The sequence below is a fragment of the Pipistrellus kuhlii genome, unplaced genomic scaffold (genome assembly GCF_014108245.1).
Source record: "Pipistrellus kuhlii isolate mPipKuh1 unplaced genomic scaffold, mPipKuh1.p scaffold_m20_p_12, whole genome shotgun sequence".
In the NCBI taxonomy this organism is placed as follows: Eukaryota; Metazoa; Chordata; class Mammalia; order Chiroptera; family Vespertilionidae; genus Pipistrellus; species Pipistrellus kuhlii.
Genome location: NW_023425427.1, coordinates 9092083 through 9164171, shown reverse-complemented (window position 1 = coordinate 9164171; position 72089 = coordinate 9092083).

Here is a 72089-nt window from a genome sequence, read left to right as displayed (position 1 = left end):
GAACAGAATAAAAGTGCAAAGAATAGCAATCACTTACTAAGTGCTAATTCTGAGCCAGCCACTGCTCTAAGGATTGGCATGTTTATTAACTCATAATGGGATAGAGAGGAGGATGTAGGAGAGAGTGGTGTCAGTGCTCAGCAATTCCTTCCACTATCACATGACCCAGTGATGCTCCCATTGTCTTCCATCCACCAGGAGTGTGTTTCTAGTGCTTCTCTTCTCATTCTCAATCCTCTTCCCTAACAGAACCTGTAAGTAGTGGAAATCTAGTCCATTCAAGGTTTATTCTGTTAGGAGTGTATCTAATACTCCTCAGTTTCTATATGTGAGCTTTAAATAAGTCCCATCTCCTTCAAATAAATCTTGAAAGCAAGCAAAAGCCATGGAAGGTGTTGGGAGAGGGAATGACATAATACAGGTGGTGTTTTAGGATTTGCAGCAGAGGGTTTTGGGTTGCCCTGAGCTGCTGGCTTCGTATGCTTCCAGAACATTCTGCAGGAGATCTCAGAATGATAAGGAAGGGATTGCAGCTGCGAGGGAGAATAGCCTTGTTTAGAGAGTCCTAGAGTTGGCAGTGAGAGTTTGAAAGACTGCGGACATCTTGAACCAAAGCCAGTCTGTTCCATTCCCTCCTGCCCCACAATCTTTCTCCAGACTGCAAGTCCATCAAAGGGAATCAGCAATTTTCCAGCTCATCGAGTGCTTGACTGGAATTATAGCAACTTCCCTGTGCCCTCTCCAGCACATCCTGAACTCTCTTGTCCGCACCTGCTACATCCATGCTGCAGGCTTCTGTGCCCCCAAGTGTACTGACAGAACCCATGAGCTCCTTCATCCTCAGGACCTACTGACCACCCTTTTTTTTTTTGCTTCCATTCTGACTCCCTTCTCCTTCTTTCAGGCATTCATTCAACAAATAATTATTTAGCCCCCAGTGTGTCCTGAGAGCTTTACTAAAGGATGGGGCACAATCGTGAATGGGGTCTCCACAGCTTTTGCCCTCATAGAGCTCAAGAAGAAAAGAAGAGTAAACAGACAAACAGACTAGTGGAGGGGGCTGTGATGGGAAAAGCTAGGAGGTATGGAAGCAAAGTTGGTCTAACACATCACCAACTCCCTGAAACGAAAGAACCACCGAAATCACAAAGTTGAGATACAAGCTCAGCAAATATCGATACCATGAGTGCAAATGTAGGTTTCACAGTCAGTCGAATCAAAGAGGAGTAAAGCCATAACTTTACCTTCATAAGATCTCATTAAAATGATGGCAAATTTAAGTGTGTTTTTTCAGTGTGATCTTGGGCAATTAAAGGTAAACTTGGTCAGCCCAAGATTTTTCTTCCTCTCATTTTCTCGTCCTCTCCCTGCATCATTTAAGTTGGGGTAAGGATGGAGAAGTGTTGGTAGTTGCCCGGCACTGGTGAGGGGCCATGTTGGAACCACAGTCCTGCCTCTCCAATCACCCACTTCCTGCCATGCTGCTGGGTCCACTCCTATCACACCTGTGGCTTCTCATCACTCTGTTTCCTAGGGCCTCAGACTCCATGTTCTGAGATTCTCTACCTCTACAGAATGAAAAAAGTAGTTAACATTCAAGCTAGTTTCTTCCTAATTAGGAGCCCTTCTACCATATATGCAGAGCAATTTCTCTGCCCTTTGACTAAACATCTCCCCTCCATTGAGATCCAAGGCCTTGTATTTGAATAACAATAGCCACATCAGAATGTTTTTTACATCAAAACAGCAATACACCCCCAAAGATGAACTCAGCTAAAATATATAAATAGGAACATTCTTTAAAAATGATTTTTTTTCTTTTATCCTGCTGCTACATGTAAAATAGCTGAGTGCTAAATCTATTCTCTTCCCCCCGAACCACGCCCCCTTCCAAGCACAAAGCCCCCTTTTCTACAGAAGGATTTTAGTTTTGTTTGTTCAGTTGCCCTGGGTTCCGAGGTGATAAAAAGAATGGCATGAATTATGGGGGTAAATTTGCCTACAGATCCTTAACACCAGTTATGAAAACTCTTCATCCCATGTAGGCTATTTTGCATCTTTCCAGAGATAGATGTTTTACCAGTTGTTCCATTATCATATTTCATTGCTCAGTGCTAGCTCTGAGCCAGGACTTGGGGGCTGCAGACTCTGCTGGGTTGTCAGTGCCTCTGCTCCCCCTTCAGCATATAAAACAGAAGTTAGCTTTCTCCTTCCTATTTTAAAAAAGAATGTTTTCAGGGACCTATTTCCTTAAAAAGCTAAAGATCAGTCAACAATATAAATAGAGGAGAACTTAAGACCAGTCTATGGTCAGTCCTACAGTTAATTTAGCAACAGAAGGCACTGTTCCTTTCCATATATATCCTCTCCCAACCACCCTGAGGCTTCAGAATACATCCATTGATTGCATTTCAAGAGAGGCGCTCTGCCACCAATCCCTGAAGCTCCATAATTATTCAGGATGAATAAGTTATGCCTGGAATGGGTGAATCAAGGCAAGAACTGCTGGTGAAAACAATTCTAGGGCCCTAGCTAGTTTGGTTCACTGGAGTGTCAGCCTGGGGACTGAAGGGTCCCAGGTTCAATTCTAGTCAAGGGCATGTACCTTGGTTGCAGGCACATCCACAGTAGGGGTTGTGCAAGAGGCAGTTGATCGCAGCTGATTGATGCTTCTCTCTCATCAATGTTTTTAACTCCCAATTCCTTTCCCTTCCTCTCTGTAAAAAAATCAATTATATATATATACATATATATATATATATACAATCTCCACAATTCTAGGGTGGTAAGGGTTCTATAGCCAAGGTCAAAGCAGGAGAGGTGCTGCACCAACCCAGTGGTCAGCAAACTCATTAGTCAACAGAGCCAAATATCAACAGTACAATGATTGAAATTTCTTTTGAGAAGAGCTGAAAACCGATATCTGCACATGGGCCATGCAGTTTCAATCGCACTGTACATATGCACCCACACATAGTATTTTGTGGAAGAACCACACTCAAGGAGCCAAAGAGCTACATATGGCTCGCGAGTCGCAGTTTGCCAACCACTGCACTAGGCAGTCTAATGCAGCTTGACCAGGTTGTCAAGGTTTTGAGCAAGAAAGCAAAAGCTTTTGGGGCATCAAAATAAGTGGAGAATTTGGTAAAATGTCAGACTGTGAGGTGCGAATGGCAACAAGGATGGTGCCAAGGTAAAGGTACCTCGCTGGTCTCTAGAGAGCCCTGGTCTCGCGCTGGCACTACTGAATACATTCTGCTCAGATGCTCACCCTTGAGGAGCTTTTCCTATAGGCATGTCAAAGGCTAGTCCAACCCTCCAGTAAAGAAATAGGGAAAATCCATCCTACATGCATTGAACATAGAGTCAGTTACATTTTTAGGGCCATGTGGTCCCCATCACTCCTCGTGCCTCTTTTCCAGGCCTGTGCTGAACTATAAACTTTTTAGAGAAAGATTCCAGATAAACACAGGCTCCCTGTTACTGGTCTAAGTTCAGAGTCCCTTTAAAGAACGACGAACAAATTATTTCCTTGTTCAGCCACACAAAACGCTGAGGAAGCACTCGCATTGCAGGATCACAAACTGTGAGGTTTGCAGGCAGCGACTTGGCTTTGATGTACGCCCTCTGAACAGTAAAAGTTTATTCTCCACCTTCTCCGAGGTAACCCTGGCATTCTGGATGGGAAGCAGAACATCCCTGAAACTCTGTCCCTAGAGCCATGAACCCCAAACATTTGGTTGCGCCTAAAACTCACTTGCCCTTTATCATTGAGGGAGAGGGATAGGGGGTTGTGCGACAGATTCACTCTCATAATCTTAAGTATGTATTTCTTTCACAAACAGGAATTGTAGCATTATAATAATTATGAGCCCATTTGATATACAATTCTTCCGAGATCACACAGCTGGTGTTATGGATTTAACATTCAAACCCAGACCCCCACACCAAACATCTTCCATGCATTATGCCCACAAAGTCCTGCCAAAAGGAAAGGCGGGAGACTGGGGAACAGGACTTATTTGCCAAAGTCCTGGGATATCAGGATTTCACAGATTTTCAAAGATGGTGCTAGAATCTTCAGTGGAGTGTTTGGTTCTTTTGAAGTAAAGCCAGAGTAATGGAAAACACTAACTTTGCTTTGTTAGAACCCCCTCTTTTGGCTCTTCCCACGTCCAGCTTTTTCAAATAAAATGGCACATTAAAAGCATTTTCCCCTTCTTGCTGAGTGTGAATGGCCCCAACGTGGCTGAGGCCCAGAGCATGCTGGGAAGAGGCAGCGTTCCAGGGTATGCCAGTGACCCAGCGTCGCCTCTACCCTGACCAGGACCTGCTGCTGCTGAGGCTAAAGATGAGTATGTCTCCCTCCAAAGCTAACAGCAATTAGGAGAGGATGCAGTTTTAGACTGCAGGGGTCTGGTACTCCGCTGGCAACTTTTGAAAGCTGTCAGAGCTCTGCCAAGGGAAGAGGGAAGGCACTACATTCACTGGTTGAGTGGCTATGACAGACTGGGCACTGTGCTAAGTGATCTGCATATTTGGGGGCATTCCATTTTAACAGCATCCCTGTACGCTAGGACTCTAAAGCCTCTTTTTTTTTTTTTTTTTTTTTTTTTTTTTTATGGTGATAATGAGGTTGAGAGGGAATTGACTTGCTCACCCAGCACATCACTCAGCTGGGTCACATAGCTTCTGAAATTTAACTCCAAATTGGCCTGACTTGCAAAGCCTATTTAAATAATTATACTATGTCAATTCTTGGTGGCCAAGTGTTAATGCCCTTGGAATTTTCCATGTGTTCTAGGTTCTAGTTCCTCAAGAAAAGAGATGAAAACAGTGGAGGGTCAGGCATTCCATATTAACCACGCCCAGCTCATGTTTGTTCTTCAAACTTCAATGTGTCTCCTTCCCTTCAGGATCATGGGGCTCTCTAGACATGGAATTTGTGGACAGTGCTGTCTGTGTTCTCTTCTCGATCCACGTTAAGTAAGTAAATTGAAAGTAACTAAACATTGCCCTGGCCTGTGTGGCTCAGTTGGTTGAAATGTCCCATGTATCAAAAGGTTGCAGGTTCGATTCCTGGTCAGGGCACATACTTAGGTTGTGGGTTTGATCCCCGGTAGGAGGCATGCATGAGGCAACCAATCGGTGTTCCATTCTCACATTTATGTTTCTTTCTCTCCATCTCCTTCCTCTCTCTTTCTCTCTCTCTTAAAAAAAAAAAAATAGAAACATTTTTTTTTTTTAAAGGGAAGTAAGTAAACGTTTATGGCTCTTTGACAAAGTCATTCTTTTTGCAATGAATCAAATAAGATATTTGGGCTTGCATGATGTGTGTCTTATTTTATTTTTCTAGTAACTCATTTTTAATGTATTAGTTTACAATAGTAACAGTATGTAATGGAATGGAAACTAAAGAAATAAAATTGGTTCTTCACCTCAAGTTTGAGAAGCACTATCCCAAAGTTTGAGAGATCTTTGAACATGACGACCACCTTTTAGCATCCAGTAAAGGAAAGCTTTGAGGAAGGTCTGGGTATCTGTGGAATCTCCCACTTATAGATGGCTTCTCGCTGAAATCATTCTGACCTGTACCGGTTGCCACTTCAAGCATTTCTACCTGAAGGAAGGCAAGTGGACCAGTGAGGCAACTGAAAGCGTGGGCACCGGTGTGAGAGGGTATTCCATTTGAGGAATGCATCCTAATAGCTGCTGTGTGATCCTGAGTGAGTTCTGCTGTGACTTAGTCTCCTCTTTATAAACAGTGGATACATCACAACCACAATGAGAGGCCAGTTCACACCCATTAGGATAAAAACAAGTAAAATCATCAGTGGTGGACACTAATGCATGGTTGGAGGGAATGTCAAATGGTACAGCAGCTGTGGGGAACCGGTGTTCCTTTCAAAAGTGAAACATAGACTCACCATAGGATCCAGGATTCCATTTCTAGGCTTACACCTAAAAGAATTGAAAACGGGGGCTGCACACCCAGGTTCATAGCACTGTTATTCACAATGTACAGAAGGTGGTGAAAAAAAACCCAATGTCCATTGATAGATGAGTAGATAAGCAAAATGTGGTACATACATACAATGTTATAATAGTCCCCCTTGCTAAAAAATAAAGCGAGGCCTATTAAAAATGTTAAGAGTTTATTTGAGCAAAAGTTAATTCAAATTGTACATCTCCCACCCAGAAATGGAGTGTTCCAAAACTTGGGCTAGGGGACTTTTATTTGGCATGGCTTTGGTGGAAGACTACTTGGGACTTTTATAGAGAACGTGTGGAAGTGAAGGCAGGAAATTATTTGATTGGCTGTAATTTAAGGGGTTGTCAACACTTGGAAAAGCTTAGTGAACTATTTATGAATGGCTGTCCTTAGGTTTTATTTTTAAAAATATACATTTTATTGATTTTTTTTTTTTTTACAGAGAGGGATAGAGAGCTAGAAACATTGATGAGAGAGAAACATCGACCAGCTGCCTCCTGCAAACCCCCCACCAGGGATGTGCCCACAACTAATGTACATGCCCTCAAGCAGAATCAAACCTGAGACCCTTCAGTTCACAGACTGACGCTCTATCCACTGAGCCAACCAGTCTTGGCTAGGTTTTGATTTTGTAACTCTGAGGCACTAACAGGCTTTGGCTACTCAGACATGAGACTCACCCCAGTCTCATGCCCTCCTTGTTTAATTAATATACACAAGGAGACAGAAGGAAACTCTGATACATGCTATCACATGGATAAACTGTGAAAACATCAGGCTAAGACACAAAAGGACCAATACTGCATGCTTCTCCATATATAAGGTACCCAAAACAGGAAATTCCTAGAGATAGAAAGCAGAATGGAGGCAACCCAGGGCTGGGAGGAAGCAAGAATGAGGAGTGTCTGTTTAATGGGCACAGTGTCAGTCTGGGGGGATGGGAAAGTCCTGGAAAGGGACAGTGGTGATGGTTGGGCAGCATGGTGAATGCACTTAGTGCCAGTAAACTCTATACTTAAAAATAGTTGAGATGGTAAATTTTGTTTTTTGGGTGTTTTGCTATAATAAAAAGAGATTAAAAAGCTGAAACTGGTTTGGCTCAGTGGATACAGCGTTGGCCTGCAGACTGAAAGGTCTCAGGTTTGATTCCAGTCAATGGCATGTACCTTGGTGTGGGCACATCCCCTGTGGGGGATGTGCAGGAAGCAGTTGATCGATGTTTCTCTCTCATCGATGTTTCTAGCTCTCTATCCCTCTCCCTTCCTCTCTGTGAAAAATCAATAAAATTTATTTTAAAAAAAGAAAAGAGAGATAAAATGACAGCATTTTCCTCCTATCCTGCTCATTCTTGGCTGCTGTCAGCAGATGAGAGGCAGTGAGCGGACACTGGAAGGAAATGTGCCAGTGCAGGCCATGAGGGGCTCTGCAATTTTCTATATTTTCCAAGCGAGTATTCCTTTCAAGGGGCAAATAAAGAATATGCCAAAAAAATCATTTTCTGTTTGAAAGGAGGATTCAAACACTTATGTTCTCTCCCATCAGAACTGAGAGGGCCTTGTCTCTGCTATAGGCTCAGGCCACGGAGAGGCTATTTTTAGTGGCCTCACCGCAGCCAGCTCAAGCCAGCCACATTCTGTGTGTGTTCAATGTCGCAGGCTATTTTTCAGACGTTTAGATGATCGGCGAAACCCCAGCGGCGCTTGTCTGGGAGATGCCGGCTCTTAATTTCCAAGGTAAATGTAAGGCACATGTATTACCGTCTCTTTGCAGTCGTTGGCCTTTGAAGTGGGCTTGCCACTGAGCTCCACTTCAAGGTTTCCCTGACGCTGCCTTGGTCTCCCGAAATGACTGCGGTCGGGGGCAGAATTGCAGGCAGCGTTCAGAGGGTGCAAGCCGATGTACTCATTCAGCAAATTCTCATGAAGCCGCTACCGGGTCCCGGCGTGAGGGATGCAGGGAGCACGTCGTGAGGTTTCTGCTGACAAGGAGCTCAGAGTCGACAGGGAGAGACAGACGAGGAAGCAGTGGAATAGATGGAATGTGACAGGCTAGTGAAGGAGCTCACCAGCTGCACTGAAAGCTTGGCCAGGGTTGTACAGCTCAGGAAACCTCCCCATGACCACTCAGTCTAAATGGAAATGCCTGCTGGCCCTGCCCCATCCTCTCTCCAGCCCTCAGCTGTCACTCTATGTCACACCTCCTGTGTCATTACTCACAGCATCCTATTCGTTTACTTGAGACTTTCTACCCAAATGAAAGCTCCAGGCTTGTTACTCTTGGTCATCAATGTTTGTCCTGCATCTACATCGCTCTGCAGCTCTGGATAGTGCCTCCAGGATTTCTCCCCAGGAGCTGTGCAGGGACAGCCACTGGTGTGGAATGGAAGTTGGACTGAGGTACTGTTTCCAAGCCAGCCCTGTGTGGCGTGCTTCAGTGATCTCACATTTATTTGGCACGGCTTTCGAGGGAGACTGATAGAGATTAGGGCAAAGCATCTCAAGACACCTGCCTCCTAGAGTCCTCCCCCCTCCCACCCCTTTCCCGGACAGCACTGTGGTTCAGCCTCTAAGAACTCCTGAGGGCCCCAAATCATTTATTTTAAACGTCTGACATGATTTAAAATGAAGCCATGCCAGAATGTGATTACAAAAATTATGCTGTGTTTTAAATGTTTGCGTGTAACAAATGACTGTTTTAAAAACACAATGCAATGCTATTCTGTTAAATAACTCAAGTTTTTTGTTTGTTTTTAATTGAATTAGAGTGCACCTTGGACAATGAGTTCCAGGAATGGGACAAATAAATGTCTTAAATGATAAATGACTTGTCTTATCCTGAAGGTAACCTGATTTGGAGAAAATGCCTCAAATCTCTCGATCTATTCACCAGAAACCCATGCCAGCTAGTCCTCTGGTCTCAGTGCCATTTCACCATGCTCTGTGCAGGCACTTCCTGGCACACAGTAACTGCTCACCAAGTGCCTTCCTAATAAATGCTAATTGGATGCATGTATGAAGAAATGAATGAATCAAGTCAAAAAAGGAAGGCACCTGGGTTGGAGCCACAAGGATGAGTAGCAGCCCCAGAAGCATGTTGGCAGGAATATTAACAACCTTCAGGGCTGAAAGAACAGGTATGCGAAGGTATGACACCGACAAAACAAGTGACAGGAACTGCAAACGAGACAGAACTGCCAATGCATGAGTCGTAGTGTAATCTCTGGCGAGAAAGCTGCAAGGGCCCCAGTCCAGTGAGCTTTGGGATGATCTTAGAGTTGATGAGGAGGCACAGGAAGTCTTTAAGTAAGAGGGCAAACAGGATTGGGCTTGCCTTTTAGAAAGATGGCTTTGGCCCCAGTGTATAGCAGGGGTCAGCTGACTCTGGCCTGTGGGATACATCTGGCCCCTCACCTGTCTTCATAAAGTTCTGCTGGGACACAGCCATGCCCACTCACCTGTGCATTGTCTGTGCTGCTTTCATACTGCAATGGGTGCTGATAGCTGTGAGGGAGACCACTGGGCCCACAGAGCCAAACCTATTCACCACCTGGCCCCACTTTCTGACTCGTGGTCTAAAAGCAGAGGGAGAAGAAAGTGAGCCCAGAAGCAGGGAGAGCAGTTAGGACCTGCCAGGAGCCAGGAGAGTGAGGATGGAGCAGAGGAGGGGCAGGCACAGAGATGCTCAGGGAATGGAACTGTCAGGGCCACAATCTGGCCCTGCCTACCCTGCCAAATTCCCTTTTCCTCAAACACGATCAGAGCCTTTTCGCCTCTAGACTTTTGCTCATATGCATCTTACCACATCTCCACTTCCAGTCTTAGCTTGAGCCTCTGAGTGACAGGCCTGGAAACAGGTCTGAAGGAGACATAAAATAGAATGAGCAACCTCAAGGCAAGAACCCTCTGGTCCTGTCTGAGTTGCCTAGGGCTACCAGAATGAAGTACAATAAACTACATGTTTATGTATTCTCTCATAGCTGTGGAGACCAGCAGTTTGAAATCAAGGTAGCAGCCAGGCGATGCATTCTCTAAGGCTTAGCGTCTAAGAAGCAGAGTCCTTCCAAGGAGTCTTAGGTCCTGGTGGTGAGTGGCAATCCCTGGTGTTCTTGGGCTTACAGCTGTACCACTCCAATCTCTGCCTCTCTCCTCACCTGGCATTCTTCCCGGTGTGTCTGTGTGTCTCTGTGCCTTCATGGGGCAGCCTGCTCTTCTTATAAGGACACCAGTCACATTAGATTAAGAGCCTTGTCTTAATTGAATTATAACTTCAGAGACCCTACTTCCAAATTAGTTTACAGTCACAGGTGCATGGGGCTTTTTAGAAGACATAATTGAACCCATCACAGTTCCTATTCATTTTTCAAGGCTCAGTCTCATATCCTTGTGGAATGTTCCCTCATGCCCCAACCAGATGGAGCCCTTTTTCCTCCACCTTCCCAGGAATCAATCTTCAATTTCTGTTATTTATCTTATACTGCCTCATAGATGTGTTATTTTGGAGAAAATGACCAAAAAATGGGCTGTGCAGGAAAAACAAAGTTGATTTGGGCCCAAGATACCATTGTGTTGGCACAGCCTCTCATAGACTGTAGTTTCTGCATTCATTCTGTGGCCTGACCGAAACGCTGTGTAAAGATCCGGCAGGAGGAAGCTTCTCCCAGAATCCAGGATTGAATGGAGGTGCTGGCACAATCTCACCCAGCTGGCCCGCAAGGCCCTGGCTGACGGATGCCCCATGGCTCCTTCGGTGGCTGTGCCTCAGCCTGCCTGCCAGCCAGCCAGCGGGTGCCCTCAGTGATTTCTCTGGATGAGCAGCACGTGGCTTGGCTGAGTCGGGGACACCTCCTTTCCCCTGGTATTCTTAGCTCCCTGAAGCAGCCCAACTGGCAGGCCCAGGACGCTTATAAGCCCACATTGCTCAGCCACCCCACTTGGCCAAGTCAAACACCTGCAGGCTTGCCTCTACCACTGGAGGGAGGTTTGCTGCCCCCGAGAGGCCAGCGACTGGATCTGGGCTGAATTCTAGGTACCCACAACCTCCAAGCTGTGGTGATTATTTATTTAGCCCAGGCCACAGAACAGGAGGACTTGGTAACACAAAAATCATCAAAATGAGATCCTCTGCATTCCGAATCTCAATTCTGTGCTTTAGGCAAAGCTCTGACCTTGGACAAAGTCATGGACTTCCCTGAGCCTCTGTGATCCATCTCATGCTGAAATGGGTTTAATGACAATTTCCTTGCAGCATTATTGAGGGGCAGTTAGTGGTTAGGAGCATGGGTTCTGGAGTCAGCAACCTAAATTCAAATGCTGACCATCAAGTTGGAGCAAATCACTAGCCCGTCAAGCTCTAGTCTCTTCAGCTGGACTGTTATGAATCAGGACAACTGTATTCATTTCCAATGGCTGCTCTAACAAGTTACCATAAACTCAATACAAATTCACCTGCTTCTAGTTCTAGAGCCAAACCAAGATGCCGGCAGGGCAGGGCTCCCTCAGAGGCTCTAGGGAAGAATCCATTCCTGGTCCTTTCAGCCTCAGGAGCTCCGTTCCTCGTGGATAACCACCCTGTCCATCTTTAAAGCCAGCAGCATAGCACTTGCAAACCTCCCTCTGTTGCCGTCAGCATATAACCAACAGCCTTCTGGGTCACATCCCCCTTGCCTCCTGCTTAGAAGGGAGGATGGGGAAGTGGTTGCAGAGGGCACCCAGGCAGAAGGAATAGTTCAAAAATGCCTCCTGAATTTCTATATTCCCCATTCTAGCCTGCTTAGGGTCTGGTAGCTTACCACTACTTCAAAAAATACAACCCAAGATCTGACTTAAGAATTTCCACTTCCTCGCTATGTGACCCAGACACATTCACAGAGCACTGCTGAGTTTTTTGCTTTGTAAAACGGGATTCACAGAGCTGTTGTTCAAATCAGATAAGAACGTGAGGATGCGGCTTGATAAACTGGTGGTATAAATGTTAGCTCTCTGCAGTCACTGCTCACTAAGTTTCTCCTGAATGAAAGCTGCTTTTGTATTTCCTCACTCTCCCCATCAAACACACGCTGGGATCTTAAAGCAAATCCCATTTGTGAGTGGCGTCCTCTGCTGCTTTATCATGCCCTGCTCTTCCAGTTTGAGAAGAGAAGGATTGGATGAATTGAGGCTGTACAGGGGCCAGATCCCCTTGGGTCCTGGTTTCCACCGTCATGTTGAAGAGCTGCCTTGGCTCTCAGCAGCACACCGGGCACTGTTAAATAATTTCATGTAGCAGAAGGTTGTAGGAAGTGGTCCCTCAGTGCAAGAAAGTTTCAAGGATGAGGTCAACAAAGGATTACCGGTGTTAAAATGTAATTCTGTGGAGAGATGGGGTGGGAGTTGAGACAATGGGGAGCTAAGAGAGGGAGAGGAGCAGGGGGAAGAGGAGGGGAGGGGAGAGAAGAGATAGAGTGTGCTAGGATCTGGTTACTCTCTGTTTTCAAGTTGGTACTTTGGAGACTAAAGCAAATGATTTGAGCCCTGAACCATTTTCCTGATCTATAAAAAGAAGAGACCCTGCTCACAGCTGGGTTGAGTTGATAATTCTTGGAAAACATTGGGAATTTTGCTAATATTTAGGTAATGCCTCATGGTACACATGGTACACCCTGATTCATCATCCTACGTGAATCTCAAGGATTGAGCAAGGATTGATTGTTATCTATGTTGCACACTGAGACTCAAGGATTGATTGTTATCTATGTTGCACACTGAGACTCAAGGATTGATTGTTATCTATGTTGCACACTGAGACTCAAGGAGATCAATGATTTCCCCAGTATTGACTGGCTTGTAAGTGGCATAGCTAATCTATTCTTCATGACCCTGGCATCCACAGGGTCAAGGAGCTGGGCCCGAGAGTGAGGTCAGCCCAACCGACCTGCTCCCTGCCTTCAAGAAGCCTACAGTTTATCGGGGAGACAGACATGAAGTAAATACTCATGCAACTAAATATGCACTCACATACTATGGTAAGCGACACAATGAAATAAACCAATACTCTGAGAGGGTAAGGCCGGGGGGAGGTAACTGAGATGGGGATGGGTACAGGAGAAGGCCTTTCTGGTACAGGAAGGCGGAGGTGGAAACAGAGACTGGCAATGTGGCTGTGGCACCCCAGGCAGAGGGGAGAGCATATTTGAAAGCCCTAAGATACAAAACTGCAAGGACTCTCTCAGGGCCGGAGTGTGTTTTTCCAAGAAGGGGAGAATGTAAGGTTAGGTGGAGAATTAAGAGGGCAGCTCAGTGGCCCTTCATATCTGGGAGAAGGACAGAAGGAGGATTCCTGCTGTCCCGAGACTTCCGGTTGCCCCAGCTAGGCACTGCACAAACATTTCCTAGATGTTTTTGAGGTGCTAAGAAACTTGTTTTGTCTGTTACTGCCCTTGAAAAAAGTCTGTGTCTATGTTTTCCAAATAAGATAGTTACAAAGGCTTCGCATTGTATAATTCCTTAGATATTATGTTACTCACTAGTTACAAAAATAATTGAGTAGTCCTCCTAAAGATGACTTAATTTCACAAATGAGTTGTACTCAAGTAAATATTTACTTCTAAATGCAATTTCATTGAAAACCCTCTCAGAATGCTTTCATTAAGCATGAATGATGCATCGACTGTGAAGTTATTAAATCATTATTCAGAGGGAGGGTAATTTTTTAAATAAAGAGAAACACATGCTTTCAATGCATCAAACACTTATGTAGGGCTACTTACCCGCCAAGTCTGGAGGTGGCCACAGTAACCTTGATTTCTGGCTTTAGCCTCTCTCTCTCTCTGCGTCCCTCTCTCTCCCTCCACCTCTCTCTCTCTCTCCTCAACCCCGATCCCCATAGACAAGTCCAAAGCAAAGCCATGATTTCTCTCATCTCACTGCTTCAACCCTGGTCAATTACCACTCACATGGACCCCTGCAGTAGGGTCCTACTACTTCATCTCTTATCACCTTTCAGTCCATTTTCTACACAGCAGCCAAGTGAACTTTCTAAAATCTGAAGTGCATTATAACACTCACTTGTTTAATACCTTCCCATGATGTCCCAAGTTATTTAGAATAAAATCTAAACTCCTTTCCATCTGCCAGAAAGCATCAGCCAGGTGACCCAGTCACTGTCCACCTGTCTCCCTCTTGACACAGGGCTTATCCCTGCAGCTCCTGATGCCCCAATTGCACCAGGCAGTTCTCTCTGCCTTGAACACTCAACCTAGTTTGGTTCTTACCCAGAAACACTCTGCCTTCACTGTCCCTTCTCCCTAGAGAGCTCTTTCCCCAGGGTCCTGGCATGCCTGCCTCCTTCTCATCCCATGTCCTCAGCCAGACCGCTTCCTCTGAGAGACCTGACCTTCCACTCATTCTATCACTCAGCTCCACTTTATTTTCTTCACAGCAGCTCACTGTTTACCTTGTTTCTTTATTAATTTTTATATTCGTTCCCACCCCTTTGGATAACTATCTCCATGAGAAGACTGATCTGGCTTGGCTTGTGCACAGAAGCATCCCCTGGGCTTCAAACAGGTCCGAGTCCATTGTAGATGTCCAATGACCTTTGTCGAATGAATACACTGAGACATGATCCCTGTGTGAAACATCATTCACTTGTAAAATTAAAGTGACCACACGGCAATCTGGGACAGGTGCAGCGGTGCGGGGAGTAGGGAGTGAAGTCTCTTCCTCAGTGTTGGCCCCACGCCTTGCTTATAATAAGAACCTCCAAAGAGTCCTGCCTCTCTGCAGTTCATTTCCCACAATGCATGAGTGCTCAGCCCTGTACTCCTGGGCTTTAAGAATAAAGTATTAACTCATCAGCACCCACACAAGCTCAGTACCTTCACTCGGGCTTTCCCCCACTGAAAGGGAAACACTTATAGATGCCAATCACCCCATCTCCGTCCCTCCTCCAAGTTATTCCCATCCAGCTTTCTCTCCACTTTTTAGCTTTGCTAACCCCTGTTCCTTGTTCAAGGCTCAGCTCAGATGGGAAACCTTGACTGTTTCTCCCTTTCCCTTTTGCAACTGCAGGCTCTTCGCTCGTATAGCTCCCTGTGCTCAGTTCCATCCTAGGGCTCATTGCATCTGACCATTATTTTGTCGTAAATCTGCAGGGGAAGTCTGATTTAACTGATTTACCACAGAATTTTCTGTATCTAACATAATACACAAGAACTAGTTACAGAATAAGTAACTAAATTAATGAATACATAGAATAAAATAATCAGGCACCGGGGAGGAAGGTGTATTGAGGAGAGTAGAAGCCAAGCCAGGGAGTTGCCCAGAAATAAGCATGCAGGGCTGTGGTAACTTACAAGCAAGTCTAAACCACAACGCTCTGAAAACCAAGTTTTCTCTTAACTTATTAGATGGCAAAACCTTCCTGTACTGGTTTAGTAGCTTCATTTCTTCCACTTAGCACCATTACTCATATGCTAAAACGTTAGTGCATTTAAATGCAGGTGCTGCCCTAAACTTCACTGAAATTATTTTGTGATATTCAATATATGAACTCTATTTCTTAAATGCAATAATGTTCTGGATTCCAAGAAACATCAGGCCCCAAGGATTTTAGAGAAAGGATTATGGCCCGGTATTTGAACTGTCCTAAGGATGGGTAGGATTCCAGCAGGCAGAACTGTATGAGAAGAAAAAAAATGTACAAAATAACAGCAGCAAGTGGCTTAGGAACGATGATTTGTCTGGACTCATCTGAGGGAAGACTGTCTAGATTTACAGGAAGACAAAACTAGAAAGATGTCTGGATCTGATGGAGTTCTTGGATTTCAGGCTAAGGAGACTGAACTTATTCTATGACCGATGGGAAGCCAGCAAAGGATTTTTAGCAGACTACTGAGGTCCACAGATGGGCAGTAACCTCTGCCCATCATTGCACCATAGTCAGGCTGAAAGCATGGTCTGAAGACAGCCAATGCCTTTCTAATTTACAACAGAGACAGAATCTATTGCGTGACTGGAGGCAGTGCCATGAGCTTGAACAGAGAGAAGCAGTTTGTGTCAATCACCCTCTCCCCAAACCAATGAGTGAGCAGATGCTTCCATCTTTCCCCCTGTGTCTTCCAGCCTAACTCTAGCCTTCTTCTAAATAGTATCTCCCTGTCCAGGTGCTCATCTTTTCCAGATCCAGAAGAGATACCAAACAGCAAGTTTTGCCCTTAAAAGGTAGGACAGAGAACATTCTAATGCATTTTCATCTCCTATCATTCAAAGAAGGTGACCATTATCAGGGACTCATTGTGCCTCACACTACTTTGATGCAGGCATTGGACACTCAGGGTTCCACATGCATGGTGATGGGCTGACCTCCCCACCGCAGCACCTGTGAGGATGGACTTAGAGGAGGACTTTGAGTTGTCCTGGAGGATAAATGGGTGTGTCTAGTTGTTCTGGGAGAGCTCCACCCCAGATTGAATTGATCCCAGTCAGGGAAGCAGCAAGTGAGAGCTAGCAGTATGCAATTATGGAAGGCAAATCTCAAGACTATGATCAAATGCCAACTCCAAGGAAGGAGAGAAAACATCCTACTCAAACACAGCAGAATGGGAAAAGCTCCTAGAGGTACCCCTGAGGTGAACACCATGCCTATTAGAACACATGTAGCCAGATGCTCTGGAGAAATACAGTGCAGGCTGGTAGGTTGTCACAAGGAAAACAGAATGGGCAATGGAAGGAAAGCTCAATCTGAACTTGCCGTGTGGTTTGCTCTTTGTATATTCCTTCTTAGGGGCCCTGACCTTGTCTTAATACAGCAGACCATTATGGAAGAAAGTGAATGGAAACCCCTCTACATGTCTCTTTTCTCTCACCCGATCTCCTTTTCAAAAGAAAGTCTACTGCAGGTATCGAGGTCATTTGAGCATATTCTCCAGTTCTAACACCAAGCTCTTATAGCTCCATGCTTTCAACAGATGAACCAATTAGAAGCAACCCTCTCTGCAAATGTGTTTGTTTCCACAAATTACACACATGACACCTGGCACCACATGCTTTCTGCACATGTGAGTATATATATTTGCAGGTTGCACAATTAACCATTCTTCATCCTTCATCCATTCAATCAATTTACTAAGACATACTGGGCACTGAGAATACCACGATAGGACTACTTACTATGATGCATTTTCATTTTAAGGATTCTTGGAGGTTTTTTGTTGTTGTGTGCATGTTTCATTTTATTTTTCATCACCTTGATGGGATAAGAGAATTGAGCTCCTAGCTACCTATTGCTCTTCTTTATTTCTTCACTAGGAGTTTTCTTTCTTTCTTTCTTTCTTTCTTTTTTTTTTTAAATATATTTTATTGATTTTTTTACAGAGAGGAAGAGAGAGGAATAGAGAGCTAGAAACATCGATGAGAGAGAAACATCGACCAGCTGCCTCCTGCACAACCCCCACCGGGAACGTGCCCGCAACCAAAGTACATGCCCTTGACCGGAATCGAACCTGGGACCCTTCAGTCCGCAGACCGACGCTCTACCACTGAGCCAAACCGGTTTCGGCAACTAGGAGTTTTCTGTGGGGAATAATTAGGCCCCTTGATTTGCCCAGGGATAGTTAATTTTAACTTTTCTGAATTGTTTTGTCAGGCCTATAATGAATCTTCTTCCTTCATGGAAGTACCAGTCCCTTGTGAAGCTTTTCTTGCCCTTGCCCTTCTCAGTATTAATCATTAATAACTTCTTTCTCAATGTCCCATAAAAACACCCGACTGCATTTCTCTCACTGGGTTGAGATGTATTTGTTTCCATGTCAGTTGTGAAATTTAATTTCCTTCTGCACGCCAGCACATTGCCCTGGGCCTGCCCACAGTGGATGTGGTCTGGAGATGTGGTCCTGAATCAATTTAATCAATTCCCATTGAAGTCATTGTCTAATTCAAAAGGGCACCCCAGATAGTCTGGAACAACATACATGTCATGCCAGCCTCTGAACCACCCCATATTGTGGAGATACGCCCTGCCTTAGTTAGACAACCTAATGGAGCTGCATGGCCTAGCAGCTATTGTTGCATTGAGAACCCCACTCTTAGTCACCATGGGAAGAACCCAAAATGAGCCCCAGATCTGAGTGAATGGGAGAATGTTAATGAGTGGCCTGGATAAATTAGAAAAGGCCTGGTTTGCTTCATATTCAGCCTGATCCAGTTTCCATGCATCTTAGGAAAATAAGGACAAATATTTAGGCAATGTCGCAATCCAAATAAAACATAAATGTCTTGTGATATATGTGGGGATCAGGGAGGGAGCATATAGAGTGCATACTATTATAAATGCCTGTCTAGGGAATCCTTTCAGGGAGGAGCTAGAGATCTTAGAAGACTTGGCAAAAGGACAGCTTAGAGCTGCGTGCAGCCCATCGATGCATCATGATTCTTTCTTCGCTTATATAACACCATGGAAATGAGGCCCTCGACTTCCTCACTGAGGAGAGAAGGGCTGACAGGCATGAGTATGGATCACTTTAGCACTGCTTATTATTCCTGCAGCTACTTACTGCCCTTAATAAAATCCACAGCCTGGTGGCTTGTTTACCATCTCACAGAATAAGGTCTTGCCAGAGGAGTGCAGTTTATGGCCAACTGAACATTTTATTCTCTCTATTGTGGTAAATGTTGGGGACCTGAAATGCACAGGAGAAACAATTGCTTAGACACACATTTCTCCATCAACTCACCATTTATTCAATGTGGCTTCTTCAAATATGAGGAGGGGGATTCAAAGTCAATGAAACAAAAAGTTATCCTCACTGTTCTCCTCCTCACCAATTACTCTGCACATTTAAAGAAGTCGTGGGAAAAGCAGAAAGGCTAGAAGTATATTTTCTTGGTTACAAGGAAGGACCCTGAAATGTTTTCAATGGTGGATTTGAGCAGCAGGCATGTGGATGCTATTCTTCTTAAGTAAGTTCTTTAATTACTGTGAAGTATGACATGTATACATAAATAAAGGTGTTTATAACATGTTGTTGATTGAATACCTATTTACCATGACCAAGGTCACCTTCCTAATCACGATGCCCACCCTGACCCATCTCCAAAGGTCTCCAGCTTTCTGACCCTTATGGTTATCATTTTATTTATATTCATTATTTCACCATTTTTTCCCAATGTCTCCTGAAAAAATATACTTTTTGTCCATTTTAAAACTTTATATGGATGGACTCAAGTTGTATGTATTCTTTTGAGTCCAACTTCTTTTACGCAACATTATGATCTTAGAATTCATCCATGATATTGCATGTAGTTAGAGAAGGGCTGAGGAGACTTGATTTGTATAATTGCCATGTAATATCCCATTATGTAAATATCTTATGACACATTGATCCATTCTACCATTGATGAATGTTTTACATTATTTCCAGTTTTTAGCTATTTGGACTAATGCTAATATAAATATCTGTATTGGAATTTCCTAGTACATATGTACACACATTTCTTTAAAATATATACTTAAGACAGATATTGCTGGATAAATGATTATGCATATCTTCAACTTTGATAGCTATGAAAATGTTTTAATATAACAAATATAATGTTGTATCTTTAAAATAAAAATAATTTTACTTTAATGAGTGGAAATGTACTAAAAAGGTTTAACAGATGACCTAAGCTCAGTGTGAGAATTTTTTCACAATAAGAAGCCACAACATCACTGTCTATTTTACCTGAAAACAGTGGATTTCCTTTATTGTGATGATTCTCTTAGCCCCTTATTCTAGAGGTTCAGGAATGAAAATGGGGGTGGTGGTGGTGTCAAGAAATGGGAGATGTACCTATGGTTGTTACTTAACTAAGAATATGTATTTTTCAGGATGGTTTTCCATAAGATAGAAGATAACATTCTACATTGAAGGTTCTAGAAGAATAAATGAAAGCATTAAAAAACTTTACAGATAGGAAATATGTGGGGAGGGAGGGATGAGATGAGTACACACATTCTGGGGATGAAATAACACAGAGAAACACGATGCCGGGATTCCAGTATCAAAAAGGCCTCGGCATGGAAGAGCCAATAGCACTACAGAGCAAGACTTCCCAAAGAATATATGCACTTATTTAATAGACATGGTGCAGTGCTGATTCAACAGTCGGGACACATTGTCTAATCAGATGGAGACCCCTGGTCTCTGGAGGCCCAGGGGCACAGAAAATGCTGTACAGAGTAATTCACACACAGGGCGCAAGATTTGCTTTGCCCTGCTCATTTTGTGACCATGAGCCTCAGTTTGACTACCTATAAAATGGAAGGGGATGGTTAATAACAGTATTTTCCTCATAGGGTTGTTGTGAGAAGAGTGTGTGTGTGTGTGTGTGTGTGTGTGTGTGTGTGCGCGCGCGCGCGCGCGAGCACAAATATATGTGTATATATAATGCTTGGCAAGTTCAGAACTTTTCTAAACAGCAGTTCCCTCAAGACAAGTCATAGCCCTGCCAAATGGTGGCCAAATGAACCATCAGTGAGTAAATGACATAAAATGTGTAGCAAGAGCACCCCGTGGGCGTGGCTCAGTTATTGAGCACCCATCTATGAACCAGGAGGTTGAGGTTTCATTCCCAGTCAGGGCACATGCTAGAGTTTTAGGTTTAAATCCCAGTGGCGGCATGTGGTAGGCAGCTAATCAATGATTCTCTCTCATCATTGATGTTTCCCTCTCTCTCCCCCTCCCTCCCCTTCTTCCCTGAAATCAATATAAACACACACACACACACACACACACACACACACACACACACACATATATATATATATATATATATATATATATATATATATATATATATTTTAAAGATAGCAAGAGCAATTGGCCTGGTGTTCACCTTGTTCCTAGGTAGGCCATTTTAATTCCTCTAAAATTATATTTGCTTTTGGTCAAACTGAGATAATAATAGCTGCCACAACTTAACTCAAAGCCTTTCATTCCTTTTGTTTGCTCTTCTGTGAAATGAAGAAAGTGGTATCAGTCTTTTCTAACTCGTAGGATTCTTATGAAGATCAAAATAAGATAATGGAAGTGAAAAACTTTTAAACTAGAAAATGGCACGACAATAAAGAATCAAATTAGCAAGAACCTAAATTACCAGGCTAGAACTGAGGTTGCCATAGCTTTACTTGATAAAAGAGTATGAAAAACAAATGCTCTTTTAACAATCAAGATCCTTCTAAGTAGTGTATTCACTTATTTATCTGACGTTATTCAATGAGCATATGTTACCTCACAGTATTTTCCTAGTAGAATCCTTCTTTAAAAAAATTTATCCTGATCTATTTCAAAAGATATCCTCTATGATAACTGGAGAAAAATGGGTCAAAAATAAAATGAGAAGAATTTGGGATTAAGAAAAAAATCAAGGCAAACAATAAAATAAAGCCAGAAGCAAGATTAATCCATGAGAAATAAAGTATAATTCTATATTCCTATAAAGATAGGCTATATGTTTTACTCATAGGAGACAATGCAAAGAAAAAGCGATTGGTTATTGAGTGTTTTTCAAAGTATTATTAATGGACCCTGCATCAGAATAACTAGGGGTGCATATTTCCTTTTTCTATCGCCTGACTTATATTTCCACAGCTGCTCATTGTGTCTGTGAACATTTTACAAAAACCCTAATGCCTATGTAAAGCTGTCCTGCTTTTTGAAACTAAGGCTATATGAAATGGTATCTGTGGTTACTCTTGGAAAACTCTTTGGGAACATAATTTGGCAACTATGGTAAAAAATGTTAAGCACCAATAATCAAATTTCTTAAAATTTTTCTTAAGAAAATGATTCATTAAAAAAAAAAAAAAGGCCAAGGTCATTGCAAGTCTGCCTATGATTGATTAAGTGGAAAAAAATCCAGTTGTATAAAAATGGTAAGTAATAAGGTAAAATACATAGTATCTCTATCTCTTCCATTGATTACTCTGGAGAAATAAAAAAATGATAATTTTATCTGCCCTATTGGCTCAATTTCTTCAATGAAACGTGGAGGGTGAAATTCAACATGACTGCATTGGTATAAAATATATAAACTAAAGGATAGAAAATAGAAGTCAAAATGTTATAATGCTTTATTTTAGATGATTTTGTTTTACATATTAAAACTGTCTTTCATTTTAGTTTTATTTGGTGTGTGTGTGTGTGTGTGTGTGTGTGTGTGCTTTTCACCCCAAAATGAGGCATTTTTTTCTACATTATTACATATTAGAAAATTAAGAATTAAGCTTTTATTATTTCCACTCCCCTTTCTGGGCAAGGTTAAGGTGGGAGTGAGCAGTGTGGGGAATAGGTAAACTTTATAATGTAACTGAGACAAGCAAGAAAGACCATGAAAACATAAATTCTGTTCAAGAAGAGCCACAACCCTCAACCTCTCTGGGATTTTCTTAAAGTATGCTTTTCTTGGCAGCCGCACCTATCAGCATATGTGAAAATATTATCCAGGCTGCTTTCTGTATTTTCAGAAATGTGACATGATAACAGCCCTCAAAGAAAGGGATTTGCTGGTGAACATCCATCACTTTTCACTCATGGGACTCCCTCAGGCAAGACCTTCTGCGTCGTGTCAACATTCTTCCCCTCTACCAGCAAAACTGAAAGATGTAAGGAGCGATAGCATCTCAACATCTTGTCATCATTGCCTCCTCACCCTCATTCCACCAACCTCCTTCCCCTGGCACAGGCCATTGACATAAAATATATAAACTGAAAAAATGACAAGAGGGGAAAAATGTTGCTGTTATGGCCTCTTTTTTTTGTTTTTGTTTTTTAGAGAACTAATGTCAAAGATAAACAATGTTTACAGATTTAACCCAAATGTTAGTCATAAAATGATCTTCCAGTGCTTGGACGTGCGCTAAGGCAGCTAGCGCCAAGTTAATACTGTCAACAGAAACCCCATCCAACTTTCTAAACTGTCTTCATCTGAACTAGGGGCAACTCCCAGGATACTATGAGGGATAAAACAAGTCAAAGGGCACATTTGCCTAGGTTTGATGCTGCTAGATCCTGATCTGAGCCTCTTCCAGTAGAGGAGAACTAGAGTTCTTTAGGGGATGGTGTGGGCAGAGTGGAAACCCTTATTTAGGCTTCCTTTCTGGAGAGAATAAAGCATTTGCATTGCACTGCTCTTTTCAAGACCAATGCTCCCATGTGAAAGGCATGTAAAACTCCTATTTAACCATGAAAACATTGGACTTGATAGTCATGTCCCGCTCAATAACAGCGGAAAGAAAAGATACACACTGAGAGCTACATGATGAGACTCCAGAATCTCAATACTTCTGTACCTGGGATGGATAATGGGGTTGAGGGGAACTGAAATGTTTGCTCAGTTTTCTTGGGTCAGCACCCCGAGTTGAAGTAACTACCTTTTCCTTAATTAGCCTAGCATTTACAACTCCCTGCCCCCTCCAGCGGCAACTCAATTTGTTGCCACTCAGTATGAAATGTCTCAGTAGCTCAAACTTTCCATCAAGACATCTCTGAAGGAGCTGACCTCCCTCCAGTTTTTCTGTCCAATCAACTGTGTTCTGGAGCAGGGTTGGGTTTCTCAAAACACCCTGGGACAGTCACAGTAGTTTATGTAGAAAATATTCAATTTAGCACTCTTTCATCCTAAAGAATCTGTGCATGGGGAAGTTTTGGCTGCACAAACTCTCCCTCAAGTCTCTGAACTCTAGAACAATGGCTCTATAGATCTAAGAGGGTGTTTGAAGGATGGTCTTTGATGCAGACTTCCACATGTGAAGGCTTCCTGACTCTTTGTTGCACTACTTTTAATGCAAAAAGGAAAGGAGGCTGGCTTCTCACTGGAATAGTGTGGGACAACACCAAATGCTTCTTATAGTAACTATAATAGTCATGCTGACAGCTTTTTGTATTTTTACAGGCAACTAGAATAAAACAATTTAGCCAGGGCAGGGCCAAAACTTAAATGGATTCCTCTAAATGGGATGAAACTTATAGACAGAGAGAAGAATTTGGAAATTTCCAGAGACCTTCCTAACGTCCCCAAAATGGTTCTCAGTGGCAAGTGGAAATGCACACTGCTGTGTCTGTTTCCTTACAGCATTTCATACCCTGTTAACATGAAAATATTAGCCAAAGGTATCCAAATGAGATGGTGACTTGAGAAGAGAATGTGACTTCTCTCTTCCTACATTGCTATTCAAATTATCGCAAGATTTAAAAAAAAAAATAGGAAAAGGCTGCATTTGTGCATCCTATAGAACTATCCCTTTATTATAGGGACCTCTGCTAGGTGGGACTGAAAATTGAGAGGAAGTCAGTGAGAACTAATTTGTCAATCCTACACCGGTAAAAGCAAGTAAGTGCAGGAGATCCATGCAGACCTCTAAATTATCCAAATGGAAAAAGGCAAGAAGACGGGATAAACAGGATGCTGTCTTATGGTAATTATCATAGTTTTGACCAGCAGCTTTGCCAGAAAATTAGCAAAGGAACAGGCTTTTCCTTTACCCACCAGGCTTTGGTACCTGGCTTTGGCCATATTGTGCACTGGACAAGAAACAAGATACATGGGAAACCGGATGCAGAAGGTGACCCTTGGAACAGTGATTTAAACAGACAGAGACCCACAAAGGGAGATAGCTTAAAGCCTCAGCTCCCTCCAGTCTTCCCTTTGACTGTTTTATTAATTGACTGGAAATAAACACATCAACTTGCCCTCCAGCCTATGAAGAACCAGGTAAATAGTGAAGGGAAGCAAGGATCATTCACTCACCTGCGTCAAGGATGAATGAGAAGCAAAGGCCAGCCATTCACTTATATGCAAGCACAATGAATAAATAGAAGTTGAGAATGTTACCAGTGAAATAAAAACCAGAGTGACAACAGTGAATAATAGAGCACTGGGAAGTCAAAGAAAGATTATATATTTGAAAAAGTATTTTATGTAAAAAAGAAAACACACACAAAAAAAACCATATCTACTGTTTACTCATAATAAAATTCTGTGAAAACTTGGACTATGAAGCAAAAGATAAAAGATAAGATAATAATCAAACAGTCAAATATACTGTTCCAATTTTGTAAATGTTAGTCACCTACAAGGATCTCCCTTATTCAATTGCTTTCTCAGATGTGTGTTTAGAATCAGGCATAACCAATGTGAGGAGAACAAAATAAGACAATCTTAGAAGGAAATGAAAATGCAATAGCAGATTTAAAATTTGCTTTAGAAGCAGAGAAGAAGATAACATTGTGTACATTCTAGGCTGTAACATGGAAGGCAGAGAACTCTTCAAAAATGCAGAAGGAAGAGAGGAAGTGAGAAAATAATAGTGAAAAAAAAAGATAACATATATAGGACAAATAAGAATGATAATTCATTAGTGTTTATGAATAAAACATGGAGCAAATAACAGAGAACCAATATGTAAAATTATTTAAAAAGTATTGAATATTAGCATGCTTAGTATGGAAACATCATAGTATAACCCAGGACATTTTTCTAGGAACACAAATTTCACCTCATTTGTCCTAGAAGAAAGTTGGACGTTGGCTACCAGTGGAATGGAAAGGAAAATGTCTTTGAGCTCAGGCCTAACTAGGTCATCCTAGGTTTGGTTGGTGATAGGAGATAGTGGACTATCTTACAGATTATAAAGCTTTTCTGGGCAAGAGATGTAAGCCCTATTGCCCTAAGGCAGGGGCGAGGAACCTTTCTTCTGCTAAGGGCCATTTGGATATTTATAACATCATTCGCTTAATATAAATTTATGCTGCTATGAAAAATGCTCCTAGATTTATTGAATTTTGAGTCCTGCCTGCCTGAGGTGCCTTGCCAGGGCCAGACCAAATGATTTTGTAGGCCTTATAGGGCCCGTGAGCTGGATGTTTCCCACTCCTGCTCTAAGGAGTCTGCTGCGTGTAGTGAATGAACTCTCTGCTATCTAGAATGTGCTAAATGCATCCTCTGGAGAGTTGAGATAAAGGCCATTCAAATGATTTTATGTATTATGTGGTTCAGAAGGGGAAGCCCAGTCAAGAAGGGCTTCCTAGAAGGAGGAGTTAATAACAAGGAACCGAGACAATGTCAAAAAAGCCGGAAACCTGTAGCCAGAAGACTCTGGTTTGAGAGCCAGTTTCAGCCTCGTATGACATAAACTTCTCCGAGCCTCAGTTTCCTCATTTGTTAAACAGGATAATTATAGTACTGACCTCATAAGATGTGTTCCAAATGAGATAACATTTCTAAAAGTGGTTTGTTATCTATCCCACATGGCACAGATGTGAACACTTTCTGTGAATTAGAATAAATCTCCGTGTTTAAGTCTGATGCTTATGCAAGTGTTTCAGTGATAAGGAAAAATGCACACATCCTTTTTGGTTTCTCCTCTCCAACCTTACAAGTCCTATACAGACTCACATTCACACACGCATTTCTACAGGAAACCAAGTATTGAGAGCAAACCATGACAGATTTACCTTCTTTCTTGTTCAGAGAAGCACCAGAAATGCAGGATGAAAGTCCATTTGCCTATCTTGGGAGGTACAGTCTATTAATAAGCTGTGACTTTGTCAGCTGGCAGGTGGAGGGGTTGTACATTACTGCAAAGGGAAATCACAAAAAGCAAGGCCAGCAGATGAAGTTGAAAAGCTGTATGCTACACAAGGGTACTCAGCTAAGGGTGTGAGGGGACACTGAAGATAGTCCCTCTTTCTCTTGCCAAGCCACATGCTCTGACTTGGGGCCACATCCTTCCAGAGGAGAGGAAGAGGGGCTGCTTTTCCTTTGCGCAAGTGCCACCTGCTAACCAAGCCTTGGCCTTCAGGTGGTGTGGTCCTCTCAGTGGCTTGGGGCAGGGGAGAACCACCTTTTATTAATTTTTCAAAAAATGGGTTATAGCCTTGACAAAAGGCACAAATAAGCATAAAAGAGACAGGTGGACAGAGACAGACGGATAGTGAAACTCACAAGAGTTGATTGAACATATCTCTTCCCAACTCCATGTTTGATGACCAGGCTGGTGGTTAGAAATCCACACAGTGGAAGTTTTTACAGCACAGCAATAGGTGATAGTCCTATTATAGTTAAATATTTACCACCACTGGATTAAAAGCAAGCTTTTAAGATGAGGTCTAAGATTTATTCAACACCTTTAGTGTGATCCTTGATACCCATGCAACCTTGTGATATAATTATTACCCAACCCTGTAGAGTAAGTAGCTGAGAGTCTTTAAAAAGTTAAAGTATTTGCCCACCTGGAAAAGAGGCAGAACCTGGACTCAAACCCAGCTTTGTCTGACTACATCACCCACTGACTCTCAACCGCACTATGCTATTTTGCTCAAACCTGAAGTCCGTGATTCTGAGATGGCTCACCGACAGCACTTGCTTATCACATTAATTCTCCTTAACGTTTTTATTTCCCTCAGTGACATTCAGGCTTTTTAAAGGCCACGGTATCACTTCCAGCACATTCATCAGCCTGGCTTCCAGGGCTCCCAAGTCCGCCTCCCCATTAAGATCCTTCTTCAGAGAAGCCATCCCAGAGGCAAGGGAGTCGGAGTTCAGTAACCACTCTGCCTTTCTGACACTGGGAAGATATATGGCCACTCGGTGACTGCAGGTTTAGAACAGCTTGGGAAGAGTACTGTATCAATTATATTATCCCGCTGGGAGCCTTATTAACATTAAAATGTCTTAGGAGACTAGCTCAAGACTTGAACAAAGAAAACTCCTACTAAGGCTTCCTCACATTTTATGGAACAACAACAACAAAAAATCCACCTTGCCTCCCTCTTTGCACATGACATTCAGATAAATGATTCTTCTTGAACTACTTTAAGGAAATTATCGTAGAAAATAAGGGGCCCTCTCAGAATGGATTGCCTCAGACCAAAAGCAACTCTGTGTAGGAGGTGATGCAGAGATAGCATGGATCACAATCACTCAGACCTGGGTTCCAATTCCAACTCTCCTCACAATTTCAACAAAACAGTAACAATGGTCATTATAATGTGTTGAGCAGCTATTACAGGCCAGGAGCATTATGTGTAATTCCCACAGCAAGTGTGCAATGGGGATATTTTTCTTACTTTAAACCTAGGGAAACCAATGCTAAGAAGAAGCTAAGCAAGCTCAGCCAACTCAGGCAGGTAGTGTGGTAGGCAGCTTCTGAAATGACTTCTAATAGCTTCTGCCTCGTGGTCCTCACATCCTTGAGTAATTTCCTCCCTTTCCTTGTGGGCTGGATCTAGTGACTTGTTACTAGTAACTAGGATACAGAAAATGAGATGGGCTGTCATTTCCAAGACTTCCAGCTCTTGCACCCGCTCTCGCGATGCCGTGATGTGGGCTGTCCTATGAAGAGACCCACATGGCCAGGAACTGAAACCATGGGGCCACTTAGGACTGTGCTAGCCAAGACTCATTCCTGTAGCCACTCTCTTACTAAAGGCTTAAGTGCCTAGTAGCCCCGTTTCTAAACCTCGTGGGTAATTTGGACATATTTAAAGATGCAGTATGTCATATAGTTAATCAGACACAAATAGCCCTATGAACTTATATAAGTCACTATAATTTTCTAGTCTCAAGGAAGTTGATGAGGAAAACCATTGATTCTGAATTGCATGTACAAATATGTGAGCCAAAACAGTTTACACAGAGGATATAGGAATGGTTATTTTATAAAGGTAACGATTCCATGTATTCCCCCTTCCTATGCATTTGTTCAGTGAGACTGGGGTGCTCAGGAGTTAAAGAAGGAAGAGAAAAAATTTATTCAGTTAGAAAAACCAGCAAGTTGCAAATCACATTTTAGATTTAGAAACAGCAGTTGTATCATAAGGAAGAAAAAAAAATACAACCCACTAGACTTAGAATTTAAAATATGTGTGTGGATAATGTGTGTACGCACACACGTTCAAATCCTTGGCCTCCTCTCATTGGCTGAGTAAACCTGAACAAATCACTTCACCTCTTAGAACCTCAGTTTTGTTCTCTGTAAAATTAACAAAATCATCCTGACCTCACTCTGGTCCTGTTGTGAGGTTTAAAGGCAACACTGTACATCAGAGTACCTACTACCATGGCTGCAAGCAGAGAGCATGCATGAAAAGTTCATTAGAGGAAGGTAGGGGAAGGTGAGGGTAAGGGGAAGAGATCAAACAAGGGACTTGTATGCATGCATATGAGCACTTGGTAGTGCTGCTGCAGAGAGGCTCCCACCACCATAGCTGTGCTCTCCAGTGATCATCCCAGCTTCTGATGAGCGGATATCCCCATGTGGGAGCACACTGACCACCAGGGGCAGCTCCTATATTGAGCGTCTGCCCCTGGTGATCAGTGGGCATCATAGTGACTGGTTGATCGGTCGTTTGGTCATTCTGTCGTAATAGTCGCTTGGACTTTTATATACTATAGATATGTATTCCTACTAGATTCTCCAGCCCTTAGCTTCTACCACTCTTCTTATTACAATGCTTGAGTAATGCTCAACTCCTTAGAATAGCTTTCTTTACAATGTTTGCTATTGCACAATCATTTGCTACCTTGCCTTATTTATGGTTCTTTACACAGTCAACTCCTTCAAGACTCAACTCAAGGTTTGCTTCCTTCAGGAATCTTTCATGCACCCCAAGGTTCCTGCAACATCGCATTACCACCTCCATTCTGGAACTAGTTGGTAAGAACCAGCTTTCCTTCTGCACTAGTCTGAGATCCTTTTTGGGGAATAAAACTAAGCAGCATGTAGTCTTTAAGGATATAGGCTTTGAATTCAGAACTGTGGGGTTTGAATCCTATCCCTACTAGTTATTAGTTTATAAACTACCTAGACTATTTGAATCCCTGTTTCTTTGAAGGTGATAATTACACTAACTCAATTAACACTTATCAACAGTAAATGAGGCAAGACCTAAAGAATAAGAAGGAAGTAGCCATGCAAACTCTGAAGAATGTACATTTTAGAAAGAGAGAAGAGCAGGTACCAAGGTCCGGTTATGAAACACTGGGCATTGCATAATTTACATCCAGCAGTCCCATCCCTCTTCTCATATTCAGCATAAGACAGTTTCTGAGAGAAAACAGTACCAGTCTCAGAGTCAACACATGGTGCTTTGCAGAATCTTTTTAGCTGGAATCTGCTTCATTGCTCCTGCCTCCTTTGGATTCTCTCCGGACTGCACTGTCACACAGAAACCTTGGGTGAAACTTTGAAGTCCTCAAAGGTGGGGTAAGGGCCACACTGGCAGGGCCCCAGGGGGTGAACATCATGCTGAGTGTGGCACTGGCAAGAGGAGTTCCATGGGGGCACTCTCCACCATGGCATGCCTCTGGTTGAGCATCACAGAGCACACACGTTCAGGGAACATGGACTTTCTTGTCAAGCCTGACAGCCGGTTTATTTCAGCACAAGATGCATTTGCCAAATGAACAGAGACTCAAAGATCGCACTGGTTTTAAAAATGATTTTTGCTTTATAGCAGAGAAATCAAATGATTTATGAGTTTGTCAGGGAACGGATGCTGCCTTTTGGGAAAAAGAAAAAACCCTCCCTTTTCCAGAGTGTCATGAATTGCAAATGAACCAATGGCTCATGTATATGCATATGTGTGTTCGTGTGTACACACACATGTATGTTAGTGCTTGTCCTCTCTCTTCTTCGCCTCTGTGGTTTGGAAGCCAGCTCTACTATGTGCCTTCACCGATGCTGCAAGCAAATTGTAATTATAATGTTGAACAGTCATTTCCAAGACAAACCAAATCTGTGTTCCATTAAAGTCATGGAATAGTTAAACATTATTATTTTTTTTATATTCCCAACCATAATAAAAAACAGGTTCCCATTCAGCAGCATGCTCCAGAAGTCAGAGGATTTCACAAAGTCCCTTCCATGATATTTGAAAACAGACTCTGATGGTGTCCCAGGTGCATCGGCAGGAGGTCAGTTTAACTTATGGTCTCTTGTGCTCTCTGTGGTTTGGACAGCGGCTTCATGGAAGTCCTGAAATGGTAATCGATTTCCTCCCTGGGATGCGAAGCATATCCCCTCAGTGAGGAGTCACAGAAAGGAAAGATATACCTTCTGCGGAACTAGAGATGAGGAAATGCTGCTCTCTGGGAGTTGTCTCAAAAGGAAAAAAATAAGGCTTGAGTTTTTCTTTTCATCAGGTTGCAAGAATCATTCTGATGGTCATTTTTGTAAAAGTGTCTTTGAAAGGAAATTTTCCCCTCTCATTCACCAGTTATTGGACCCCAATGCCCTAAAGTTATGTGCATGCAGGATGCATTTTAATGGGAAAAGTTACTTTTTAAAGAATATTTAGATTTTAAAAACACATCCACCGGCAACCATTTACCTTCTGTAGAAAGTCTAGCTTATGTGGACTTTCTGCATTCTCTTCAACATTTTGCAACCCTGCTGAAAATTATGAATAGAGTGAAAGCTTCAATTTAAAAAGACCATCGTATTTCAGCCAGTTTGTCACTCAGCAGATTCATGCCATACCTTTAGAGTGGGGGATCCTGCTCTGTTATGGATCTTCAAGATTTCCTTAATTTTCTAATAAGCTCAGCTATGCTCAACAGTGGGTTTCAAATGTTGAGTGACTCACATAAACATATACATTGCATACTGCAACCTGGAACACACAAAAGTTTAATTCATGAGATAACACTTACCCTTGCTACCTAGAGTCCAGGCAAACATGTTTTCTTTCCTGTCCTACCCAACCATGCCCTACCCTACCCTTTCCTTGCCCAAGTTTCCCTGGAAAAGCAATGCCAGTAATGAACATGCCTCTCTGCCACGCAGATAAATGACATCACACCCAAACAATCTGTGGCTTCTTGGTGTCCCCTGATTTTTTTAACATGACTCGCAAGGTATTTTATGATTTAGCTCCTGCCTAACTTTCCCTCCTTATCTTCAGTCATTGTTGATCCTCATATGCCATTTGTTTTTTTGTTTTTTTTCTCTGTCTATCTCTGACATAGAAATTATTTGCAATTTTCCCAGTTTGCTAGAATTTCTGGTTCCCATGCCTTTGTTGAAGTTTCTCTCTTGCATGGAAAACTTTCCACCCCACTCTACCCACTTTGTCCAATTATTGTTTACTCATTCCTCAAAATTCAGCCCACCTCTTCCCTCTTCTCTCCCTGGCTGAGTATTGATTGGGCATTTAGAGAACTTATTAATTAATCTCAAGTACAATCTCTTGTGTTGCTTTCAAGGCTGACTCACTTGAATTCTCTGGGCCCACAGAGGTGAAAAGGAATGTCCCTTTCCTTACCCAATAGAACTTCCTTGGTCTTCCTTTGCCTAAGAGTCACTCTCCAGTCGCATCAGGAGATAATTCTTTCTGGGGCATTTTGGGTTGCTTCAGTATGGTTTGTATTTGAATGGGTGTGTGTGTGTGTGTGTGTGTGTGTGTGTGTGTGATGTTGCAGCTTGAAATAGTCAGTATCTCATCTTCTATTTGCTCTTAGACACTTCGGTTTGAGCCCATGTCGAACAAGTGAGGTTATCTCCTTTTGAATTATTTATCGACATTTGAGGTAAAGGAATGGGGCCCAGATGGGAATTTCTATCTAATGGGAAAAGTGCTTCCTCACAAACTAGACCAGAGTTCCAAACCTGGAACCTGTGGAGTATGCAGAATTCTTCATCTGTCAAGGAGACTAACTCACCATCCATCTTCAAGTAAGGTCAGACTCACGGACTCACACCCATTCAGTGGCCATTGAGTGAGCTACAAGGATGGTCAGACAAGGGTTTTGCCATCAAAGAGCTCAAAGTCTATTGAAGCAAAGACCAGTAAGTAGATCATTAGGATGCAGTGTGACAGACATATGTATACAAGTAGGGAAAAGAGAATAGAATATTCAATTCTATTTTTTTCTCTGCTGTTATATTGGAAAAACCTTAGGAGAATATAAGATAATAAATCAATGCTAAGAATCACTTATACCCGCTGAGAGAAACTCGTGTCTCAAGTACCCTGAAGTGTCCTTAGATGTTCAAGAGGCTGTCTGTTGACATGTCCTTTAAACATGATTTGTAGCAAACTTTCTCCTCAAGAAGACAGGCACAGATCCATGGGGATCTCTGTGTTGTCCATTCCTCAAGGGGTTTTGTGTGGCTGGAGTGACTCAGAGTAGTGAAGTACTTGAACTTCTGCAGTGACTTACACTGCTTGAATTGCAGCCAGTGCCCTGATTTTTCACATAGCTGGGAGGATTTCTCACATGTTTATGCTATTTTGACAGTAGCTGGACTGAAATAATCCAAAGGCAAGCAATACTTTTGCTTATCTAAGTGGCATACCATGGAGCAGGAAGATTCAATTATTTATTAAATGGCTGGAGCAGATGGCTTAATAAGCCTCTGTTGACAGAGCTATGTGGCAGGGCCATTGGAGAATCTTACCTGAATGGTGACAGGTCATAGGAAGACAGAGGCTGCTCTCATTGATAAACTCTGGGCACTAGTGGACTATTTAATGCCATATCTGAATAAAAGGAAATTGGAAGTTCATCTAATCCTAACTCATTTTAAAACTGAAGAAGATAAGGGCTGAAGGGAAAGTACTCTCAGGTTATAAAGAATAGATTTAATTTAGAATTCCTCTGATCCAAAATTTGAGTCTCTGGTTCAACCATTTCACGGACTAAGTAGAGTCTCGATTACAAAGAAGTAACCGAGGCAATAGTCTGACAAACTGCCTTCATGGGTTTGCAAACAGCTCTCCAGGCTGGGCTCAGATATGCAAACACTGTTGACTAACTCAACTGCCATACCTCACTTCTTCTTGGCTAGCAAAACTCTGATTTTATTCATGTGGTCATGTGCACAGGCCCAGATAATCAATCATGATAGATGTAAACCACTCATGACAATCCCATTTCCCTTCATCAGTGATTTATTCTGAGTTAAGCAGGCAACGTAGTTCTGGCCAATGAGACATAAGGAGCAGTCACCGGGGAGTGCATGATGCTCAGAGCTGAAGCAGCACCTTGTGACCCTAAGGGGAGACATGCATACAAACTAAGGATGGCAGAAACAAAGAACCCAGGATCCCTGATAACACAGTGTAGCTGGCAACCAAACCTGGGTCCTCACACCTCTGGACAGCCTGCTAATCCAACAGCACATGGCCTTACAGTTTAAGCCATTCCTGCTATTACTTGAGGCTGCCCTTATTTTAAAGATCTATTAAGAAAATTTCCAATTATGGTTGAAATTCTGAAAAAATAATTTATTAATGAATGGATCAGGACGCTCCTCAAAAGCTGGGACTGGTAGGTCTGTCATCCTTTATTCTCAAGGCCCAAATCAGGGTCCATCATCATATGCATGTACAGTAAAGTATGGAGCTTGTGTACATGTACATCTACAAAGACAAATAAACTACAAGAGAAAGTTTGGATGGGTGTGGGTAAATTAAAAAATCAGCATTTGTTGACAATGAACACAAACCAGGCCATTTCCAGTTGCTTCTCCAAACCTTGAGGTACCAAGGGCAGAATGATGTGAGCTGTCTACCCTGGTGCAGGCAATAAGGGTGTCTTGTCCATAAAGGATTTAAAGATAATACTGAAAATTGGCTGAAAAGACTGTCCGCTCTTTATTATCACTCAGAGACAAAAATTCTAAACAATGTCTGTGATAAAATACTCCTCCCTAAGAAAAATCAATTGTTGTAGCTACTATTGAGTTGTACTAATATAAATGTAAGCTCTAAATGAACAATTTTTGTGACGTTTCCTTTAATAAACATATTTTCCACACAACAATTAACTCAAAGAGCTCACGATTATATAGGCAGCCCCCAGCTACGGCCAGTCATGGTGAGACTATTTAGAATCATTCTCGCTCATGCCAAGTGCAGTTCACATCCCAACACATATGTTAATACCTATCCCTGTATATAAATGGGTGATTCTGAATGAAAAGCAACAGCACAGTGACTGAAAAAGATGAAGAAATAAAACTAGCTCTATTCCATTTCCTTTTTAAAAAGATTTTTAGATTAATTTTTAGAGAGAGGGAAAGAGAGAGAGAAACATCCATCAATGTGAGAGCAAAACACTGATCAGCTGCCTCCTGGACACCTGCTCCTGGGGATAAAGGCTCAACCCAGGCATGCACCCTGTGTGGGAATTGAATCAGCAACCAATTGGTGCTTGGTGCTCAGGATGACATCCAACCAATTGAGCCATACTGCTCAGAGGGAGTTATTTCACTTCTGACATTTTGGGTGACCACTTAAAGAATTAATTTGCATTTAAAAATTTTGGTAAAGAAAGTCAGTTTTGTATAGTTTATTTCAGTATAAATAAAATGTGAATTTTGTTTAAAAAAATTAAAAACAAAATGAAGGTACAAGGTTTTATGTTTTTTGCTGAGCAAATTTTTGCTCCTAAATGAAATATTTTCCTGAAGTTAAATTTTTTTGGTGTGAATTTTTAAACAAGGTTAGACACCAAAAGCACTATTCACAAACAGCCAGATTGAGCCTAATAAATGTACCTTAAAACACCATGCTTTAAAATTAATTCTTAAAGTTCAGTCCATAGAAATTATGAAAAAGGTCATTAACTCTACAACAACAAGATGTAAGTAAATGGTTATTTTGCTTAAGAATAACTCAAATTTTGAAGAAAAACACAGAAGCATTAAAAGATGTTGGCCTTACGTTGTTAGAAGAAATCAAAAGGACAAAAGAATGCCTGACAGCTTCTTTGATTTTCTCAAGGAGCTGAAAACTTGTTCTACAGTAATTGATTGAATAAATTGAATAATTTCAATACTGTTCTCACAAAGCATTTTCCCTGATTTTTGCAGATTTTACAAAATGTAATAGACCATTTCATATAAATTTTCAGAAGTTATTTTAGTGGAATTGTTTTTTTGAATTTCAGAGACATTTTAAAGCTGGTTGAATTGATTTCAAAGAAACAGTGACATGGCCAGTATAACAATTTCTGAAATTTATTGTAAAATGGAAATTTTATTAATATGTCAAACTTATTCTATGTATAATATTTTTTTAACTATGTGTGTATCTGTTGAGTCCTATGCAAGAAAATTTTTAAAATTAAAATCAATAAAAACAAAGAATTTTTGACCAATTATGAGGGAAGATAGATTGATAAGTCTGGCTAAACTGTCTACTGAAGATAAATATCCTGTTTCTCTGAAAATAAGACAGTGTCTTATATTAATTTTTGCTCCCAAAGATGCAGTAGGTCTTATTTTCAGGAGATATCTTATTTTTCCATGAAGAAGAATACAGTTTTTGTTAAATGAAAATAAAGGAAATTTATTACCTGTATATGGTACGGTAGTACGGTAGTTATCAACACAAACCAGACAAACCGTGAATCCTACAGTATCAAGAATTTACTCATTTATTCAATGACAATCATGTCATCTTTTGGAACATCATCATCATAATCCAATTTCTGAATTTCCTGGTGAATTTCTTGTGACTCCATTTCTTTCAGAATCAGTGGACCAAATCTCTCATGTTTAGCAATAGCACTGTCTTTAAAAGAGTACTTCTTGTCAAGGTAGCCTGCTCGCAGTGCATTTGCAATGCAACTGTCAGTGATTTTCTCCCATGAATTCTTCATCCAAGTCACAACTTTTTGCAGTTAAGGTTTCACAAAGTTTCCATGCTGATTTCTCTCCATTCCATTTTCAATGTAGTCATTAATTTCCATGCGCAAATTGTCTTTGAATGGATTGTTTATTGCAATATCAAGAGTCTGGAGATAGGCCGTCATTCCTGCGGGAATCATTATCTGATCTATTTTTCTTTTGTGAAGAAATGTCTTCATGTCTTTAGCGCAGCGAGTGCTGGCTGCATCCCAGACTAGCAGACCTCTTTGGCTCCCTCGCATAACAAGTGGCAGCATTAAATCGACCCACTTCCTTATAACTGCTTGTGTGGCCCAGGCTTTTTCAGTTTCAAGAATAAAAATGCCCAAAACACGTTCAATCTTTTCCTTCTTGCCCTTAAAAATGATTAAAGGTGGGATTTTAGTGCCATCTATACGAATTGCCAAAATACAGGAAACACGTGCACTTTCGTAAGCAGTGGAGGGAATGTACACTAAGGAGGCACCCTGCTGTTCAATTGTTGTTTGAGATGATTGGCCCATAAACACTACAGTTTCATCCATAGCAATCATGTTGGAAAGATTGTATTTAGGGAAGTCAGCATCATCAATAAAGGACTTGAATGCAAGTGATCGCTTAATAATTAATGTGATTAAAAGTTCTTTAACTTTCTTTTTTTATAATGTAACTAGAGGCTGGGTGCACAGGTGAGGTCCCTCGGCTTGGCCAGTAATTGGGGCCAATTAGGGTGTCTTGCCCTGTCCCAATCGGGTGGATTGGGGCTGGCCAGCTGGGGAGGAACTGCTGGAGGTTGGCTGGCTGGGGAGGAACAATGGGAGGACTCCAGGGAGTGTCCTGCCTTCTCACCCAGTCCTGTTCAGCCAGAACCCAGCAGCAAGCATCTGCCCCCTGGTGGTCAGTGCACATTATACCGACTGGTCAAGCAGTCAACCTAATGGACACTGAGCATATTTATACTTTTATTATTTAGGATTTTATTGGCATGATTATGTATATATTCATAGAAAATTTTTACTATCTGATTTCTTTTTGTGCCACTATTATTTAGCCACTTTTATTATTACTGAAGCTCATTTTGTCACTTAAGAGGTGAGGAGGGTGGGTGTTTGAAATGATCTGTCTTCATGTGTCCACTGTAGTAGGCTCACCACTCAGCAGCTATGTTTTACAAATGGGAAAACCATGACTAAGTAAATTTAGTTGTTCAAGGGCCCCCATTTGAGAACTATCATGATGGTAGACCCACTTGGGGATTCATATGATTGCTAGCTCTGGGGCTAATAGAGCTCACCATTCAGGCCACATTCCAGCTCAGCATGGGGTGAAGTTAACCATAGCTCTTAGAAGAGTATTGTGGTGTATGTCATGTGTATTCATACATTTTACTTGAATATGAGACCACTCACTCTAAAGCCTTTCACCCAGAGTCCCTTGCTTTACCTAAACAAATTTTTCCGTTAAAAAATAAATATCAACTGTGAAACAGCCTATTGATGTAAGCAAAAACATTATCTAATCCCCATTTATTATGATTCATACATATACAATGTACTTGATTATACTTTTTGGTAATGTTACATTTCTTGTAAAGTTTATTAAAAACAGAACTCTTTGAGAGATGCGAAGGGAATCACTGCGAAAATCCACAACAAACTTCATGCTCCCAAGCCGCATTCCCCTAGCTAATGGTCTTTCTTGAAGATATATACAGGGAAGGCAAATGTCACCCTCCTCAGTGCTGTTATACTATATTCTGTTTCCGTAGGTAGACACACTAAGAAGAGGAAATCATGGAGTACTCTAGAAGGTGCTAATATCTCAGTGGGGCATAATGACCTGCTGAAAGGATCTACATTCACATAAAATATGGCAAAGGAGAATAATGGAATTGGGGGGAGGAGAGGGAATGAGCACTGTAGACATGGCAGACCAGGAAAACAGCAATGCCATCCTAGGTTTGAAGCTGTATTTAATAACTGTGAGTTGCCTGTAATACTAAAATGCCATCAATTGCAATTTAATTAAACACAGGGACAGTGTTTACCCTTTGGGCATTCAAGCATCTCTTTCTTTTAATCTTTCTCCCTTTCTCCTATAGAATTCAAACCAACGGATTTTCTCCATCATTCTTTTTCTATCATTATCATTTTCCCTCATCTTACCAAATGTATGTCAGTTACTGTGAGATAAGTACCAAGTGATTTACAAAGAGTATCCTGTTTGTATTCATAATATGCTTATCATATAAGAGTTTTTTTTCTATTGGGCTGTTCAAGAAATTGAGAGTCAGAGAGGTCAGCGCAGCTCATAACAGGATGCAGAATTCGAACCCAGGTGCCCCCAATGTATTCTCCACTAACCCCCACTTCCTCACTGATGACTCCGGTTCCCGAGGCTCCTAATTCATTTATTCCAAACTTGGAAGCTTACAAACATCCTATGAAATTAGACAGTTTCTAGAAGGCATACCAGGAATCCCAGTTCGACTTCAAGCTATCCTCCTACAGCTGATCAATTGGGAAGATGGTGCATTGAGAGATTTCTCTGAATCAGTGCCATGAGCGGTTGGCTAAAAAAATCAAAAGTTCTGGGAAAAAAAATTATATATATATATATATATATATATATATATATATATATATATATATGTATATGTATATGTGTATATATATATATATATATATATGGAGATGAGAGAGGAGGGAGGGAGACTGCAGCAGTGAATGTAACATTTAGGCCTCAAGAAATCAGATATGAGCCCTGTGGAAAGAGGCTGAGGCACCAGCTGAAGAGGCTCCTTTCATGAAAGACCCTGCCACGTGGGTACAAGCTGTGCTGACTAGGGAACAGAATACAAACCAGAGATGGAGAAGGGATGCTGGCCCGCACTGCATGGAAAAAGATACATTTTGGGTTTAGTTAGGGTCAATTATCTGCAATAATAAATAGACTCAAAATATATAATTGCTCAAGCCTACAAATATTTCTTGTTGTTCATTTGGTTTTGGCTTTGTTTGCTTATGTTTTTGGTGTGTGCAATCAGAAATAGTCCAAGGCTATTCTAGGTTGGCAGATAACTCTGGTCCCATGTTATTCAAAGATCCAGGGTCTTCACCTTCAATAGTTATCAAGGTCATCTCAGATATTAACATCTAGCCAGAGGTCATCTCAGATATTAACATCTAAAAGGAGTATAGTGGATATTCTATGAGAGATTAGATTGGCAAAGTATGAAAGTGAGGCCCCTCACTCCCACTCAATCCACTGGTTTAAAATTGGGCATATGATCAAATCTAACTGTGAGGGAGTCTGGGAAGTGTAGTCTTGCTAGGTATTCACAAAGGAATGGAATCCTCTAATAGACGTTAGCAAACACATGCCCACTGGGGATTATTTATTTAGGAAAGATTCCCAGACAGGGCAACTGATGGATAACACTTCATTCACACCTTCATACTTAGGCATATAAAAAATTTACAGTATATTGCTAAATTTTTCTCAAAAAATTATACCCACTTACTCTAGCAGTATATGCTCAGTTGTGAACTCTAGATATCTTTATTATTTTTAATATTTGCCCCCTAAAAAGGCAAAAGTAAAATCCCCATTTTTATTTTTATTTACATTTCTTTGATTTTTAGTACAGTATGATATCAATTCAAATGCTTTTTGGCCATCTTGAATTAATTTTATTTGAATATCTGGCAACTCAGTGGCTTTCCCAATTGCTGTTCCTTTTTAGAAATTTTTTCTATGCTATTTGTTTTTGGATAAATTTTAAAATAATTTAATAATTTTTTAAATTGAGGTTTGCTCAGTGGGCAAGGGGCTGTGGGCGGATTGCAGGCCAGCCACAACCTCGATTGGGGGGTGGGGGGTTCCCAGCTCTGGAGTGGGGCCAGCCAGGGCAAGGGGCCACTGAGGTTTGCAGGTTGGCCACATCCCCAATCGAGGGTGTGGGGTCCCTGATGGGGAGCGAGGCTGGCTGGGGCAATGGGCCATAGGCCGTTGCAATGGTCAGCCTGGTCTCCGGTTGTTCTGGTAGTTCTGCCATTTCTATCACTGGGCTTTTAATATATAGGATTTTTTTTAGTTGGTTTCTTAGGATTTTATGAAATTGGAAATTTGACTTCTTTTTGCATTTATATATTTTACTTTATTTTTTTTTAACTATTTGCCTGGCTAGTTGTGCCAAAACAGTGTGAGATAACAGTGATGGTAATAGACATGCTTGGCTTGTGTCTGACCTGAAAAGAAATGGCATCGTGTGTAAGTGTTTATGTATGTGTGTGTAATGCATGTGCAGCACTTAAGGAAATATCATCTAATACTATTCCTCCTAGAGTTTTAACAAGAAATGGTTGAGAATTGTTAAATGCCTTTTTAATTTCTACAAAGAATGGAATTCTTCTGAAAAATTCCATTATAAAAAAAAAGGATATTAAAACAAGAATGGAATTCTTCAAGCGAGGTTTTGTGCTGGGCAGGAAATTTCTAAGCAAAAATGGGGTAATAATTTTAGTTATATTGAATTAATTGCCTATAACAGAGGACAAATCTTTGGTTCTGTAAAGACACATCCCCAATAATCTCAAGTTTAGGCGCATATTATAAAAAAAAAAAGTTTTAGTGTACTTTTAAAAATAAATGACATACAAACTGTTTAAGAAGAGCAAAATAACTGTCATGAGATTTAATAAAGATCGGGTAGTTTAGTGAAAAACCTGGATTCTCATTGCCCAAGAAGATTCCTATAATATGAGACTAAACCAAAGATGCCCAAGGACAGGTAAGAAGGAGATAGGTGTACAGTTGCTTCAGAGCGCACAAAGAAACAAAGAATGCAAGCAGTTGCTTTTATAAATAGAGCTTTTTTTTTTTTTTTTTTATGAGAACCTTCAGGGAAATGGAGTTGATCTTTAATGTCTGTTTCAGATCCACTAGGCCAATGAGAGACCATTGAAGGTAGAGACCATGAAGAGCCATTGGCAACTTGGCAAAGAACTTCAGAGATGTCAGAGGGTGGGGGGCAGTTTTGTTTGGAGCTAACTGATCTGGAGGGACCCCTTACCCTGTGGGGAGGGAGAATAGAGCTGTATTTATCCAGGAAGCCTTTCCCATTTCATCCATTCCTAATAAAATTAGGCTCTTCCCTCCTTCTAATTCCTATATTTGGTCTTCCTCTATTTGGTATTTTCTCTTCTAAGTACCTGTATTTATGCACATATTTTTTCCCAACTAGAAAATAAGACCTAATGGAGGCAAAATGGATGAGTGTTTATCATTTCTATTCACATCCTATAGTACCCAGCACAGGATTCTGTGCAGTAATCACTCACCAAATGAATAAATGAATGAAAAGCATGAGCTTAACATAGAGCCCTCCATAGAAGTACTACTGATAATACTGAATGATAACAACAGCTAATTGTTATGAAGTGCCTAGTATGCACCAAGACTTTACTATGCGTTATCCCCTTAATCCTTAAAATGGTCCTGGCAGGTAGCTATCTTTATCCCTACTCAAGAGAAGAAATGCGCCTCAGAGATATCACCTGACTTGCCGAGACTCACATAAAAGAGATTGGAAGGCCCCATGGACATCAAAGACCAGGCTTTTTCCAATGTGCCAAGTTGTCAGGTGCCATAGGAATTTCAAACCTCATTACGTGAACCGTTTGGTGTTCCTACTCTGCAAAGATTACTTTGAAGAATTTTAAAAGACAAAAATATGTTCACATGTGGGTGGGATTTCCAGTGAGTTTTGAAATTGGAGAAAATGTATTGCCAAGCACTAAACAAACAATGAATCTGTTTTATGAGTTAATGGATTAAGTCGGATTTCAGTGACATTCCTGTAGCGTACATAGCACACACATGCTCGTGCCTTTCTCCAAAGCTTTGGAGCAGTTGGTGTTGATCACAGACACTGCCAACGAGCTGGACTGTTTCAGCAGAATGCTACACAGAGTCTGTGGCTTATCCAAAAAAAGTTTGTGGAAAGCATTTTGACAGCCTAAGTGGTCCTTCTGAAACAGAATAAATGGTTCCATAAAATATCTTTGCTTAAAATATGAAGTTTTTGAAGACAGGGATTCTGCCTTTTACTTTCTGTATAGAGTAAGCTACATGCTCAATCATCGTTTGTTAAAAGGAATGAACAAAATTTAGCCCTGTGGAGTGTAAGTACTACCAAATCTAGTTTTTGGTTTTTTTTGAAACAATTCTAAAAGTCTTACAAAAAGAGAGGTGTGAGCAAAAACAGAGGAAAACAAACAAACAAAATCCTTGGGTGCCAGCTCATCCAGAGGAAAAGATGAGCATACTGAAAAACCAGACAACTAGCTACAAATACAGAGTATCCTCCCAAAAGTAAGCGCATGCTTTGAATAATAATAAAGGCAATGTTTACTAAAATATATTTCATTTTCAAAATTGAGTTATCAGCTGTGAAGGTGTGTATAAAATTTTGGGGGACACTAATTTATAGTGTCCCCAAATTTAAAATTGATAATTTTATCAATTAAAATTGATAAAATTAAAAGTAGGGATGGAAAACTGTCTTCAAGTTGAATTCTGTATCAATTAGTTGTCAGTGGCTCTCTCACTAGAGCTTCTTGCTGAGAAGGTCTAAAACCAGACACAAGCGCAGAGAGTAAAGGGTACCATGATCTACTCCTATTGTCTGATGCTCACAGTCACTGGTGACAAGGTTGGTACCTGCCATGCATGTGTTTTAATACCCTACGTGTAAAAGTGGGGGAAAGGTTATGTCTTTATGAAGTACTTTGGTCTACCAGAGTCACTTATTTAGCTATAAGACTTAATAAAGGGACCATTAGTTTCTAAATATATATATATATATATATATATATATATATATATATATATATACACACACACACACACACACACACTTACTGAGGACTCAATTGCTAACAATAACTTTTTCTTTATTGAAAACTATTATTCCTCAGGTCTGTATGCAGTTCAGGAAAAGACATGAATCCAAAACTAAGTCTGATTCTGTTACGGATCATGTGGTGTGGTACAAAGAGAGACAATTTTTTGGCTCGCCCCCACCCCCTGTCCAATGCCACACACACACACACACACACACACACACACTTACATGTGCACATAGATAGGCAGAAGTGGGAACAAGCTAACCAATCAGAGCTGAACACTGGCATAAGGAAGTCAGGCTGTGGAGAACTCCGAAGTAACACAGGCACAGTTGTGAGAACTCCCAATGCCAAACCACAAATACTTTATGAAGAAGAACATTGGTACTGTGGTCCTCTGGTTTTCACACACTCGAAGCCCTGGGAGTTGGATGTTTCCCTAAAAGACAAAGAAAACCCCCCAAAATGCTGCCTGATAAGCCGTTAAACTAGTGGGAGAAGGTGTCTGATGTGAATATAGCTGTTCGTGTGTCTTTAAATTTTGGTCCAGATTTTATCTGAAATTTTAAAACAAATTTAATGATTTATCTATGCTTTCTCATTTAAAAATAGTATTGGCTAAATTCTGGGTCATCCCTGTTTCTAACTGTTATGCGTAGCAATAGAAACCTCTTTTCAATCTGTTCACCTAACATTCTGTAAGTTATTTTTGCCTAGTGACAAAAACTTGAAGTGATACAGAAAATCATACCCATTAGATGCCTCTTTCAACATCTGACTAGTTTAATAAAGTATATCCATTGTTTTAGGCAATACCATACTAAGAACGTTCAGGAATAGAAGTAACTAATTAGAATTAGAATTAAAAAATTACACATTTGTGTTTCTTCATCTTTACTTCCAAGGTAGATTTGCTTTCTGCCCAAATCATAAACAAACAAAATCTCCTTGTCTTCTATGTTATTTAGATTACTAGAGGCCCAGTGCATGAAATCTGCACTCAGGGATGTCCCTCAGCTCGGCCTGCACCCTCTCACAGTCTGGGAGCTTTTGGGGGATGTCTGAAGGATGGCCCATGGGGAGCAGGTCTAAACTGTCAGTTGGGCATCCTTTGTGCTTCTGTGGAGGCAGGAGAGACTCCAACCACCACCGCCACTGTGCTCGCCAGACTTCTAGCTGAGTGGTACTCCTCCTATGGGAGCACACTGACCACCAGGGGGCAGCTCCTATGTTCAGTTCACATCATAGCACCTGGTTGTTCAACAGTTCAGTCAATTTGCATATTAGCCTTTTATTATATAGGACTGCTGAGTTTTCCTGCCTTTTTAATAAATGGAGAAAAACAAAGAACAAACTGAAACAATACACCCTATCCAACAGTAATGTCTCATTTGTTGACAATATCAGATTCTGAATAATTTTCAGATTTTATTGTATCTGAGCTTTCTACGGAAAAGTGTATCAAATCTGTTTTGGAAAAACTGTAGTCAGAAGGACCCAAAAAAAAAAAAAAGTAAATGACATTACCTACACTTTCTAACTCCATTTCCAGAGCTCTCCACCACATGATGGCTGATTCTGCTATACTATCTTGAATCATCTTGAAAAGAAATATGGAAATGTAATTATTGAACCATCAAAAGGCTTGACAACCTATTCCACCTGTGTTAAGTGGGTTCTCCCGGCCACCAGCAAAGACCCCAATGGCTCTGTTCTTTGGTCCTCCCTAACTCAGGCTTGCCAGATGCCCCTCTCCCACACACAACATCCCAACTCTGCCCTCATGAATCATCTCCTGAGTCATGAAAGCATACTTTCTATTTAAATCCACCTACTAACTGTTTTATAACTTTAGAGGCCTTGATCCTGATAATGAATGGTATTATCCAGGATAATCCAGTGTTATCCCACTCACTGATTTTACTTCATTTTAATGGATGTTTTAATGGAACAGAGTAAGTGCAAACATTTTTTTTATGAGTAGTTCTATTTGCTGTTCTTCAAATAATCCCTGTGATCACCAGTTCTGTCTTTTGGCTTTTGTATGCCTTCCACTGGGGTGGTGGGTTTTTCTTGTGTGTCCAAGTTCTTCAAGGACCAACTTCCTTTTCCTTCATGCCTTCCATGCTCATTCCTGTCTAAGGTGACCTCTCTTCCACTTGATTTTTTTATAATTTACTCTGGATTTCCTTACCTTTTCTCTTATCATAGAATACAGTTTTGTTTGTTTGTTTGTTTTTTGCTGAAAGTCTTAACCTCCCCCAGAGATTACAAGTTTCTCTAAAGCAGAATCTTTGCCTGATTCGTTAGAAAACTGAATAAGAGCTCAATAAATTAGTTATTTGATCTAAAAATAAATGAGAGGATAGAATTTTAAAATACACCACTATTGTATGTATACAGGATGCGGGTAAGATACATCTAAAAGTGTCTTTGTTTCCTCAGAGTGGATTTTGGCCATTTTATGTTTATTTTTACAAAATATTTTAGTTCTCATTTTGCCATCTTTAAGAATTTGTGATTTTAATGTTTATTTGCTTTGTTAAAAATCTGTTGATGGATGGGTTATGTTTTCTTTGATTCTTTTCCCCTGGTGGTCAGAAAGGTAGAGAAGAGACTATATATACAATCTTGATCTCAATGGCTGAGCAATCAGATCAACCCAGCCTTGGTCTGGGAACACAGGACCTTGTTTGTTTGACAGATAATAACACCAAACCCCAGCAAGGCTAATTGATTTGTCTAAAGTTCTGATTAGCAATAGGATCAATACCCAAATCTTGTGCTCTTAGCCGTGGGACAAGTGCTTTCTGCTGCCTCAACTTGTTTGAAATGTCTGCCCTATTTTATATGGATGGGACCTTTCTTCTTTGTCCCACCCCACGTTTTTGCATTTCCTTCTCATGGACAAAACATTTTTTCTCAACATTCTCTACAAGATTAGCAAGGCATAAAAGGCTGTCACCTTCAGAGAAATGCAAAACTAATGTATTAGTTGGAGTTGAAGCCCAGTGAATTATCAATAATCCATAGTATTTTCATAGTCTCTTTCATTGCAACTTAACACTGGAACTGGTAGAAAATATAGGCATGGTTTTTGACATTAAGGAGCTCATTCCTTATTCAAGGATGCCGATGCATGAATAAGTAACTATAATATATGGCAGCCATTAATATGCATTACAACTTGGAAACGTCTTTGACATAATAAATATTATGAGGTTTATATGTAATTCCCCCTCATGAGCGTTATAATCTGAAAACCGTCTTTGACGCAAGAAATATGGCATTCGATGAGGTTTACATGTAATTTCCCTCTTGCGAGCATTATAATTTGAAAGCCACCTTTGACGTAAGAAATATGGCACTCGGAAGTTTAAATGCAATTCCCTCTCATCATTTCTCTTTGATGAGAATGAATAAGTGTTGCAAAATGCTTTTAATAGAGATTAATTTGCTCGTCAGCCTTATTGTGGGGTTGGTACTTTTCATTGAAATGGAACACCTTTCTCCCTATAAAAGCATCCACACAGACACATCCTCAAAACTTACAGACCAGGCTCTTCCAGTTTATCCATTAGCAGCATGGTTCACTTGCTGAGAAAAAGCAGGAAGAAAGATAGGGAAGGAGGGAGGAAGAAAGGCAAAAAGGGACCCAGGAAAGCAAGGTGAGAGGGAGGGAGGTGGAAAAGGGAGAAAGAAAAAAATAAGTTTTAATAAGAAAGAGAAGAACTCATCCAATCCATTTCATTCTGTGGTTTCTGAATAAAACTCTTCAAGGGTTGTGTGGATTTAAATTAAATAAGACAGCAACGGGAGGCTGCTGGCATATGGCAAACCCTCAGGAAATGGTACAACAGATTGTTACATTAATTGAGCACCTACTTGGAGGAAGCTGCCTGTCATCTCATTTTGTAGTTATTAGCTGATTAATTTATCCCAACAAATCTGGTCGCCATAGCTCCCTAAGGCTGCAGACACACACATAAAAAATGATCAGTGATTACAATTTTTATTTTTTGACAAACCTTCTTGGTGACATGGACACACTTTCTTTTTGTTGTACCTCCAGACACGTTTTCTGAAATCGACTCACATTGCTGTGTGCACAAATTAAATTCCAGTAAAATTGAAAGCTGCAATAAATCAACCCACCAAATCTTGTACTTTAAGGATAATTCCATAAATCACGTAAAATGTTAGAGACTTTGTCTTGGAGAAAGTTCCATATATCAGAGAAATCGTTTTAAAAGTGAGTAATTTATGGTTAGAGTAAGCATTGAGTCGCCTTTTAAAAATGTATTCACCTCTAATTATCACAGCAACCTGGAGAGGATTCAGGCTCATGCTTAGTATGCCTTTAAGAGGCGCTGCCCTGAAAGCTGCCTATGATGCTGCCTAAGTGCAGGGCATTATCCTGACTTTTTGCTGATGTTCTATTGTCCTTGCTGCAGGAAGGAATTTTAATGGCTCTTTTCCTCCTCAACCAGATTTTCCCCATGCGTCCTCTCCTGCTGTCCTGCTGAGAATTCTACGAGAAGACTGCACAAATATTCCAGAACATTATATTTTCTTAAATACATGACTTGAATTTTTAAACTAATTTTTGTCAATTACTATAAAACTTAAATTTTATTGGGATGCCAGGTGTGCTAAGAATTTTACAAATATAGGGGTTGGCAAAGTATGTTAGTAATAAATATAATACGAAATTAATTAATAATATAAAAGACTGTTTCATGTACTTATGACTCTAAACCTTCTTTTGCCCACCCCTGAATTTTCTCATTTAACCCTCATAGCACCCCTGTGTATGGTAGGGACTGTTCTTACCATCACAGCACAGGAAAAGACACCATGACTTGGAGACATGAAGTAATTTAACTGAGTTCTTATGATAATGGAACCAGGATTCAAGTCCCAGCAGCCAGATGGCAAAAGCCAAGCTCATACTCCCTGCTCTATATTGTCTCCTGGTTAGCCATGGCCTGTTAAGGTTAAATGCAAATTTTAAAATGGCATATATAAAGGGAACCCTAGTATGCTATCTTTCTTTGGTGTATGTGTACACAAATGTATATATATAAAAGCCCATTGACCATATGGCAGAACAACCAGAATGACCAATCGCTATGATGTGCACTAACCACCAGGGGGCAGATGCTCAATGCAGAAGCTGCCCCCTGGTGGTCAGTGTGCTCCCACAGGGGGAGCACTGCTCAGTCAGAAGCCTGGCTCATGGCTGGCAAGTGCAGTGGCGGTGGCAGTAGCTTCTTCCGCCTCTGCGACAGTGCTAAGGAGCAGCAAGCCAAGCAGTAAGAAGCAAGCAAGAAAGCAATAAGAAGCAAGAGGTAGGTGATTAGGAGCGAGGAGTCCCAGATTGGGAGAGGATGCAGGCTAGTTTGAGGAACCCCAGCCCCCAGCCCCCATGCACAAATTTCGTGCATGGAGCCTCTAGTATGTATATAACATATGTCATATGTATTTTATGCATGTATTATGTTTTTATAGACTATAGATAAACACCAATCAAAAAGAATATATACACCCCTATGTTTATAGCAGCATTATTTTACAATAGCCAAGATCTGGAATCAGTCCAAGTGCCCATCAGCAGATGCGTGGATTAAAAAGCTATAGTACATTTACACAATGGAATAATATGCAGCTATAAAGAAAGAAGGAACTCTTATCCTTTGAGACAACCTGACTAGATCTAGAGAATATTATACTAAACAAAATATTATGTGGACTTCAAAAATAATGAGAGTTATTATGCACTTTCTATAGTAAGTACATCCTATATGCTAGACATTTCACATTCATTATCTCATTTACTTCTAAAAATAACCCATGAACATGTGCACTGTTATCTTTCCATTTTACAGATAAGAAGATGAAGCACAGAAAAGTTAAAAAAAAAATTAACTAAGGTCATAGAACTAGCAAGTAATTAAGATAAGAATCAACCAGATAATGACATTTTATTTATACAATAAAGGCCTGTTGCATGAAATTTATGAACTTAGGGGGGAGGGGTCCCTCAGCCCAGCCTGAACTCTCTCGCAGTCTGGGAACCCTTGGGGGAGTGGGCCTAAGCTGCAGGCAGACATCCTTAGCACTGCTGCAGAGCTGGGAAAGGCCCCACCATTGCGGCTGTACTTGCCAGCCATGAGCCTGACTTCTGGCTGTGGAGTGTACTGACCATCAGGTGACAGCTCCTGCATTAAGTGTCTGCCTCCTGGTGGTCAGGCCATGTCATAGCGACCAGTTGTTCTGCCATTTGGTCAATTTGCATATTAGTCTTTTTTTTATATAGGATACACACAAAGATATAAATACATATGTGTGTGAATGTGTGTATTCAATTAAAAAAGAGACTTTCAACTAACACAGCTTGAAATGTCTTTTACCATTACAAAATAAACTTTAAAAACTTAAGTCCCAATATGTGGTTTCCATTGGCCAAGATTCCCCTTCCCTGAGTCACTGGGGAATGGGTGCTTTCCATTACTACTTCATGATTCTCCTTCATCTTTTCTTCTGTGGTTTCTTTGGTTAACCAGACCCCCTTCATATTGGCACATTCACTTTTCAGAAGTGGTGATATCTTCAGTTACATCACGGTAAAGTCTAATGGTCTGAGAGAGATCTTATCTCTTTCTGGTGACCCTTTATTCCACAGGTCAGCACATTATAGCCATGTTTGTTTGTTTTGTACAATCCATAAACTAAGAACGTTTTTATTTTTTTTAATGGTTGGAAAAAAATCAAAAGAAAAATATTTTATGACATGAAAATTATATGAAATTCAAATTGCAATGTTTATAAATAAAGTTTTTTTGGGACATAGCCATGCCAATTCATTTATGTGTTGACTGCAGCTGCTTTTGTGCTCCAATGGCAGAGGTGAGTAGCTGCAACAGAGACCACATGGCCTGCAAAGTCTAAAATTTACTGTCTGGCCCTTTACAGAAAATGCTTGCCAACCCTGCTCTACTCGAATGCATTGTGTGTTGAAAGTTCAATGTTCTGGGAGCTTCTTTTCTTTCCAGATTCATTCAGGCACCTCACAATTACCCATGTCCTGATTTCATCTCTCAGGGACATGCCACGTTCAAACAATCCTTTTCTAAATATAACCACAATTTATTGTTTTCTCATCACATGGAACGTTGGTATAGTATCTAGTGATCTAAGAAACCTGGATATGGTGCAGTGGACCATAGACTGTGTACCAAATTACTCACAATCTTTCTCCTCTCTGGACCTCTGTTTTCTGATCTGTAGGATAAATACCTTGTACTAGATTGTTGAGACCTAGACTCAACTGGATGGTTACTATGACATCCTGTATCTGTACTTGTTCAAAAAACAATATTAACTGAACATCAACCAAATGCAGGTAAGAAGAGTGAATATGAACAGAGTTCTTCCTTTCAGTGAGCTCACAGCTCAGCACCTGTCTGTATTTCCCAAATATAATTTTCTACCTGATATTTCAACATTTCAACTAGGACATCCTCTAGGCTTCTCAAACTCAATATGACTGAAGTTAACGCTGCATTATTCCCCTAACCCTACTTTATCACCTGTATTAGTTTCCTACTGCTACTAAACAAATCACCACAACACATTTATTATCTTACCGTTCTGAAAGTCAGAATCAAGATGTCGGCAAGATATTCCTTGGCTCCTAGCCCTTCACACCATCTTCAGGGCCAGTTGTGTATTATCCTAACATCTCTCTCTCTCTTTCTCTGCAGTCATTTTCTGTCATTGCACCTTCTTCTATAATATGACTCTAACCCTCTATCTTCCTCTTTTACAAGTTTTGAACTTAATCACATCTTCAAAATATATTTTGCTATGTAATATAAAATCTACAGTTTGGGGGATTAGGATGTAGAAAACCAGGTGGGGCAGGGGGGGCGGGGGGAGAGACATTACTGTGTTCTCTGCTTCCTTTCTCACTAATGACCCCGTCCTTTATCTAGTTGCCCAAGCTAGTCACCTGCAGTGAGTGACCTTTGACTCTTCCTTTACCCCTTCCCCCACAAGTAGGTCACTGCCAAATTCTACAGTCTCCACCTCCTAAGTCTCCCTCCATTACTCTTCTCCTCGCCCACTTCCTCTAGTGCTCACTGAGCCTTTCTGATCACATTTACTCTACATAATTCAACTCAAGTAGTAAGCCTTGAGATGGAAATATAGAAACTTTAGACATATTGGAGAATTTTTTTTTTGTCGTTTTAATAGAAAAGGTATCATCACAAAGATCTAGATAAGCATGCTCTTAAGAGAACACTGTGACAGAACAGCAAGCCCCATGCTGAGGAACCGTAAAGACTTAATTTTGAGTTACAGCTTGCCACTTCCTAATCCCAGGACAGCTGTTGAGTTTCTTAAGTATTCTAATTCCTGGTTTCCTCATCTAAAATACCTAATTTGTAAATTATTCTGAAACTCAAACTATAATGACTTGGGCATTTATATTGTTCATATGTAAGTTGTTAGTAACACATTATTGATTCAAAGAACAAGTCATTATATAAGCATTGGAAACATTTTAATATTCAAAAACTCAGCATTGGCAGCCTCAGACCAATAAGCATTAAGCTGTCTGACTCTTAGTAGAGCTCAGCTACTTATAATGAGGCAGGGGAGTAACTTCCTACCAATTCTTACCCTAGGGTAGATTCAGCTTTTATTTTTGTACACTTGGGAGGTGCTTTTTAAGAAAAATAACACATACATTATGTGTACAACATATATTGAGGGGAAATTTATTTAGAAGGAGAAATGAAACCACCAAAAAATATAAATATCCTTCTTTGCAAATATTATGAAATCACATAAGCACATGCAATAGACTTGGGCAAGCAAGTATCCTTGAAGATTAAGTTTTGGCAGCTTCAGAGTAAAGCTTTTTCTGCTTTGTCTATTCTTGGGTAAAAAAAGATATATTGTTCCTACATTCTTAAACATCATGGTTATCCCACCCCCCAATGCATATAAAACAACTTCCCAATTTGCAAAATTGAGGTGCTAAATATACTACTAACAAATGTTGCAAATAAATGTCATATGGATTCTGTGGCTTGCTAAGCATTAAACATTCCTGCTACAAATTTCTTTCAGTCCTGCATTAACAAAAATCTGACTGTTATGGGGAGCCCTGAGGAACAGAAAGTGTTTGCTCCTTAAAAAACTAGATACACATAACAAGAAAGAGTTGAACTTGTAGAATTTCTAAACATTCTAGGAAGCATGATTGAAATGAAGAGATAATCCTATATAATAAAAGGCTAATATGCAAATCCACCAAATGGCAGAACGACCAGTAGCTATGATGCACACTGACCACCAGGAGCAGATGTTCAACACATGAGCTACCCCCTGGTGGTCATTGTGCTCCCACAGGGGGAGCTCTACTCTGCCAGAAGCCAGGCACATGGCTGGCAAGTGCATTGGCTGTGGCGGGAGTCTCTCCGGCCTCTGTGGCAGCCTTAAGGCCTCCTGGACTGCGAGAAGGTGCAGGCTGCACTGAGGGCCCACCTTCCCCTCCCCCCAGTGTACAAATCTCATGCACTGGGTCTCTAGTATATAATCGGTCTATTAAAAAAATAAAACACAGTATTTTTTTAAGAGCAGTGCTGTGTTTCTCTGCATATATTCTCGACCATATTGTTGCAAAAGGGTATCTGCGATTCCTCATTTTGTATCATTTCCAAAATGCCCAACTAATCTATTTTTTTTTAATATATTTTATTGATTTTGTACAGAGAGGAAGGGAGAGAGATAGAGAGCTAGAAACATCGATGAGAGAGAGTCATCGACCAGCTGCCTCTTGCACACCCCCTACTGGGGATATGCCCGCAACCAAGGTACATGCCCTTGACCGGAATCGAACCTGGGACCTTTCAGTCCCCAAGCCGACGCTCTATCCATTGAGCCAAACCGGTCTCGGCCTAACTAATCTATTTTGATCTTCAGAAGATCTGATTTAGAAGCTTAGCTCTGCCATTTTCTAGCTCTACAAATGGAACATTACTTCACTTGTCCTTTTCCCTGCTCCCTATCCATAAATGGAGAGAAGATGATCTTATTTCACAGGTGATAGTGAGGACTAAATGACCTAATGTCTATATACGTACAAATTACGGACACAATCTTATTTATTCTGAGCTATGGTGTAAGATTAGAAGGAACTCATTGTTTCTACCTAATGCCTATTAGTCAGCTTCCTTTCTCTGGCCAATAAGAACCATTGAGCTGCTCAGTGGCCTCCAATCATGCACTAGAACAGCTAGTGGAGGGGCTACCATGGCAGATGGGGCAGGACTCTAGCAGGTACCCTTGGCTTAATTTTCCCAAAGGTAAGAGTAAGTGAAGGTATTAAAAGGCATTTATGAAATGCTTGTGGACTTTGTGAGTTTTCCCCCAACGTTCTTATAAAATTCTATTTTCGTTTATTTTAACAAAATGTTTATTGCACAACTGAAGTCACACACATTCCTTGTATGTTTCCAGAACTGCCGAAGGTTCATTCTCATGCTATGGCTTGTTGGTACAGAAATGACCATGCTGTTCTTTCCAAACCAGGCAAACCTATTCCCATATCAAGAGTTCACGCAGTGATTAATGTTGCCATTACATCATCTTGACTTAGTTCAAATATAGATGAATGCTAAGTACACGCAAGGACTTTTTCATTCCCTAAGACTCAGTTTAAAAGTTAAATCTTCTTTGCAACTTTCCCTGACCTTCTCCTACTATCCAGAAAGAGTTAGTCACTTTCTCCTCTGTGCTCCCTCAGGATGTCATGCAAACGTTGTCTTAAGCAATCTTACCACTTGGCCTGGTGTCCTGGCACTATTTGTTTACCTGGCCCAGGAATTGTCTCTTAAGAGGAAGGGTAATGTATTTGTCTTAGTAACTCCAACATCTAGCATAGTACCTACCACATAGTAGGTGCTCAATAAGTGTTTGAGTAAAAAGGAAACAAAAAAGCTTTTAAAGGTAAGTTACATAACATACAGTACTGCTTAACTTTAATGAAACTAAATAAAAAATGTCAAAACATAATTATCAAATTATAGTTGAAACAGTACTTTTAAAAATGTACTTGAGAGGCTTTGAGGCATACTGTGTCCTGAACTCTGTTTAGTATAATTTGGGAGGCTTAATTGTGAGGTGCTGTTTTAAAAGGAGAAATTAACTTCATAGATTTATAAATGCCAGAATGAGAAGAGGACTTTGAAATCATGCAACTCAGAATGTCTGTCATTTCCCCGCTTTATATCTAACATGAATTCAAGTTATATCATTTTACTGTTTCCAGGCTCCTTTTCCATCTCAGCTATTATATTATGAGATCCAAGAAAATGGAACCCTTGCTAGCATGCTCACTGATGTTTTCTTCCCTATTAAAATAATGCCTAACACATAGCATTTTCTTAAGAAATATTTGTTGGATGGATGGCGGAATGGATGAATGATGGATGAATGAATGACATGTGCAGTAGTGAAAAGAGGCTTCTAGACTTAGATACAAGTATTGTGATTCTTAATCTAATGTTCTTTTTATCCCCGAACACTGCTGCATCCTATGTAAAACAGTGGAAGTCTCCAGAATTGTACCTCAAAAATACCTAATTTGTTCCTTTTTTGGAATTTCTGTTCTACATCCTTATTAAATGTCAATGTAGGATCATGTCAGTCAATCATTCAGAAGCATGAAATAAAGGCCCATTTCTTCAGATGTTCTCATGCATAAAAGCATGTACAGGAGCACCAATCCATTCATTTACCCAACACACATTTAGTGACTACCTACTACATGCCAAGCAATAGTTCTCAGTACTTGGTTTCTTCAGTAAATAAACAAAACAAAATCCCTTTCTTGGTGAAACTTAGGTTCTTTTGGAGGGCGAGGGAAGAGGGAGATAGAAAAAAATAATAAGCACAGCGAGTAAATTAAATAGTTTGGCTATATTTCCCTAAGCCAGAGAAAATTCCTCTGCACATGCTACACATGCACACACATATACACATCCCACACACATGAACAAATCACCCATCCATACAGGAAGCTGCATTATGTCAAGTCCTTAAGGAACCCCTATGGGTTACAGGGACTACACCTGCTTCCTAACCAACTGACTGCCCATCTCCTCCAACAATTAGACCCTCTATAATATCCCACTACAGGAACAACTAGCTTCTTTGCACAGGGTGTGTGCCCTTTCAGGAATAGGGTGTGTGCCCTTATCCAATGGAGCCGGCTTGGTTTTTAAACATCTGGCATAGTTCTTACACTCTGGAGTTAATCTAAAAATTTCCTCCATCATTTCCATTTATTGCCCTGGTTCAACAAACACATTAGAGTAGGATGGAGCGAACATACGCTTTGAAGCAGTCAAGCCTGAGCTGGAGCTACAGCTCCACTATTCCCTAGGACAATTGTTCCTGAGCCTCAGCTTTCCCATCTATAAAATGGGGATAACATAACCTATATTACAGGATCTTTGTCATGCCTGATGTATCAGTTGCGTAACAGGTTCTCCTTGAATGTTAGTTCCTCTAGCTATGCACCAATCTGATACCATATTTACCAAAATAAATAAAGCACAGGCTCCTCCTTTGAGGAGCAAACCTGCTCTTCTGAACATCACCTGTTCCTCCAGACACCTCTGATATAGGATGGGATGAAGTCTCCTTGCCTCTAGATATTGCCAGCTTTGTCTGTATCTACTTGTCCCATTCCCGGCCTTCCTCTACTTAGATTAATTGGGTTTAGGAAGCATCTTTCTGCAAACCTGCCCCTAAGCTCACATTAGATAAGAATAGCTTGGTATTGGGACAATTCAGAACCATGGGACCCTGGTTCAAATATGTACCCACTTTTCTCTGCAACATTGGCGAAATAGCTTTCCTTCTTGAGTATGTGGCTCACCTATTTGTGTGGTGAATTTGTTAGATAAGATGAGTTTGTGCACTTTCTGAGTTGTAGCTCAGACACCCTAACAATGGAAGCTGGAGGAGCAGGTGGAGGCAGAGGAGAGGGAATCTGTCCTGAAGCCCTATGGTGGCAAAGCATTTCTTTCAATAACTGGTTCAAGCTTCAGCCCAGCTTCCAGCACAGAAGTATTTTGGCACTTTTTATAAGCATTCTCACTTTATTATTTTGAAACTTCAGCAAGATGGCTAAGTGGTCATGTAAATGGCCTCTGATTAATAGCAGGGAGCATTCTCTGAGCTTCCCAGGCACTGCCATCTGTAACTGTAATTGGCTCTTCAAAGAAAATGAACTTCTTAATTACAAGGTCATGCACTGAAAAATAAAATGGAATCAAGCATGTGGGATGAATAAGGGATGTGTGAGTGCCTGAGGTGCGTGTGTGTGGTGTGTGTCATGTGCATTTGGCTAATTTTTAAGAAAATGAGTCAAAAGCCTTTAAAATCCTTAGCAAAACTGCATGATTCAAATTATACTAAAAAGTGTAATGAAAACCCAGAGTGAAGATAACCTAGCAAGAGCAACCTCCAAAAGCTGCCTTTGCAGCTGAATCATTTCAACACCTGAATTTAAACCTGCAAATGCTCCTCTGAAACGAGGCTGCCCAAGTGTTTCTTAGGAAGGGAGTGCAGGGAACCTTGAGGAGGCTAACTGTGTGGTAAGGGAAGCCCCGTAGTCTGGGTATTTTATCAAAATTGAATCTGAGGAAACCATAGTGCTCCGGGTGTCTTAAAGTACCCATAGGAAAATAACTATGGAAGTACATTGGTTTGCAACCTTCCTCTGGACAATAAGCCCTTCAAATAAGAAGCGGGCGGAGGTGTAGGTCTGGGACTTAAAACAAGCCATTCCTTATTTCTGGCCTCAATTTCCTCAATTGTAGTGGAGTTTTGGGGGTATGTGGGGAGGGTCACAGTGTGGCTTAATATCAATATTAATGAAATGTGGGAGCAACTCACAGCAATGGAAAACTGAAGAAGACTGAAGAAAGCCTCTCAGAGGTCAGGAGGATTCACATTCCAAGGCAAAGAGAAGAGTCTCTAACGAAGAAAAGGTTTGACACACAAGATTCACCAGGGAACTAGGTGAGTCCATGATGAGTGGGGAAGACACTGGCTGCAGCTGTGCGGTGGCCCCACTGCCCTCTGGGTGGGTACCTCCGAAATGGGAGCACTAATGTGGGAACCTGCCAGTGAAGGTCTGAACTCTTCTTTTGGCCCAAGAGACCTACCTACTCTGATTTTCTGAGCCCCATCTTCCTCCCCCACCTCACCATCTTCTAAAACCAGAACGAAACATTCGTGTAAACCTAGGGGTGTTTGGCAGTTGCTACCACCAAGTTTGACTTTGACAAAATAAGCACTGCATGGGAGCTCCTTAGTGGAGTCAGTACAGTGGGAAAACAATGGGGATTTCCCTTCTGTCCCCTCTCCTGGTTCCTACTCTACAAAGGGTTGATTTAATAGATCTCGAAGGACTGACTCAGATTCTCCCACTCCTCCCCTCTTGGCTCAGCCTCCTTAGTAGCAATGGGGAACTGGGGATCTTCTTGATTTTCTGGGCTGCAGGATTGCCAGGGAGCAGAGCCAGGATTAGGGAACAATGCATGGTTCTCATGGTGGGTGGTAGGTTTAGATGCCCACCCCCTTCGTGGGAGCTAATTCAGGGCTCTCTGAATCTGCAAGTGGCCCCACAGCCACCCCCATGGTCTGTGTTCACACTAGGAAAACCCAGATGTAAACATTTCAGAACAAGGGAAAGAGGGTTTGTCTAGAACTGAGATTCAAGAACTTGAACAAGAGACACTAAGGCATTCAGTTGCTGGCCTTACCTTCATGCCTAGACTGCTGCACCGAACCTCAAGGTCAGACTATCTGTGAAAATGCCCTTGGTTTTTTTTAGTGGACCTGGAAAAGGAACCAACCTAAAACGACCAGATGAAGACAGATGTTGGCTTTGATCCATGTGGTAGTTTTGCAACTGGTTCATCTGAAATGTTTGTTGCACATTTCCTCACTTCAAATTTACTTTTAAAAGATAATTTGCCTATACTTCAGATGACAGACCTCCTGCGTTTAAGTGGCTCTGAAGCCTATATCAACCACACATTAGGAATACGTATCAGTTTTTTTCTTTTTTTATTTTGTTTGTTTTGTTGTTTTTAATCCTCACCCAATATTTTTCCATTGATTTTTTGAGAGAGTGGAAGAGAGCAGGAGAGATGGAGAGAGAAACATCAACGTGAGAGGGACACATCGATTGCCTCACACACATACCCTGACTGGGTCAGAGATCAAGCCTGCAATGGAGGTACTTGCCCTTGAATAGAATGGCACTCAGGACCCTTCAGTCCACAGGCTGACACTCTAAACTTGCACATGTGTCAAACACAAGGCCCGCGGGCCAAATCCGTCCCGCCAGGCCTTGCAATGTGGCCCACACCGCGCTGTCATCAATGCACTCCGCTGCGTTTCCATCACAATGACAGTTTATGACTGTTTAGTAAACTATTCGGCCCGCGATTTAGGCTGGATTTTAGATTTTGACCCCTTCTCTGATTGAGTTCGACACCCCTACTCTAAAGACTGAACCAAACCTGCTAGGGCAAGAATATCAGTTTTGAATAATCTGAAAATGGGTTGAGCTAAACCAATAAAATATGTGCTTAAAATGTACCTCATTTTATAATAGAGTTGTAGAAGTAATTGTATTTTAAATGTTATGTTGAACAACCCAGTGTTATGGACTGAATGTTTGTGCCACCCCCAAATTCATATGTTAAAGTTCTAATCCCCATGATTAAGTCAGGAGGATGAACCCTCAAGAATGGGATTAGTGGCCATATAAAGAGACCTCAGAGAGTTCTCTCACCTTTTCTTCAAATTTAGGATACATCAAGAAAATGGCCATCTGCACATGAAAGACAACTCTATCCAGAACCCAACCATTTGGCATCCTGAAAGCAGACTCCTGGCCTCCAGAAGTGTGAGGAATAAGTTCTGTTGATTATAAGCCACTCCATCTATGGTATTCTGTTATTCTGAGTAAGTTGTCCACTGATAGGTTTATGTAAGACATGGTAATTACTAAATAAATTCAGTTGCTTCCCAAGTCTTTCCACAACCTACAAGGCCCTACTTGATCCAGCCCCTGAGTACCTCCCTGACCTTACTTACTATTAGTCTTTCCTTCTGTTGCTCTGTCCAGCCACGCTGGCCTTCTTGCAAGCCCTACAATATCAGGTGGAATAGCCTGGTTTCAGAGCCGTACTCTTTCCTCATCCTGAGCCGCCATCCTCCTGGAAGTCCACTTGGCTTCACCGTCCCTCCCCAAAGGGCCAGACTACCTGAAATAACGGCTACTCTCCCTTCATCTCTCTACCCAGACCTACTTTTCATTGCCACATTAATAACTACATGGCAGCCAAAACCAGTTTGGCTCAGTGGATAGAGCGTTGGCCTGCAGACTGAAAGGTCCCAAGTTCGATTCCAGCCAAGGGCATGTACCTTGGTTGCGGGCACATCCCCAGTAGGCGATGTGCAGGAGGCGGCTGATTGATGACTCTATCTCTCGTCGATGTTTCTAATTCTCTTTCTCCCTTCCTCTCTGTAAAAAATCAATAAAATATATTTTTTTAAAATAACTACAGGGCATTATGTTACAGAGCTTTTTATTATTTTGCACCTGATTTTTTCACTGAAACATAAACTTCATGAGGCCAGAGATTTCAATTCTTACTTGATCTTCAATGCCTAAAGTGGTACGTGGCATACAGAAGCATAAAAAAATTTCTATTGAATTACTTTTTAAAAACTAGCAAGTGAATTTTTAGTGTTTTATATATTTCAGATACTATGGTAAACATTGTCATACATATTTTCTCAAATGCCTTCTCAAGCATCCTTCTTCACCTCTCCTCCATCTCTCTCAGCCTGTCTTGCCATCTGCTAATGGAGTTTATTGCTTAATGAGCTGCCTATGATTGAAAAGAGAATTGTCTGGTTTTCACCCACAGAATTTATCATGTTTTATTTATTTCTTCTTCTGACTCTCCCTAGAGAGGCAGGAATACTTTTGGAAGCATATTCTTGTTCATCTATTTTGTCAGAGGAGAGCCAATTTCCAGGCACACAGTAAGTGTTCTACATATATTATTCCATAAATGAGAAAATGAATTAATGACCTTCTAGTAAAGAGAAAAGATTAAGTAATTTAATGTAGGTAAGCGCCTAACACACTAGGTCCTTTTTTCCGTATGATGCAAAATGGTTCCACATTCTCAGAGTGTGATAACCAATCTGAGTGGAATTGCAGGCATGGGGAGCGGTGAGAGAATGGGGACAGAGAAGCTGATTACCTGGCTCTGTAATGGGCCTCTAGACAAGTGATTTTTGTCACATTGGTGACAACAGATGCAATTCCCAGGCCAGTGACAGTTCCTTCATATTGCTTTAGCATTGAAGGTTTCTTCAATCAGAAATTTTATGACCATCCAAAACATTTCTATGATCACATAAGGAAAACCCACTCCTCATAGCCTTCTTGGAAGCAAGACATACACAAAATTTCCCATCCAACCGTTCTCTGAGTTTAATTACCTGTCAAATAACAGAGTCTTAAAGGGTCTTGGGAGAGTCTATCTTTAGTCTAGCATTTAAAATTCCTTTAGACATTCATGTCTATTTTAGTTCTTGAATTAATTTTATCTCGAAAGAAGATTCTTCTTCTCCTGTTTGATCTATTTCTACCAGTATCACTGGTAGAAGGATTTCTTCAAATCTAAACTACAATTCTGCTTGATGGGGTCTTGTTGGGGTTGCTCAGGGAACCAATTAATTGCATCTCTCCATTTGAGATATAAATCTGTTAAGAAACACTGGAATCAATCAGGAATCTAAACATCAGTATTGCTGATGGAAAAGTGGTGTTGAAAAAAGTGAGCTGAGAGGCCTGCATGAGTTTTCTACTCCCTAAATTTTAGATCTTGAGATCCACACTTGAGGCCTGACAGCTTCCAGCTACAAGGAACACCAGCACTTGTCTCATTGAGTGTAGAAATCCAAAAACAAAGCCACTCATGAGTAGCACTGCCCATATCATCCAAAAGAGAAATGGTCACTGAAACAGACTTATGCTCTCCCACCAATGAGAGCCAGGAGCCAGGAAGCAAAGCAATACCTTTAAAAGGGTAAAAGTTCCCATGTTTGGGGCTGGCAGGAAGATGCAGGGAGGGAAGGACACTGCTAATGCTATTCTTCTGCCTTTGTCCTGCCCTAGAAGACCCGATCTCTCATCCATTATTCTTCAGAATACAACTGAGCGTATAACCTCCTTTTATGCTAAATCTCATATAAACTATGCCAGGCACTTTAGTTCTTCCTCCCATCATTCCTTTCAGAATCATTAATTATTTTTGTCAGCCCTTCCCTAGATCCTGTCTAAATTTCATATTTTCTAAGTCAAAGAATCTCCAAAAGGAACTCCTATGGCTAAGATCTACTGTATGAGAATTAGAAGTTCTAGCAATGCAAATATATTCCCCATGCCATGTCTGATGCATAACTTGTGATCCACTGTGACTCTGAGCTTTTCTTATTACTAACTAACTAGTTTATTCTTCTCTCAGGAATAACTACTTTGCACTTTCCTTAATGACCTTCACCTATCCAAGTGTCAAGAACATACCCTAATTATAATCCAGCTTTTCCCAGGGGCTTGCTTTCACATCAATTTATTGGATATATCAGAGACCAATTTGATGACTATAGCTGGCATTCAGGTATCTAAGATGTTAATTAAATTCCCCAACACTCCAACTTCCTCCAAATTCACTCAAGTTCAGACTCAAATTTCTGAGGCCACGTGAGCACAGAGCAGCTCTGAAAAGAGCAATATGGACTCCATGGACCAAGAGATGAAGAAAGGAAAAATCTGACTAGCGGAGAGAGGAGGAGATCTGCTGAGGGTACAAAAAGACCAGTCACTTCACAGTTGTCCTTTGATAACTAATAACAAGCATAACAACAATGATAATAGCCCTCTACATAATATTATACCACAAGTCCTTCCTGCTGGGAACCTTGAGTCCATTACAGTTACGTTGGTAATTAGAGAGGCAGCTGATGTTAGTATCAAGCACTGACAAGTATGGGAGCACCAGAAAATTGATACCAAGCACAAATTGGTATCAATTTTCTGGTGCTCCCATACTTTAGTTCTGTGACCTTTGACAATCACCTTATCTCCCTGAGTCTCGGCGCCCTCCTGCGGATGATGGGTCTGATAATACCTCTGTCACAAGGTTGTTGTGTTGCTCAAATGGGATTAAGTAATATAATGCAGATAAGCGCCTTAGGAAAGTAAAGTGCTACACAGACTGAAGGTATTATTATTGCTAATAACAGTTATTAATCTATTTCCCCTGCAAGGCACATAAAGGGATGACTATTATATTACCCATTTTACAGATGAGAAAACAGGCGTGTTGAGGCCCAAGGGACTGTCATGCTGGAAAACATCATGTGTTTCAGAATCAGACGGACTCTGATTCCATCCCATTTACTAGCTCTTTGACCTGGGGTTAGTTAATTTTTCTGGACTTCAATTTTCTTCTATAAAATTGTTTGTGTTTTTTTGGTGGGGAGTAACTGCCTGAAATGATGCAAGTAAAATGCCTAACACTTGATAAGTATTTTAGAAATGATAGCTGTTATAATTATTTTACCTGGTCTATCCTACAGAGCAGACTTATTTCAGCCATCCTTAGTTTATTGAAACCTCTAGTATTCTATTTAATTAATGTATTTTGCTGCTGCTTCTGAAAGACCATGATGTGCATAGCCCTTAATTACTTTTATTTCTGGAATAAATTTTTTTTCTCATGTAAAACACCACCAAAAAATAGAGAGGCATTGCACAACAGGAAGTTTAGGAGACTATATTTTAGCCTGACAAGCATGAACAGTTTTCCTTTGGATACTCATGGGCTCTGACTGATAGCAGTATTTAAAGATCAGGTTAATTGATATTGACTCTATATTGTGTAAAGCAAAAGCATTTTCCCTGCCATTTAAAAATAAGTATTTTAAGAAAGGACAAATGAATGTGATATGAACCATGACAGCTGGGAACCAGAAGGCTTGGAGCAGAGAGGCAGGGCCTCCCAAGCCTTCCTCCTCTGGTTCTTCCAGAAACAGTGAGAAGGAAGGAGCACTTTACTGAGATTGGATGAGGGTGAGTGGAGCCCACGGACTGGGTACTGATTTTCAGATCCCAGCTTTGGCTGTCTGGGCTCCCACACTTGTCCCATGCTGGTGTGATGGGGTGATGCCATTTGTCAGAGGACCCTGGATTGTCAGCAAGAAAAATTCATTTAAAACTATTCTGAGCTTCCTGAAGATAGGGGGCCTGGGGTATCAACATTTAGATACAGCCCAAAGCAGGGAGCCCCTCTCTGGTGTGTGTGTGTGTGTGTGTGTGTGTGTGTGTGTGTGTGTGCATTTCTGTCTATTTACATGCATGTACTTAGAACATTTTCCTTACTTACAACATGGGAACCATAAAGTCTTTTCTATCTGCCTCATGGACAAGATACTGAACCACAAAATCAGAATGGAGCTATAGTTGCTGAAAACATTCTCCTTAGGAAATCAGAAGGCTGGAGGCCTCAATCACAGCTCCGTGTCCCAGAGCTTCTGATTTAATGAATCTAAAAAGAGACCTAAGCTGTCCTCTCCAAGGAGGAATCCTTGCCCTACTCAACTCCCTCCCCTCAGGTGAGTTTTTCTTGCTTCTCTCTTTTCTCTAAGCTCCAACAGCCCTTCTTTTGCCCCTGTAACTTCTTTCATGAGCCCATGCACCTCAGCTGGCTCACTTCTTTCCTGGTTCATTTCTTCTTCCTCTGTGACTTTCTAAATACATTTGTGTTTGTAAAATATTTTTAATTAAAGAAAATGAAAGAAAGTCTTAAGAATTGGAATTATTTTGTAAGTTCCTCAAGTATAGCTAGGGTTGAGACCCATATACTTAACTAGAGGCCTGGTGCACAAAATTCATGCTTGGGGTGGGTGGGCATACCTCAGCCCGGTCTGCACCCTCTCAAAATTCAGGACCCCTCGGACATCCTTCTCACAATCTGTAACTGCTGGCTTCTAATTGCTCGCCTGCCTGCCTGCCTGCCTTCCTGATCGCCCCTAACCACTTGCCTGCCTACCTGATTGCTCATGTCTGACCACCCCTAACTGCTCACCTACCTGCCTGATCGCCCCTAACCACTCAACTGCCTGCCTGATCACTCCTAACCACTCAACTGCCTGCCTGCCTGATTGCCCTTAACTACTTCTGCCTCTACCCCTACCACTATAGCTTCGTCATGAAGGACATCCAGAAGGTTATTCAGCTGTCCAGTCTAATTAGTATATTATGCTTTTATTATTATAGATACTTCAAGGAACCTCATGTGGAGTCACTCCTGGTCTCTGCCTTCAGAACCTCCTTGTCCAGTGGGCACAGGAAGCCTACAAATAAATCCTTATTTTAGAATGTGCCAGAGCTGAAATGCAATTTTGTAGTAGAAGTTGTAGGGTTACATGAAGAGAAGGGAAATGTTCTCTGCTTGACTAGGTTGTTCAGGGATGACTCTACCAGGGCTGCACCATGAGTTCCATTTTGACATGCAATTCAGAACTTACCAAGCAGAGTGCTCGCTTCGGCAGCACATATACTAAAAAAAAATTGGAAAGAACTTACCAAGCAGAGCCAGGAGGCCTACCAGCCCAGAGAGCACACAGTCAGCCAATAACACAGAGTGCTGAGAGGGAAAACAGACCGGGGAATCATCCACATCTGAGAAGAGACATGATATAGGCTGCAAGATGATATGGGAAATGATGCCAGAGATGGCAACTGGATTTGCGTTCTTGCTTAAGATGAGAAAGGCACTCCCAAACACTTTATGTAGAAAGGATCAGAACAATGGACAACTGAAAGAAATAATGTTAAAGGCAGTTTAACATTAGGGGCTCCATGAACTCCAACATCTGGAGTGGAGAGTAGAGACCAGTGATTCTCCAACTGTGGTCCCCCAACCAGCAGCATCAGCACTGCCTGCCTGGGAACTTGGTAGAAATGCATATCTTGGGGTGCCACCTTAGATCTACTATATCAGAAACTCTGGGGTGCACTTCAGTCTTCTATGTGGTAACGGAACTTTCAGGTGATTCTGAAGCTTGCTACACTTGGGGAGCTGCTTACTGGGTTATGGGAAGTCCCCAAAGGACTCTCATGTTTCTTTCTTTTTCCCTAATTCCCAGAGGCTGGTATAAGAAGGGGTTCTTGGAAAGTGCATTTTATTTTATTAGCAAATAAACGTGGGTTTTGCCATATTCAAGGGTCTAAAGTCTTAAGGTGCTTTCACTTTAGGAAGACTGAGTTCCACCAGCAAGAACAGCGGGTCCTGTCCTAGCTGGTATGGCTCAGTGGCTAGGGCATCAGCCTTTGGACTCGAGGGTCCCAGGTTTGATTCCAGTCAAGGGCATGTACCTTGGTTGTGGGTACATTCCTTGTGGGGGGTGTGCAGGAGGCAGCTGATTGATGTTTCTCTCTCATCAAAGTTTCTAACTTTCTCTCCCTTCCCCTTCCTCTCTGTAAAAAAATCAATAAAATACATTTATATATATATACACTTTATTTATTTTTTTACAGAGAGGAAGAGACAGGAATAGGTACATGCCCTTGACCGGAGTTGAACCTGGGACCCTTGAGTCCATAGGCCAATGCTGTATCCACAGAGCCAAACTGGTTTCAACTAAAGTATATTAAAAAAAGAAAAAAAAGAAAAAAAAAAGAACAGTGGGTCCTAATTGGGACAGGTGCTTCTGCCTAACCCTGGAGGGCAGGAGGCCTAGCTCAGGGCATCAGGGCAAGCCTGGGACCTCCCCCAACAGCAGCCTGCCAAGATGCCTATGGGTCTGGAAATCAGGACAAGGCAAGATTCCCACGTACAAAATTAGATCTTGGAAACAGGTTAGTTATCTTGGACACACTTAGCACAGAGGAATGTTATCACTGTACAGATCTACACAGACATCTATATGAAACTGAACTGAAACCATACAGTCTTTCAAAGCGAAAGCCACCAGCCAGAGAGAGAAGAGGAATCACGTGATGCCCATGGCATTCCTTGTGCAGAAAAAATCGGGAACTGGGTGTCTGTAGATTGTCTGAAGTCGACCTCTCCCCCACCAGTGCCGGAGCCTACTTGCCCCGCGTTCTGGGTCTAAGGCAGCCTTCGGGGACACTTCCAGCTGCGGAGGCTTTTTGCAATCACCTGAAGGAAGGAAGTCACACAAAGTCCAAGAGACAGCAGCCAGTTCAGTGTTTTAATTTTTAGAGGCAGACTGTAATTACCTCACGAAATAATTGAATCAGCAAAGCACTATGGTGTTGCATGACAACTGTGAAGGAAGCACTGGGTGTTTTGTAAATATTTCTTTCCTTCACCTTGGTCCTTGACTTTTAGCACCTCATTGCTTTGCTACCTCCCTGTCCACATTAACATGCCACCCCTGAGGCACGAGGGGGGGGGGGGGGAGAGACTAGGGGTTTAGAACTGGAGGGACCTGGTACAGCCCACATCAACTGGGTGACTTTGGACAGGTCATTTCATTTCTGAATCGCAGTTCTTCATGGAACAGGGAAAATAAGAATGTTCATGAGGATTGGGAGAGGTGATAATACTGAGATTAAATCCATATGGTGCTTTTCCCTTCTTCCAGGTTGTGAAGATTCCCTAAAACCATATATGTGAAAGGCACTTTGCAGGCAGTGAACAGGTTATGCAAGTGTTGACGATTGGTATTCTTTTTATTTCCTTCCTGATTTTTACCTCCAAGCCTTTCTTTATCATTGTTTTAGTTTTTGCAGGAATTACACAATGTTAACTTTTAAAAAGCCACCCACAAGTATCCTGCCCCCAGCTGGTGTGTTCCTTGCATTATCTCATTTAATCCATACAGTGATAGGTTAACTCCCTCCCTCTCCCCCCTTTTTTTTATAGATAGGCAAATGCAGCTCCAAAGAGTTGCCTGTCGTTTGAGGGCTCTGCAATTGGTTAGTGTAAGACTAGCTTTTGAGCCCAGTTCAGTCTGAGGTTCCAGCTGGGCTTCCTGGGAGAAGCCTTCGGGATCCTTATGGCCAACTGCAAGGTTGTATCCACAGGGACTTGCCAAGGTCACAGAGATGCTCAGGCTTGTTTCAGTCACACTTTCCTGACTTAGGAGAGCCAAGATTTAAACCATCCTTTCCCAAGCTATCACCCAGGAATCTCTCGTTTGACAAAAAGCCTCCTGGAGGAGGTTGCTTTCTTTATGGGGTTTCTAGTCCCAGAGAGGGATGGGGAGAAGGGTGGGGGCAGGTAGGGGATGATCTTCAGGAGCTTAGATCCCGTTTATCCACCTGTCAGTTTAGTCCCTGAGGCCATACTATAATATCCATTTAGAAAGATTAAATCGAATGGAATGGGGGACAGAAAAAGGGGAGCTAAGGGGAGGGAGAGAGAGAAAGAGATGAGAAAGAAGATGGAGCGCGGGGGGGAGGGGCGGGGATGAAATTCTCTTAGCATTAGAATAAAGAGCCTAGGACATTGGTAATTCTTAAATAGATCTCATTTCTTAAAGATAAGCTGTTCCCTGGGAAATCATGGGCAGGTGAGAGCAGCCTGGGAGAGATGGTTTTTCATCCATGAACCCAGCTTTTCTTTCCAGCCTTCTCAGGTGCACTGGAGGCCCTGGGAATGGAGAGGATTTTTTCAAAAGACACTTCCATCTCCTAATCCCTGTGCCTACAAACCAAATATTGATCTATTTAGTAAATCAGCCTGTGGGAGGAGAGATTGTAAAGGCCTGTTTACTCAGCAGTTGGGCCCCCCTGACAGCTGTTCAATGGGGGATTATGATGTCACAGTGGTAATTACACTATAAACAAGGGATAGGGGAGAAGAAAGCATGAAAGGAAGCTGTGGGGCTTGTTACCAGGCAACATAAAATATGTAACCTGAAACCTGACAAGCATGTACATTTCCTAGCAAGCCTCCCAGATGGCCTCACTTTATGGCCAGCGCACAGTTTCAGTTTCAATTTGTTTATTTGCCCTTCTTCAGTCACAAATGTGGAACTGAACATGTTGAAGGAGAGAGAGAGAAAAAAAAAAAAAAAAGCAAAGAAAAACGGAGAAAGGAAGGCTTGTGTGTGCTCATTGCATGTAAGCAGTCAGGAGGAAGTTCAGAAGCTTGCTCTCTATTAAAAAGATGTAGGGGTCATTGTCCAAGGAGAAAGCTAAAGTCAATAAGCCAAAGTCAGCTAAGAAAGTGAGCCAGGGAGGAAGATGAAGAACAGTAAAAAGGACAGAAAAGGGAAAAGATGAAACTGGCTAAATGGGAGAAAGAGAAAAAAGAAGACTCCATTGCAGGATTGGTCCCCAGAAACTAGAGGGGGCCTGGAGTTCCCACTGCCACAGCCCCACCTAGTGGTTGCCCCACAGATTCATACCTTAGGTGATGAAGCGCTCTGTATTTTGGGGCAGTTTTATCATAAGTTCTTATGATAAGCTGAAATCGTCTTCCCTATCCCAGACACTCGCCCCCACACCCAGGACTCACAGAGATTTGGGATCAATGACCAGGATGCCCTGTATTTTCCTTCTCCTAGATTCTCATCCCAGCAATTGCTCCCCTTCCCAGTGGCTTTTTTTCTAGATCGAATTGTTTCTTGCTCAACACCCTGAACAATTTTCAATTCGTCAATGTTCCTCTTATAATCTAGGATTAACCTAGATACACCCTCTCAGGTGAGATCTGACCTCAGAATACTGAGCAGGATCAACCACAACTTCCCTCCTGGGCCATATCCCTGAGTCTCCTCTCTTTGGAGAGCTATAGAGGTGTGTTGGAGAAGGCTGACTCAGGCTCATGGTAGCTGACTGCAAGCTGTTTTATACACTGTTGATAGCTTGAAACCTACCATGGTGGCACTATTGACACCACAGATATTGGCAAACATAACAGATCAGAACCTCCCTGCCCTATCCTCCAGAGAGCCAGTTTACCAGCTCACCACTGATCCTGACCAATCACATTCAATGTCTTTTGGGATTCGGTGATCCCCAGGGCCTCTGCAGAAACCTATAGCTGGAGAGCCCTACAAACCACAGATGTCCATACAAAAGCAACTAAAAGAGCATCTGTTAGAGCTAAAGGGCATGGGGCAGGATTTTAATTCCCCTTGACTCTCTTCCATCCAGTGATCACCTTTGCTGAATGAGAACAACTCTCTTGGGACCAATTCACATCATGGCCACATAAATTTCCACAGGACCCTCCAGAACCAGATGCTGAATAACCAGATTAAGGAGGAAAATGGTTCACTGAATTAACTTGTGGAGGCGACTGCTGCTGGCACAGGCACAAAACACAGCAGCTGGTACAGTCAATGGCTTCTCCGCAAACTTAGGACTTCTGTCAAATTTCTTCTCCGACTCTATATGTGTTTCTCCTAATTTATATATTAATATATATATATATATATATATATATATATATATATGACTAATATGCTAAGTGTCCAACCATCTGACCAGTCACTATGACAGACACTGACCACCAGGGGGAAGACGCTCAATGCAGGAGGTGCTATGACACACACTGGCACCGTGAACCTGGTGCCCACAAAGCAATACTTGGCTTCCCCCAAGTGGGACACAGGACCTGCCACCACCCCAGAGCAACAGCCCACTAAATCGCAGCCAATGCTGCCAAGATACCCTGACACAAAATGCTGCCCACAGCCCAGCCCAGCACAGCCTAGAAACAGTCACTGTGGGCACTGGATAATGATGTCACATAGCAATGCCCAGCTTCCTCTCCCTGGTGATGTCTAGCATCCTTGCAGTTTCTTCCTCCCAGGAACAAACATTTCACACTTTAACCAAATGTCTGTGAAGCATTTTCCCATGCCTTATCTCATTTGATCCTCACTGAAGTCCTGGAGTAGGTAGATAGGAGACTTGGTGGAATCCTATTTTTTCATTAGCCAGAAAATGGAGAGTTAGAAAGTTAAGGAACTTGGCCCGAATGAAAAGAAGTAAGAAATGGTGGATTTTGAAAATGACTTCAGGTTTTCTCACTGTGCAGAATATAGTCAAACATTGCTACAGTTAAATATTTGTTCTCCCTGCATGATCTACAATAATAATCTGCTTTGTGATGATATTTATTGCTGTGTCTCTGACAATTGCCTGAAAGAGAAAGTGGGGTGCTTCACTGGGCTGGGAAAAGTTTAGCTACATCAAAAAGCAGGTTTAATTAAGCAACTTTATTCTATATCTATAAAAAGCTAAGTTGACTCGTGCATGCAGTACACATATAAAGCTCTTGCCAGTGCCAATTGCACACGTGTGTATCGATCTGTCATTGTTGATGGTGAAGTTAGTTGACACTTCTATTATAGAGAAAGGTCGAAGAGTGATAGTCAAATATTAAATATTTCTTCTAATTAATTTCATTTCAATGTGCATGTATCCATGCACTGGGCCACTAGTTCTAGTAATAACTGCCTAGAATGACAGTTTAATGAAAAAGCTGAATTCTAGTCACTCCCTTGGTGTTTGATTGGAAGCTCCTTTCTGTCCCTCTCTGGGCCTCAGTCTCCCTACTATCAGCAGTGAGGGTTGAGTCTCAGGAGCTCTAACTCCACAGGACTTCTGAGCTGACACCAACATGGGTCATAGCACTGACGTTCTTACAAGTGTTGTAAGCAGAACTCAGCATCGGGTGAGTAGGTTTTTCCACAAGTTAGATCTCTCTGGGAGGACTTGCTTCCTGCCTCCACTCCTCCTGTTGTCCTGGGGATGGTTTGTTTGTCGTGACTCTTCTGGATGCACTACAAATGTTGATGAAATTGTCCTCGATATTGCAGCACTGGGCCATCTTATCTTCCAAAGAATCTCACCCAAGTCCAGGCTAATTATTTACAATGTATTAACCGTTATAATCTATATTATCAAAGTATTCCAAGACTAAACATTCAGCAGGATACAATTTTGTTACTTCCCAAAGCCAGGCTCCCAAGCCTCAGAAGCAGAGGTCTGAGGAGCCAGGGAAAGCCTCCATCCCTCTGCAAAGATCTGCTCTTGGCTCTTACCTGAGCCTTTCTCAAGAGAAAATGAACAAGGATGCTTTATTATGACAATTTAGAAAGCACCCCAGTGCTCTGCTCTGCATCCTTATACCTTGTTCCTTCCCAAAGCCCATATTTTAAAGTAAGAGATATCAACTCTGACCTCCCACTCTGACGTCCTCTCCCCACATCCAGGCCTCCAGGTCAGTATCTTTATACTTTTTGCTCCCACTTCCCCAATTGCTCTCTCCAAGTATGTCCCTCCCACTCAATTCCTTTGAGTATCTGCTCATATGTTACCTTCCAAGTTCCCCTCTGACTACTCTGTATAATTAACAGCCCCTCCACAGCATCCCTCTCTAATC